General features: G+C 35.2%; 3 protein-coding genes and 2 long non-coding RNA genes across 5 annotated transcripts; 2 read left to right on the plus strand and 3 right to left on the minus strand.

The window, feature by feature from the left end:
• Positions 1–2435: 2435 nt before the first annotated feature.
• On the minus strand, positions 2436–11264 carry LOC121235059. Its single transcript, XR_005934499.1, has 3 exons — positions 10992–11264; positions 10746–10748; positions 2436–2447 (listed from the first exon to the last, which is right to left on the minus strand). It is a non-coding gene; the product is annotated as an uncharacterized LOC121235059 (long non-coding RNA).
• Positions 11265–13002: 1738 nt separating this feature from the next.
• LOC121233929 (beta-amyrin 11-oxidase-like) lies at positions 13003–15646 on the plus strand. Its single transcript, XM_041129701.1, has 8 exons — positions 13003–13277; positions 13423–13903; positions 14032–14322; positions 14452–14541; positions 14796–14874; positions 15044–15150; positions 15241–15362; positions 15481–15646. The coding sequence occupies exons 1-8, from the start codon at positions 13051–13053 to the stop codon at positions 15572–15574; spliced, it is 1491 nt and encodes a 496-aa protein (XP_040985635.1). The 5' UTR covers positions 13003–13050; the 3' UTR covers positions 15575–15646.
• Positions 15647–16856: 1210 nt separating this feature from the next.
• Positions 16857–20073, minus strand: LOC121236024 (glycine cleavage system H protein 3, mitochondrial-like). Its single transcript, XM_041132512.1, has 4 exons — positions 19888–20073; positions 19663–19751; positions 17343–17513; positions 16857–17155 (listed from the first exon to the last, which is right to left on the minus strand). Exons 1-4 carry the CDS (start codon positions 19994–19996, stop codon positions 17027–17029), a joined length of 498 nt encoding a protein of 165 aa, XP_040988446.1. The 5' UTR covers positions 19997–20073; the 3' UTR covers positions 16857–17026.
• Positions 20074–29002: 8929 nt separating this feature from the next.
• On the minus strand, positions 29003–30196 carry LOC121233938. Its single transcript, XR_005934268.1, has 2 exons — positions 30167–30196; positions 29003–29293 (listed from the first exon to the last, which is right to left on the minus strand). It is a non-coding gene; the product is annotated as an uncharacterized LOC121233938 (long non-coding RNA).
• A 5964-nt stretch (positions 30197–36160) lies between these two features.
• On the plus strand, positions 36161–41119 carry LOC121235953. Its single transcript, XM_041132408.1, has 7 exons — positions 36161–36591; positions 36755–36890; positions 37833–37918; positions 38025–38103; positions 38182–38291; positions 40089–40153; positions 40903–41119. The coding sequence occupies exons 1-7, from the start codon at positions 36445–36447 to the stop codon at positions 40994–40996; spliced, it is 717 nt and encodes a 238-aa protein (XP_040988342.1). The 5' UTR covers positions 36161–36444; the 3' UTR covers positions 40997–41119.
• The last annotated feature ends 29562 nt before the right edge of the window (positions 41120–70681 follow it).

Below are 70681 nucleotides of genomic sequence, written 5' to 3' on the forward strand. Positions count from 1 at the left end.
AACCAAAAGTAATTAAGGGTGTATTGTCAGAAAAACATGAGTCAATTGAAGTGTCTAGTGAGGATGCGGACGACTGGTCCACCAAAACTGATGGTGAGTAAAATTAAATTTTGTGTAAGTCTCGTTGTTATAAATATAATAACATTTTTGCGAATAATAATTTATTACAGTTTAAAACAGATATGTCTCCAAAACACAAAGTAACTCGTGTGCCATCTCCATCTATTACCAACTCCCCAATTGGTTTGCTTGCCATGAATGGTAGGTCAACATCACCAGACACAAAACTAGGTATTTTACCAAAGTAAACTTCATTTTATGTAATGATTTAAGTAATAGTGTTTTAAAAATAAAATAATTGTTTTGATATTATGTGCTTTAATTACTTTATAGTTGTTGTAAGCTATTGCCGAGGTCGAGGTACTACTACGGATGTCTGTATAGAGAAAGTAAGGAAAGCGAAAAAAATTAAAATTGATATTCCTGATGATCACACCGGTGGCTCTGGAGATTGGGCAGCTTGACTTGCTTCTTATGTTGGTACCCTTACTCACACATATGCACTGATGGCTACATCCTCCTGAACTAAAGGTCCCCAAGATGTGAAAGACCACAACAAAAATCATTGCCTGGTAATAAGTTACTTAGAAAATAATTAAGTATAAAATATTAATTTATAGTTAGTTTATATTTAGACTAATCGTGTATAATTTTTCCAAGGATGAGTTGACCTTAATTTTGGCTAGTGAGAGGATCAACTAACGGTTGAGGAGCTGATGTCCAATGCATTCTAGATGTACAAAGATAGATGTCATGCACACTATCACAAGTTCAGCAGTGCAACAGAGGCACGTCAAAATCCATTCCAAAAAATGCCACCAAACGAATGCGAGAAGTTTTATGATATGTTTGAAAATCCCACATATCATGAGATTTCACTCCCATCTTTCTTTATGGTATATGATAGATGCTTTAAAAAAATATAGTAATAATGTTGTTTCCTTTTTTTTAGCAAAGGAGTACTATCAACAAAGCAAATAGAGCAAATTTAACGATACACCATCATACGGGTTCTTGATCTTATCATCGACTATCTAAAAAATTAGTAACGTTATACTAGTCCCCGTTAAATATTAACATATCAAAATTTCTTATTGGAGTTATAATATAGATTTTTCTTTTATAGGAAGAAGAAAGTCCTACTAACTATAATCTGACCCAATTGTATGTTGAAAATCACGTACAAATCGTGATGGTGCTTGGACCAGTCATGAAGCAGAAGCAAATTATGTAAGTTTAAATTTTTTATTTGTATTATCTAATAATATTTTTGTTATTTATACTATTTATAATGATTTTTTTTATAGAACAAGATGGTATTACTTAAGAAAACTATTGTAGCTCTATCTGATGAATCATCTGTGAACGACGTTTAGATCTTTTCTCAGGTTCTTGGACCACATTCTGGATATTTGAGAGGTTTAGAACGTTGCGTGAAGGCTTCCTCAACATCATCATCCCCTTCTCAAGTTAGATCGAATAACAACTGGGAATTAGAGGAAGCAATGATCGAGATAGAACATTTGAGGTCCAAGCAAAGAGAGTTGGGCGTGAGAGACCTTAAAGAGGTTCAAAAGTCACTTCATATGAAATTTGCCTTCTGTATTTTGTCTTCCAACAACCTTTGGTCTGATTTTTTTCTTACCAAATACCTTCGTCATGGCCTTTTTCTACTTACTAGGCGAGACCGACTGATTCTAGATTTTGGAGATCGATTTTAAAAATGCTACCAAAAGTTATGGATAATGTGAATGTCCTAGTGCGTGGTGGTAATGCTTTGTTTTGGTTTAATAGATGGTTGGCATCAGGTCTCCTTTCGATACGAGTTGAAGATGTTGTTAATAACAGATTGCGTATTCAAGGTTGTTGGTCCAATAATTTTTGGGATGAGGACATTCTTAGGGAGCTGGTTAGTGAGGAAGTTGTTGAGGAGATTTTACATATGCCTATTAATGGCACCAATGGTCCGAATTTGGTAGTGTGGAAACCTTCCACTGATGGTAGTTTTTCTACTCGTACAGCTTGGGAGGTGGTGAGAAAAAGAGGACAAGAATTACCATGGCATGATTGGTTCTAGCACCAGCTTCTCCCTAAACGAATTTCTATATGCTTGTAGAAAATCTGGATGGATTGTTTGCCTGTGGACGTTCGGGTTCAAAGTAAAGGTTTGTCTCTTGCCGCTGTGTGTAAATGTTGTGATCGGAGGTGTATGGAAGATATCGACCATATTTTTTCTATGGGGGTTGTGGCTCTTGAGGTTTGGTTTTATGCAAGTATTGCTTTGGGTATTCCTTGTAGGCACAGTTTATCGTGGAAAAATAGAGTAGCTGCCTGGTTCTCTTATGCAAAAACGTCCTCTTTTAAAGGTACTCTTGTTGGTTTAATTCCTTGTATCATCACTTGGTGCCTTTGGAAGAAAAGATGTAAGGCTAAAATGGATGGGAAGTATGATTCGGTAGAGATTGTTTGGAGAAGTGTTCGGGTGTGGATCAAATCTTTGGAGAATAATATCAACTCAGTTAGTAATTTATCCATGCACAACTTGAAGATTTTGGAAGAATTTAATTTAGAAAGGCCTCGCACTTCTATGAGACCTGGTAAAATTGTTAAATGGTCTAGGCCTCCTATGGGATGGGTGAAGCTTAATTGCGACAGGAGTTGTAGAGGAAATCCTGGTAATTCGGGAGGGGACGGCATTATTAGAGATTGGAATGGTTTGGTTAAAAGGGCTTTTTCTGCTCATTATAGGGTGGGTACGAACAATGGTGCCAAAGCGAAAGCAATTCTAGATGGCATTAGACTGTGTAAACGACTCCATATGGTTAATGTGATTATTGAAAGTGATTCACAAATTGTTGTTGATTGGCTTTGTAATGGTAAATGCTCTTTGTGGTATCGTTGGGATTTTTGGGGGGGTTTTGCGCAAGGAGCTTGAGGGGATAAATTTTGTAGTGGCTCATCAATTTCAAGAAGGTAACAGTTCAGCGGATTTTCTTGCTAGAGAAGGTGAGATGGGAACGAATGTCACGTATAATGGTAACCAAGACCTCCCCAGGTATTTAAAATGTATTGTGCGTCTGGATTTTTTAAGCATTCCATATTTTTGTCGTTAGTCTGCATTCCAGGTTTGTTTTGTTTTTCTGTTTGTTTTTTTGTTTTTGCTAGGCTTGTTTAGATGTTTTATGTCTTGATATAGGCCTGTTAGTTTTTTTTTTTTCATGTTTATTTATAGGCTTGTTTAGACTGTTTGTCTTTTTTGTTTCTTTTGTTTTGGTTTTTGGTTGGTTTGAATTTGGGAGGTTTTTGTTTTTATTTTCTTATCTGTAAACTCCCCTATACTTGGCTTGTAATTACGGTATTCCTCCGCCAAAAGTGAGGATTAGTTAATAAATTTGGGAAGGGGCCACTACCATATAGCTATTGGCTCTTTGGTAAAAAAAAAAAAAAAAAAAAAAAAAAAAAAAAAAAAAAAAAAAAAAAAAAAAAAAAAAAAAAAAGGTTGCAGACTCAATTAGATCAGGAAGCAGGACAGGTAGGCAGGAAATATAGGGAATCATCGATCTTCTAATAGCAGGCATGAAGAGGCATAACGGAGAACGCCCACAGGATAAAGTAAATCAGGAAGTCATGTCACATTAATGGCACAACTGCCCGGACTCTACGCCACATTAATGATGCCACCTCAGAAGCCATGCCGCAGTAAATGATTCTGACAAATGAATAGTGGAAATGACAAAGGTTCCTCAAAGTCAGGGATGGGCAATCCCTACCCAAAAATCGATCCCCAATTACGAAGAACTCTCTCTGATCCTCTAAGCTTACGCACAAACTACTAATGAGATATAATGACTTTGGCATCAGAGACACCCCAGCCACCACCAAGGCCCCCATTTTTTGTGTTTGCTTAACTGTGTAGATAAAAGCCTGAAGACCCGAGTTATTGGAACTAGACTCAAAGACATGCGAAACACGATGTTAACAATGTGAACAAACTTAAGGCCGCCTTGACAAAGCTTTGATCGATCTGCAATGTCGTCATGTTAGATCAACATATATATGTATGTGTGTCTATATATATATATATATATGTTTAGATCAACAAAAATCATTTCCATAAAAGACGAAAATATGCACAGTGAAGTTAGCTTACTGACTCGTAAAAGAATTTATGACTTTAAGAATATAAAGACAGGCATGAAAAGAGAAAAAGAAAAAGAATAAACGGTGGAAAGAAAAGAGATCGAAGTCTCCATATTTTCATGTACGAGCTGAGCTAGCAAGCTGGGTACTTCCATGCATGCTCGAACGTTCGTATAACGTGGGTTCCTCTAGCATTGAATTAAACGTCCGTTGATAACGTGCCTCTTGTAAAATATATATATATATATATATATATATATATATATTTATTAATTGTGGTACATATAGAATAAAATTTTGTAAAGAATAATATTTCCAGTAAAATAAAAGATCATTTGATAGCCCAGATTATTGGAAGTTCTTTCCTGATAATTGTGGCACATATTGGAAGCTTTGTCCGCCGGAGTGAAACTGAAGCGCTCATGTATTGCTCATCTCATGATGAGTTGTTGGATCTAAACTGTTAATGGGGGGGAGGAAGTTGTAGAATCATAATTATTGATCATTCCTAGCTATCAGGACTTTATTGATTAAAGAAACACATGGCCGGCGTACTATTCAATGTATTCCTGTACGTACGTACGTACGACTTGTAACCAAACTACCAAAAATACTTGGTAAGTGGGTTATAAATATATATGTATTAAACACCAAATTAATGTACCATCACAAAAATTAGAATACTCAATACCATCCGGCCATGATCATTAGAATTAAACGCGTACATGATATACTAATTACAAAACGTGAGTGCTAAAAACAGATGGGCATGACACAAATAAGATACCATGCAACAAACTTGCTACACCAAACACAAAGAGCTAGATCTCTTTGGTCGTTGATCTTCTGTAACAAAAATAATTAATTAATTAATTAATGATATATATATATATATGATCATAAGTAAATTTTATTTAAAACCTTGTACGTGTTAATAAGTAAAGAAACCCTAGCTTAAATCCTCTCAACAATTCAGACTGGGCAATAGAAGGCATAATTCGAGACTTAAGAGTGCTGCTCAACAACTTTGAAGACTGAGAAGCAACAAAAATACATCGGGCTCATAACTGATGTGCGCATCAATGTGCATGATCCTCCAAATCGGTATTTGAAGATTCATCAATGTCTTTTAGAGTTTCATAGTGGGAAGGACCCATCCCTTTTCAATTTTTAGTCTTTTATTTGTTTCCTTTAATTTGGACCTTCTAGTTTACGTGGATCTTTTGTTTTAATGCATGAAGTATCTTTGGAAGAAAAAAAAAGTAAAGAAACCCTAGCCATTCCATGGGCTGGACCTATAACGCACAAGTGTGTGTATGTGTGTGTATTTATATCATAAGGGTATATAACTTTCATCGATTTCAAATTAAACATTAATTCACTACATATCATGCTTTAACTTTTCCAGTAAGACTATAGTATTATATGTTATATAATACACGATCTCATTCTACTCCCATTATATTATTCTATGACGTTGATGCGCATGCAAGGATAAAGCAATGGAAAAACTTGCGGTTTGGTCTTCTATTCTTACCAATAATCGTTGATAGGCACTTGGACAAGATACAATGAGGAATTGAATTATAAAATATTGATCAAGAACAGGTCCTATCAACTATATTATATCTATCAAGGGTAGGTGAGCCGCATATACACCATATATTATATTTATTAGGAACATTAATTAATAAAGCAATATGGAGATCACATATTAAAATCGTAACAGTTCTGACTATACATTATCTACACTTTTCTAGCATAAAAAATTAAAGATATTTTAAATTAGAAAAATAATTTATACGATTTAAAAATTTGCAAGCTGTTAAGTCTCTTATACTCCTTTAAAAAAGAATAAAAAAATTTACGACTAACATAAAAATATATATATTTTTTAATAATAAATTTTAATTTGAAAAAAATACGCAAGACTTGCGAAAGATTTTCATTATTTTAAAATGTAGTGAAGAAAAACCGCCTACCAACTTTCATTTATGAGCCTGGCCTCAAAAATGAATTAATTAAATATGATGATCTATATATACATACTTCATGATACTATACATTGATTAAAGAAATTATATATAATCTGTACAAGTCAGATATACATATATATATATATATATATACATACATACACATGCATTCTCCACCAATATTAAATCCTAGTTAAATATACCAATAAGTCAAAATAACGACTTTTTCAGGCTCCAAACTGCATTAATGGGATTAATAATTTAATAGCCCAGTACTCTAATTTTTGAAAACTGACAAAAGAAAATCGATCGGGACGATCGAATATCTACTTGAATTGCCAGGTCAACACATGATCCGTAAATAGGGCTGTAATCAACCTGAGTCGAGTTGAGCTTTTGGATTATCGAGTCATACTGGACTCAAATAACTCGAATTCAAGCTCGAAATAAGAGTTTGCCGAGCCAAGCCGACTTCTAGTTGATTAAACACGAGTTCGAGCCGAGTCAAGTTATTTATCGATTTTTGTTTGTACTCTTATATATATTTTTTGAATAAATTGAATAATTAAAAAATACCAAATTACAAAACAAAATATTAAATCTAATGAAAATTTTAATTAATATATAAACCTTATATTGAACTATTAAGTTATAACATCTTTATGAATACATTTTTTATATGGTTATACATTGTAATATATAATGAAACTACCAAGTCCTATATACTAACTATTACACATTATAAAATATATACTATAATTAATCACTTAAGTACTTAATTAATTAATATATAATTATGAACTATATTCAATATGTAGGTATAAATGACTAGGCATAAGTAATTGGGTTACATACTACATATTTAATTATCAAGATAACTATGCTTATGTTATTAAATTTAATATGTATAGAAGCATATATGTGTGTGTGTGTGTAAGAATACTAATATATAGAAATAAATTATATATATCCAAAGATTTATGGACGAGCTCTAATTGAGTCAAGCTAACGAGCTGAGTTGAACATGAACGAGCGAGCCTCAGCGAGCCTTAACCGAATCGAGTCGAATTTAATCGAGTATGTGTCATTTACTAATCGAGCGGGTTTCTGCTTTCACAATCGAGCTTTTTTTTTTTCACGAGTCGAGCTCGGTTCTAGTTTAGCCGAGCAAATATCGGGCGAGCAATCGTACAAACTGGTTCATTTACAGCCCTATCTGTCAGTCAAAAGTAACTGCACGTAGTATATTCAGGTTTCATTTGGATAGTGAAAGTATTTCATCTCATCTCATCTCATCATTATATTTTTTTCAAATTTTCACACAAAATATAATAAACAATTCAACTTTTTCAAATCTCAAAACAATAATAATATCAAATATAATATTCTAATAATATTTTATTTAATTTTTATCTAAAATCATCTCATCTCATCTCACTATCCAAACCGCAGCTCAAGCATCAGCTAGCTAGTAGGGTATTTATAAAGTTCCTGATCGATCAAATACACATTTATATAAATAGCTAGCATTTTATGTAGAAAGAAAGAGACATCCACGATTCATTGCCGTGAATAAACATCTTCTTTAGTTAATTGTTTGAGTACTATTAACGCTAATTAATTAGATGCATTCATTTTTGAAAAAAAATAAAAAAAATAAAAAATAAAAATAAAAATAAAATAAAATAAAAACCATCACCGCTATATATAATCATGTAGAGTTTTCGAGTAGTATAAATTTGATCACGTGAACAATACTTAATGTTATCTGTGTTGAATTAATTAAGAGATTAAATATTAATGAATTAATTTCATGTCTTCTTATATATACTTTTTTTTATAAAATATCTATCGACAGATTTGCTGAAGATCAATATTTTTCATCACTAGCTATGATCAAGTATTGGAAGTCTAGCTAATTAAGCTTATAATTTCCTAATTAAAGTATATCATGTATCGGTCGATAAAAACAAATTAAGTAATGAAATTCATCTAATATATATTTTTTGTCCATGATATCGCTACTAGCATTAATTAATATTAATATATGAATCCCACAAAAAGGTTTAATTCTTTCAAGTATCAAGATTATTTATAAGAAAGGTTTTAGATATTATATGTAAAATACGTACGTATGTACGGATTAAAATGAACCATGCATCTTACCAACTAGATCTATATATATGTCGCTAATAATTCAAACATTATCAACATTTGGTCGAACAATTATATGTATAGCAAATTATAATGGTTGGTATATATATTTGTTAATTAACAAACTATATACATATTATATATATATATATATATATATATATATGCGTGTGTGTGTAAGTATTCTAGGTAAGAATTAAATATATTCAGAAATTAATTATAAATAATCGGCCTAGCTACTTCATGCATGATGTCATTTTCTCCAATTCGCGCGATCGGCCATGATCATGATATAAAATTAAAAGTGTCAGCAAATTTAATAGAAAAAAAATATAAATAAATCTTATATATGCGTGTAGAACTGATTTATAACTTAGCAAGCAATTGAGATCATTTGTCAATTAAAATAAGCTAATTTACTTATAAGTACTATATATATGGCGCCAATTAATCATGCATGATATATATATATATGACTTCTTCCACACAAAACTACGAAATTGACCCCATGCATGATAAAGAAACATGATCGATATCAATTATTCACATGTAATATATATATATATATATATAGATGATCAAGTAATTAAAGAATATATATTATTATATGCATTAACCGGTGCCCCTCAACGAACGTAAGTTTGAATAACTAATTTGTATGGACTTTGACTGATCATCAGTACAATTAGTACTGATCTTTTCTTGGACTGATTTAATTAGTGCGTACGTAGTAATTTGAGAACAAGTATGCATGTTTTTTTCCAGTATATTTCGTTATATAATTAGTATATATTTCGGATTAACACTTCATTTGCATATATAAATTAGAAATTAATAAATCAGAAAGACTTACATTAATTGAAATAACCATTACATATGCATGTGTAACCTGAGATTAACACCTGTATATAAATATATATTATCAACTGATGATCATGTATATTGATCGATGGCATATCTTTTGACATTTGAAAGCGTTCATGCTGCATTAATATTCTCGATTAGCAAAGTTACTTAGAATCCCCTCGCATTCTTCAGTTAATTGAAGCTTTAGGGAAGGGGGAACAAGTTCCAAGAGAATTTTCCTTATAGCAGGGGCTTCTACTCAAAAAAAGTAAACTAATGATTGTTCCTGATTCATCCTTTCAGAAGAAAGTATTGCAATACATTCACTACAGTCCAGTAACAGGTCATGTTGGCTACCATAAAACTTTACAAAGGGCTAAAATGGATTTTTTTGGGCCTGGTATGAGGAGAGACATCAGGAAATTGGTTAAGGAGTGTCAAGTCTGTCAAGTTAACAAGTCAGAAAATGTTCTTCCAGCAGGGTTACTTCAACCCTTGCCCATTCCTCAGAACCCTTAGCTCGATATTGCCATGGATTTTATTGAGGGTCTCCCAAGTTCTAATGGTAGCACTGTTATTTTTACAGTGGTGGATAGATTGACCAAGTTTGGTCATTTCTTTCCTTTGTCTCACCCATACACTGCAGCTAAGGTGGCAAAAATTTTTTTCTCTGGGGTTTTCAAGCTTCATGGTTTACCTAGAACAATTGTCTCAGATCGTGATGTTGTGTTCACAAGTTTTTTTTTTGCAAGAACTCTTCAAGATGCAGGGCACGACCTTGACTATGAGCTCAGCTTACCATCCTCAATCTGATGGTCAAGCTGAGGCTTTGAATAAGGTTGTTAAAACCTACTTAAGAGCTTATAGTGGTTCTAAACCAAAGAGTTGGAGTACTTGGCTTCCTATGGCTGAGTGGCATTACAATACGTATGTGCATGCCTCTACAAGTATTTCTCCATTTCAAGCCTTGTATGGCATGCCACCACCAAGGTTGTTGTCTTATGTGGCATGCACCACTGCTAATGAAGCAGTAGATCAGCACTTGAGGAATCGTGAGCAAGTGATGTCCTTGTTGAAAAAAAACTTAAGGAAAGCTCAAAGTAGAATGAAGACGTATGTTGACAAAAGGAGATCAGATCAGAGATCTTTTGTGGAGGGTGATTGGGTTTTTCTTAAACTCCAACCTTATAGACAAAAATCAGTAGCCATGAGACATAACATGAAGCTTGCCCCTAGATATTATGGTCCCTTTCAAGTCATTCAGAAAATTGGGACAGTTGCTTACAAATTGAGGTTGCCTTCTACATCAAAAATTCATCCAGTCTTCCATGTTTCTTGTCTTAAGAAGAAACTAGGGGACCAGATTTTCCCTTTGCCTACACTACCTCCAGTTGATGGTGAAGGTGTTGTTCAACCCGAGCCTGAAAAAATTCTGGAAAGGAGAATGAATAAGGTAGGGGGCCATGCTGCTACTGAGGTATTGATTAAATGGATGGGTGCTGAGATGAAGGATAATTCTTGGGAGTTTTTATACAAGTTGAGGTCTGTCTATCCTCATTTGATAGGCACTGTCTTGTGATGGTCACGGGTGCTTGGGTGCAAGGCCTTGAAGAGGTAAAGATTGTCACGGGTGCTTGGGGGTTGGTCCTTGAAGAGGAGGGAAGGTTATAATGTGAAAAGAAGGGTGAAGGCTATGCTGGTTGAGAGAGGTTGAATGAAAGCAGGAGGGAATGAAGTAACGGTTGTAACTACCTTTAGAATAAAAAGGGAAGTTTGGTGTTTAAGTGATACGGTGCGCATTGTAATAATAAGTACAGTGTCGTTTTGTTTGTAGAGTTGTGTGTTTTGAGGCCTTAAGTGAAACGGTGAGTTTTGCTTTAAGAGTTGTAATGTGTGTTATACGTTTTAGTCATGGTCGTTTTAGGGTCATCTTCATGCTCTGCGTGTATAAAAGCAGTACAGCTTGTGCGTAAAAGGCATTGATTGATCATTGGAGTTTAATACAATTTGGAGGTTGGGAATTCCTCGAATATTCCCTGTCAAGATTCACAAATGGAATCTTGCATTTGAGAATAATTATGTCTACTGGTGTGAATTACTCTTGAGTAAATTTTGTGCATTCAATTGCTGAGGATCCAGTAGTGTTCTTGCTAGCAGGTACATTACATAGGAGATAATTTCACAGTCCTCCAATGGTTTGCCAATGGCGGCAAGAGTATCAGATAGGTTCTTTGCCTTCTGAAAATAATATGTGATTGAGGAGTCACATTTTTTAAGCGTAGAGAGCTGGAATCTGATGCGAGTGATCCGGGCTTGGGAGTGAGCAGAGAACATGCGCTCCAAAGCTAACCAGACTTGCTGAGATGTGGAGAGGCCGACGATTTGAGTAAGAACACCTTCGGACAGAGAGGATACCAACAAACTTAGGATGATTTGATCTTGCTGAAACTATCGTGTGAACGACGGGTTGGGTAACGAAACACCCCCAACAGGGGGCAAAAAAGAAGATGGAGGAGTGACGCTACCATCAACAAAGCCGAACAACTGCTGACCACGAAAATACGGCATGATTTGCACCTTCCATAATAAATAGTTGTCTTTGTTGAGTTTTATAGTAATAAAATTGGAGAGATTTGTAGGGATGGCAGGTGGGAGGATTGATCGGGTGGGGGTTTTACAAAGGAGCTTGCAAAATCTGAGGCCATGGATCAGACGATGGTCTTTAATGGCTCTTGATACCATAAAATTATAATTAATTTAATGAATACTCTGCTCCACACTACACGTATGGAGGTGTCCTACTTTGTATTTATAAATGATATAATTGATTACAAGATAACAACCAAATAATCCTCACTTAGTTTGAATTACATTTATCCATATCTCTCTCAGTATTTACAATTTGAAAATTGTATATCTCTAGGAGTGATCTTCTCGGATTGACGTTTATCTTTGTGTTTGACTTTGGGAACAATATTATCTCTTACAGCTAGCATTACCCTATATATATATTATATATACAGGCAATGCTGGATCCTAACTTGCATGTTTCTTCTCGGCCATGAGTATCTGGCAATTATTACTGTCATCAACAATATTAATTCTCCATTATTCATTAAATATAATATATATTACTTAATTATATATTCTTGTTAAATTAATTATTCTTTTGCACTTCTGGCTTAACAGTACTATGGTCCCGTTAATTCCATTTATATACATTGTCCAGATGCTACCACAATTGTACTTAATTATATATTACTGGCGGCCGCTGTACAAATATTATCAATAAAAGATAAAAGTATATACATATTAAACTTAGAAACCATACCTATATATATATATATATATATATATATATATATTATAATAGTAAACTCACAAACTGATATAACTTCATATGATATGTTAGATCTTAATTAAATTTGTACGCTCTCATTATAAATTTCAGTAGATATATAATACCAAACTCATCACAATCAGATATTAACTTCATATAATATATAATACATGTATATAAATGCAGCCCTCACATATTAAATCTTTATTGACATAGTCGATATGCAGGAGGAGTAGATTAATTGGCAGTGTGAAAGAGAGTAAAAGACAAGCTAGAATAGTCTGAGCACTAATTGCTTGCAGAATAAAGAATTTGTTGACTAAAGTAACCATGAACTTTTCTTTTTTCCCCTCTCAATATATACAACAAAGTAGCCATATATATAATAACTAATTATATGCAACAAGATAGACTCAGTAAGCTGATATTTCAACATAGATTGCTTGGGAGGGAACATTACGGTCAGGAGTACTATAAAAGCTCACCTAACTAGCCATATTATATCCATGTGTAGGTTAAGAAAAATCCATAATAATGGAGTTGTGGTGGTTGATTCTTGGAGTTCTCTTGGGTGGATATGTGTTTCTATTCTGGTTTCTGAGGAAATTTAATGAGTGGTATTATGTAGGCAAGCTGGGGAAAACAAAATACCCTCTTCCTCCTGGTGATATGGGTTGGCCTTACCTTGGTGGTCTCCCAACCTTCCTCAAAGCTTTCAAATCCAATGACCCTGATTCCTACATTCACAACCTTGTAAACAAGTAACTTAACCCTCTCTCTCTCTCTCTCTCTCTCTCTCTCTCTCTCTGCGCTTCCCCTAGATGCTAATTATATATATATATATATATATATATATAAATGCTTTAAAATATTTTTCTGGTTTTGGAATTAATTATCTATGTGCAGGTATGGCAGGACTGGTATCTACAAGACTTTTATGTTTGGGAGCCCAAGTGTGATTGTTTCTATCCCAGAAACATGCAAAAAAGTTTTGATGGATGATGAAAGGTTCAAACTAGGTTATCCTAAGGCCACAACCATCCTTACAGGTAGAAGATCATTCCATGGCATTTCAACCTCCGAGCACAAGCGCCTTCGCCGGTTAACCACATCTCCAATCAACGGCCACGAGGCACTGGCTGGGTATATTGACCTTATCGAGGACATTGTGGTAACCTCATTGGAGGAGTGGGCCAGCATGAAGGAGCCAATCCAGCTCTTGACAGAGTTGAGAGGGTTTGCCTTTAAGGTCATCACCAACATTTTCATCAGCACCCACAGTGAGTCTGTTATTTCGGCAGTGGAAAACTTATACAGTGATTTAAATGCTGGAATAAAGTCTCAGGCCATTAATATTCCTGGATTTACATTCCATAGAGCGCTCAAGGTAAAGATATAATATCCCTGCTTTACTTAATCATGAACAATAAGACCCTAAAATTGCATTCCTTTAAAAAAACAAAAAGAATTTGGTGAAAAAATTAGACTTAATGAAGGAGTATTTTCTTGATTCAGGCACGAAAACGTTTGGTGAAGATCTTCCAAACTGTAGTAGATAAAAAGAGGGCAACGACCAAAAACGATTCCATTAATAATAATAATAATAATAATCCAACGGAGATGAAAAAAGATATGATGGATTTGCTATTGGGAGTTGAAGATGAAGATGGAAGACAATTGGAGGATGAGGATATCATAGATTTACTAATCGTGTTCATGTTAGCCGGCCATGAAAGCTCTGCCCATGGAGTATTGTGGGCAATCATCTACATGTCACAACATCCAGAAATCTTCAGGAAAGCCAAGGTGGGTTTTGTATTACCAGAACAGATCTGCATAAAAAGAAAAAGAAAAAAAAAAGACAGTAATCTCATGCATGACTTAAATGTCTGTTAAAGTTAAGTTGGATATATTCCACTACTTCTTAATTTTCAGGAAGAGCAAGATGAGATCGTGAAGAGAAGACCGTCTACACAGAAAGGACTGACTCTCACGGAGATCAGACAAATGGGATATCTTTCTAAGGTACGTATCTTATATGTCATGTGCATTAATGATGAAGGGTCGACGAACGACGTACTTACGTAAATATATATGTCCAGGGATTTTTTTCAATAAAAGTAAAGTTTTTTATAGGAAGAGATTTAATTTAATTTATCAGAAAACTAATATGCATGATTAGGGGATCATGTAAACTAATATGCATGGCATATGTACTCTCTCTCTTAATTTATCTTAATTAACATGACTGATCTGCTGCTAATTACTTCATAAATTAGGTAATTGAGGAGACGCTCCGCAGAACAAGTATCTCATTTTCGGTTTTCAGAGAGGCCAAAGAGGATGTTGACATAAATGGTTAGCCATTCAATCTCATACATACATATGTCATGTGTGCATGTATACAAACATACACACACACACACACATATATATATATTCAAATTATTTCTAGCATCTGATCCCTTTTTCATGTTTCTAAATCATATATATATATATATTTATTTATTTATTTATTTATTTGCAGGTTATCTCATTCCAAAGGGATGGAAAGTGTTGGTCTGGAACAGAGGAGTCCATATGGATCCCGAAAACTATCCAAACCCTAAAGAATTTGATCCTTCAAGATGGGATGTAAGACGTTAAACATCATGATGACATAAATCAAGATGGGATCTAAGACATTTTATATAATTAATTAATAATTGCTTGAGTTTTGTGCAGAATAAATCCAGATCAGCTGGGAGCTACCTTCCTTTTGGATTAGGAAGTAGGTATTGCCCTGGAAGTGATCTGGCCAAGCTCGAGATCACCATCTTCCTCCATCATTATCTCAGAAACTACAAGTAATAATATTTAAGTTTGCGATCTTAATTAATTTCATAAATTTATTCTTCTAAATAATATTAATGCATTTATATTTTAATTTACTCATTTTTTTTTTCTTCTTTAATATTGGTGCAGTGTGGAGCGACTTAACCCAGATGGCCCAATAAAATATTTACCCCTTCCAAGTCCTGCAGACAAGTGCCCAGCAAGAATCATAAAAGTCGCATAATCGATGGTTTCCATTTGCAATAAATTAATGATCTCTACTTTCAGTGTCTCGAGTTTAATATATATATATATATATATAGTCTCAAATATATTTATTTTGTCATGCTCAAACCAATGTTGTAATATTGGTTAATTAATTACTTCATACATCGAATATTAAATTAAAGCTCTAATGTATTAGGATTTACCATGTACGTGGCTTCGAGTGCTCATGTTGATATTTGTCGACGTTGTTCAATAATTTTCATTTTAAATAAAAAGTAGAAATTTAATTAGATATATTTGTTCATCTAATATAAAGTTTTTTAAGTTTGATTTAATTATAAAGTAATGGGAAATATTTTTTTTTCATTTAATGAAGATATAATAAAATAGTGGATAACATAAAACTACGATGCTAGCTTGAAATTTATTACAACGGATATGATCATGTTGATACAGCTTGATGTTCAATATCATAAGTCAGTGTTGATGATCTTAAGCACTGACTTCAGAAAATTGCAAAGAAAAGAATAGTATTACATCTATACGTTCGCGTGCACGCATGTCGCATCCCATCATCCTGTATTCTTTTTAAAATTTATACACAACAAAGAAATATATCCAAAAGATGCACAGATAATGTATTTCAATTAAAGAGAAGAATGAACTTTTCAAGAAATCGAAACTCGCTTTCAATGAATGTTAATGAACAATATTGCACTAAAGTGCAGCATTTATCGGCAGCTTCACCCCTTTTTTTTTTTCCTTCTTGTTTTGACCCGGCCTGAACCTCACTCCCCCAATCATGCTAGAGAGTAGAGAGCACAGTATTCCCTCTTTTTTTATGGGTATTAGAGCTTACTTTGAATAAACTAATGTAAAAGTCATCTTTATCCCAATCTCGAATAGTCAAGATCAACAAAGGGCCGGGAAGGTTCAGATCAAAATTGAGGTGAAACGGGCAGGTAATTAGGGATGAAGATGCAGAATTACAAAAGTGGGAGAAAAAAAAGATGGAAATTAGGAAAAGCAATATGCATATAATTTGTAAGTCATTTGTTTTCGCAGATTAGATGAGATGAGTTAAAATTAAAATTAAAAATTGAATAAAATATTGTTAAAATATTTTTTTAATATTATTTTTATTTTGAGATTTTAAAAAGTCGAATTGTTTATTTTATTTTATATGAGAATTTGATAAAGTTATAATGATTAGATGAGATGAGATGAATTGAAAAGTTTTCTGAAAACAAACGAGGAGTAACTTAGAGGCTGGGGCAAGCAACTTTTTGATCGTTAAGAATAAAATTTTCTTACCCTTTTTTAATGATAAGTAAAAGGTCTAGTAGAAAGCATGCAAGAATAACTCATGATAAGAACATAACAAATCAGATCAATCTTAAGCAGCTCTAAATGATCAGTGAGTCCAAGATGTACTTTCCGGCATGCAGAAATTTCAAAAGTTCAAACTCTAATGTGAAGCATCCTCCTCCTCACAGAATTTTGTGTATTCCTTTGGACCCATCATGGCTTCTAATTCAGAGGGATTGCTTGGCTTCACCTTGATCATCCATCCATCTTCGTATGGCTTTGAATTGATCTTCATTACAAAATATATCACCCATAAATTATAAATACATACAAAAACTCAGCTCCATCTTTTTAATACAAGTGATTGCAATGTTGTCTGAATTCTCAGCAATTAAATAAAAAATATAGATATAGGAATTGATCAAATCAACTTAAAGGAAAAGTAGATGGAAATTGAGATGGTAAAGATCAATTACCAAGCCAGGTGATTCAGTAAGCTTTGTGTTGACCTCAACAATCTCACCCGAGATAGGGGAATTGACATCACTGGTTGCTTTGACACTTTCCACAGCTCCAAAACTGGCACCTTGAGATATTGAGCCCCCAGCTTCTGGCAGTTCCACAAACACTACTTCTCCAAGATGGTCCTGCAACATATCGATCAAATGATGATGATGATGATGATGATCAGTTCCATATTTCAATTTTTCATTTTAATTGAGCCCTTAAATTAGAAAGAAAAATCAAACCGGTATGCAAATCAAATCATGTCATGTCAACTGTTTAGAGTATTATCTTTCATACTTACAAGTAAAAGTCTCCTGGCCAATGCTAATTACACAAGCTATCTATCGTGCAAGCAATACATATTCAATCACTAGAATTCAAAACTTGATGCCATCAGAAAATACAAATATATTACAACAATATAATAGTCTAGCAGGTGTCCTTTTCTTAGATTTGTCATGTTATAATTAAACAAATGATAATGATACTGAGCCTAATAAATTAAAGATATATTATCCGGACCATGTCTTCTTGACTTAGCTTGTGGCCAGGTGTGATCAAGCTTTTGCCGATTTGTTTACCGCATTCGTCAGCCGGGAAAAAATATAAGAGTCAAGGAAGGAATTAGGTATGAGATCGAAATCTTAGGAGGCCGGGAAAGGTTTTTAATGGAGTCTTCTTATCGTTATACATGATGTATGTGTGAGGTATAATATTAAATTCTATATATGAATAATGGAGAAAAATCATGTGAGGTATAATATTAAATTCTATATATGAATAATGGAGAAAATATTAGGAAAGGAAGAACACAAGAGATCATTAACATAACTCGATATTCATGAATAACATATACGCATTTCACAAAAGTTGAAAAGGATTGCATCTTTTTCATTCACTCGAGTCATGGCACAAAAGTTAATTTTGGTTTCAACTTATACGCAGTAGATAAAACTTAAATATATTGAAAAAGAAAGAACACAAAAGATTAAAGTGTTTAAACCCTAATATCCTACATTGCAGCACCAAAGCTCAAGGATAATATATATGTTGGCTACAATTTTTTGTTTTTTTTTTTTTTTTTTTTTTTGTATGTCGGAGAACCTCTCCAAGACAGAGCCCTTCAGACTCATCCCTGCAAAGTAAACCCCAGTCCTGTGCACCGCACTCACGGAAGTTTTCCTACACGAAACTGGTTAAATCGCTGGTTTTTTACCAAGGGATGTCCGGTCTCAAAGAATTGTTTGTACCCATGAAGTGTTAAACATTGGATCTTGAAGAGAGTGATGGCTCAAGACCAAGATCATCACCACTTGGGCCAACCCCTTGGAGTTTTGGCTACAATTTTACTCCAACCAACCTCTAAGAAACTCAGGGGCTCAAGTTTTCATCTTCTTGTATAGGTTTTTTTATTTTTTTTCTCTTCATTTTAGTTTGCCTCTTTTATTTCATTTTTGTGTGTGTGTGTGTATGTGTAAATTGAAGCACATGAAACCTACGGAAATCTCTATCTCTGTAAAGCCCCTTTGTTTTTTAAGAAACTTTGCTCACATCTTCTTTGTAAAAGACTAAAATCTTAGTTCACGCCTAAACGATATTCTTTATAGCTCTCACACATGATATCCAAGTACTGGACTAAAGCTGGACTTTTTGGAGCTTATCAGAGTCCTCCTTGAAGCCCAATTGTGGCAGGCTCAACACAAGAAGAATTTTCCAAATTGTTTGGTTCAGCTTTAGGTGTAATTGTATTATCAAAACGAACCCACCACATCGGCCTGGAGAATTAAACAAACCAAACGAATCCGTAGGTGATCAATTTGAATTAGTTTGGTTTAAGCCCATTACAGAGTAGCTCATTATCTTTTCTTTTTTTTTTTTTTTTTTCTAAGCACCATTTTTATTTTTATTTTATGAGTATGATTAGCCTATTTCTATAATTTACCGATAATCATGACAACTGGAATCATTTTTGGCTAAAAAAAATAGCATTGGGACCTCAACTCATTCAAAAAAAGGAAAAAGTAGTCTTTTAAGTCTCCTAAATTAGAGATGACAAATGGTATCAGAGCCAGGTTTTAATTCTCAGACCTATTTTATAAAGACTAAGTATCGAAATCTGGCTCTGATACCACTTATTACTATTTAGGTTTATTCTCCAAAAGACAAACCGAAGTTACCATCAACGCTCTTTCTTAATCTTTATAAAGGCCAAAACGTTCCCTCTCGTAAGCAATGTGGGACATAAATTTTAATAATATCATACAGCATATTGGGGAGAAGAAGAGAAACCTGAGCATGGTCAGTGATGCCGATTGTAGCCACAGCGCCTTCATGCTTCACCCACTCATGCGAGGATGCATACTTCAACCCATCCAACACTGAAAAAATTCCCGCATAAGTAAATCAATTCACACCCACCTCATCACCGAAGGTTGAAAATCAGCTTTACAAAAGGAAAGTCATCTTCTTTATGAACACTCTCAAACACAGACACAGAGAGAGAGGAAAGATTACCTGTAGAGAAGCAGCGGGAGAGAGAGAATGCAGAGGAGAGTTGGGATTTGGAGGCATGAGAGAATCTGAATGCATTGGCTGTGGAAGAAGCCCACATTCTGAGAGCCATGTTTATCCTTTGTAGTATAGTGTGTGTTTTGTTTTGCTTGTCTCGGACGAACAAATAAGGGAGAGAGAGTTGATATATTTCCTGGTTTTTATTATCTTGTATGAATGGTGGGCAATGGCAGCCCCATCCTAGGACCAGAAGCCAAGGAGCCATTATTATTATTTTTATTTTTATTTTTTATTTCTTAACACCTCTATTTTCGTGACAAGTGTTGTTTATTTTTTTTTTATTTTTTTGAAATGAAATGAATTAAAATAAAAGTTAAAAATTAAATAAAATATTATTAAAATATATTTTATTAGTATTATTTTTATTTTAAAATTTTAAAAAATTAAATTATTTATTTTATTTTATTCAAAAATTTAAAAAAATTATAATAATTAAATAAGATGAAATGACGATGATTGTGAAAATTTTTTTTTTTTTTTTTTTTAAACGAGGCCATATCTACCATCATCAGGGATAAAATATAGATAGAAATTGTTATAATTGGGGTTTTAATTGTTTTGTTCTTTTTATATTAGTTTGTAAAAAAAATAAAATTTTAAATGGAAAAAAATATATGTCTGTAAATTTCACGCAGGAGTCTTCGAGGTGCACCGAGTCCGTGACAGTAATTTCAACTGTTCATAGTCTACAACTCTTTATATATATATTGGAATAGTGCAATTTTTTATAGAATAATATTATTACATACAATCTTAGAATGTCTAAGTTTCATGCATTTATTTTTTTATGTAGATCTCGTATTTATTTATTTTTTTTAAATAAAATACATAGGATTTTCACACTTTAAGGACTCGTTTGGTTACACAAATTATTTCATCTCATCTCATCTCATATAATCATTACAATTTTTTCAAATTTTTACATAAAATATAATAAATAATTTAACTTTTTTAAATCCTAAAATAAGAATAATATTAAAAAATTATATTCAGATAATATTTTATTTAATTTTTAATTTTTATATCATCTCATCTCATCTATATAACAAAACGAGGCCTAAAAATGTACTAATCATTTTCCTTCTTCATATCAGTCTCATATGGATTACGCCCTTGATATGCATGCGATTCTTGAAAGAAAAAAACAAATATTAATGATTTCATTATATGAATTAATATTATGCAAGAAATGAGAGTTGTTGTTTAGAAGTTTAGAACTATTTAGCATTATTTATTGATAAGATAAATATTATAATTTGTAAATTTTGTTTAAGAATATGTTTTATTGTTCATTTAATTATATTAGCTATTATCATTGAGATAATATTTTCAGTTGTGATAGACATTAATAGATTTGAAAGAAGTGCAATTATCTTTATTGAGGTAATGGGAGATGCAAAAATTCTATGTGCAATCAGTTTGACGTATTTTTTGTATATTTTATTAATGTAATTGGCTATATCACTTTTTTAAATATAAAATAATTATTTTGACTAATTATATGAATGGAATATATAAGGAGTATGCGTAATACAACTCTAGAAGATGTTAGCAACTTCTTCTGACTCAATATCCACAGTATTGGTATGAGCTATTGGAATCATTTAATTGATAACTTCGTCTAATGAAGAGCTAGTAGTTTCGTTGTTACTAAGTTGTGTTAAAAATAATCAAAATATAAACTAAAATATGTATTATTATCAAAGGCGTAAATCTCAAGTAATAAATAGATACTAATAATAGTTTAATGATAATAATATGCGGTATAATCAGTTATATGTATGAAAGCAGGTAAAACAGGCAGTATAACCGACTATATATATGAGGAAGTAAACAATATAGAAAATATATATAAAATCGACTTTATTAAAGACATAATACTTACAAGGAGATTAATTTTCAGAAGAGTTGAAATAAGACATGAAGAAATGAAGATTTACATATGATAGATTTTATAAAGTGTGGAAGACTTGAGTGAGGAAGACCAGAGAGATTTGGATGAGAGAAGAAGAGGCTTCAGATGAGAGTTTCTGAATGTCTTTCTCTCTTTACAGACTCCTTTATATAGACACTAGAACAGTACAAAACAATAATTCTAATAATACATGAATAGTATCAACACCTGAACTAAAACAGTAATTCTAATAATACATGAACAGTATATACAAAGTCATTTGTTGTTTTCTTCAACAATCTGTCATGAATAGTATAGATGAAGTTTTTTGTCTTTATTCTTCTGAGGAGATAATATTTCTTACAACTTCCATCTATCATGCTAACTAATTGAGAAAGTAGTAGTATTTTAGAATCACATAATCTGAAGGTCATAATTGGCTAATTCCAGATCGAATGGGTCTTGAGAATCCATCAGAAGTACTAGATGGTAGGATGAGTAATTTTGAGAAAGAGAGGCGGCTGAATTACCTTGAGAATGAGAAATCTATTGAGAATGAGAGGTTTGTTGGGCCAATAATAATGCAGGTTGCTGTAATGTAGATAATCTTGCTAGATGTTGTGTTTCTTCTTCATCATCGCTATCTGAAACTTATGACGTTGCTTCAACTAATTTTTTCAAATCTTTCTTGTTGGTAATAGATGTTAATTGTGTCTAAAATCTGCTCTATTAGACTAGAACTTCTGGAGTTTTAGTAATTTTTGAAAACATTTTTAAGACATGATCATAATTGTATTTTTCTCACCATTTGACAGAAACTTGACGGACTAAAAACATAATGGTTTTGAGATGGATGAGATTTGATAATGTATTTCCATTTCATAATCCAATTTAGTTTTGTTTTGAGGAAGAAAATGAGAAGTGGTGAACAATAGTTTAATGTTGGTGGGCTGTCATCTTATGAAGTAAAAATTTGAAGACTTTCCTAGAGTGGGAGAGGAAGGAGAAGAGGTACAGATCCATAATAGTCCTACCATAGTGAAAACCATTTTGGGAATGTGTTGATTTCTTATAATTTATCAAAATGAAGGAACCACGAATGATGTAAATTTTTGTTTTATTTTAGGAACAGTCCATGCCTACTGATAATCATAGTAATCATAATACGGCGGATCATAAAGATAAGAAAACTTTCTTGTTAAATAGAAATTTTTTTTTTCCATTGTTCCAAAGTGAGAACCTGTTTAATGGTAATTTTATGAAAATCAATAATTGAAGATGCAGGTGGAAAAAAGGTTGGGTTTAAAGAGAACAAATGATCTCAGAGAATATAATTGAGTCGGTGTCTACTAATATGAATTCAAAAAAATGTTAGATTTTTTTAATATTTTGTGGAACATAATGTCAATCTGGTAAAAGAAAGACGTTAAGTAATTTTTGGGGGGTCCAAGAGGTGTTGAATTTCATATTTGATTGGAAGAATGAGTGCTAGTAAGATTTGATGACAATAAGAGATGTAAAAGGTTGAGATGGTAATGAAGGATTAATAATTTGAGAATGAGAAGAGGAAGAAGAGGAAACAACTTTAGAGTATGTCGGTAATTTTGGAGAAGTTAATAGTGAAAATGAATTGTAAGACAATCTAATATTTGGTGAGTTTTAACCGAGCTGATCGCTCGAGTCTATAGGCTACCTCTCCTATCCGCTTCTCTACAAGGTCTACTTTCTTCTTCCTTCAGACCCGACCGGGCCAAGCCTTTAGGAATTTCACTGCCTATTCCGACCGGGGAGAACAGGCCATTCGACAGGGAGATTCTGAAATTGCAGAGGCTTGGTTCGATCAAGCCGCTGAGTATTGGAAACAAGCTATAGCGCTTACTCCAGGTAATTATATTGAAGCACAGAATTGGTTGAAGATCGGTCGTGAATATCTGAATAGGACAAACCGCGGAGCATGTGGTTTAATTCGATGCAAAGCGAAGAACCTTACCAGGGCTTGACATGCCGCGAATCCTCTTGAAAGAGAGGGGTGCCTTCGGGAACGCGGACACAGGTGGTGCATGGCTGTCGTCAGCTCGTGCCGTAAGGTGTTGGGTTGAGTCCCGCAACGAGCGCAACTAAACAGTGGTAATGACTCTAGTACCGTATATGGTCTCAGAGTTGAAGAAGGACAATATGAATGATAAGGAGGAGATATATGGTCTAATATTTATATATCTGCATATAAATATGATGAAAACATGCAAGTGATTAAAACAGAAAATAGTTTATCATTAGAAGATGTTGTAAATATTTTAATATATGTATTAGCTAAATACTTTGTTGGTGATCCTGTTCAATTCAAAGAAAAAACCAGTGATTTACTGATTAATTTAAAATGTCTTCAATTATCTAATTTCCGTTGGTATAAAGATGTATTTCAAACTAAATTTATAATCAGAAATGACTGCCGGCAACCATACTGGAAGGAAAAGTTCATAGCCGGACTTCCTTCGCCCAAAAGATACGAGAATCATTAATAAAAACAGATAATACTATTGATTTTTATAATCTCACATATGGTGATATAATAACTACTATTAATAGAACTAGTTTAACTATGTATAATGATTTAAAATTAAAAAAGCAAATGGATAAGGAAAAACAAAATTTGCTAAAAAAAATTATGTACATTTTGTGAACAGTTTGATTATAATCCATTATTAGCTTCTTCAAAAAGATACAAAAAGGGAAAAAGAATTATTCTGACAAAAAAAATATAAAATTTTTATAACAGAATAAAAGATAAACAAATATATAATAAACCAATAATAAATCCCAAAAAGACTAACAAAAATAAAAAATAAATTGTTTATTATAAATGTGAAAAAGTTAGATATTATAAATCAAATCGTAAAGTCAAACAACAGATTAAAAAATTAGATATATCTGAAACATTAAAAGAAAAATTATTAAATATTTTTATAAATTCAAGTGAAGAGGAAGAAAGCTCTTCAGAAGAATAAGAAATTTATCAATTAAAAGAATCAACATTTTCAAAACAATCTTCTGATAGTGAATCTGAAGATAATGAGATATAAATATGGAATTGTTTAGATAAAAATAATTGTATTTGTAATAAGACCATTAAAGTACTTTCAAAATAAGAAGATATTATATTATAATTAATAGAAAAAATTAGTAATCCCTAAGAAAGAAAAGATTACTTAGAAAAATTAAAAGATACTTTTAATAATCAAGATACTTCTATAACATCTTCAACACCTTATAATTTTTTAGAAATAGTAGGATGGTTTAAAATAGAAAAATAAAAAATTACAAAACAAGATCTACAATAAGAAATTAATAAAATAAAACAAGAGATTATAAATTTGAAAACATCTAATCTCAAACTAGAAGTTTCAAATGAACAATTATTACAAGAAATTATATTATTAAAAATAGATAAAAATGTAAATAATTCTCATAATAAATAACATAATAAAGAACAAGGAGATTGTTCAACAATAGTTATAAAGGACGAAATAGATAATTTCATTAATATTCTTGATAAGATAAATTTTCAAAAATGATATAGTAAAGTAACAGTTTCAATTAATCAAGAATTTTCTTTTACCACTATTACTCTATTAGACACATGACCATATTTAAATTGTATAGAAGAGAGATTAATGCATTCTAAATATTTTGAAAAAACAAAAGAGACATTATCTCAAGCCAATGGAACAAAATTAAACATAAATTATAAATATCTAATGCGCATATTTGTAATAATGGAATTTGTTTAAAACAATATTTATTTTAGTAAAAAATATTAACAAATATTTGGAAATCATTTCATTACCTTACTTTACTTTTTCTCTGTAATAGAAGAAGAAATCTATACTAAAATGCTTGAATAAGAAATTCAATTTAAATTCTTATTTCTCCCTGTATAAAAAAAAAAAAAAAAATTAATAACTCCTTAAAGGACATTTCATTAACTAGAGAAATTAATTTTTTAACAAAAAATAACATTAAGAGAAAGGAAAAACAGATAAGTTTCTTAAAATAAGAATTAAAATATAAAAGAATTTAAGAACAATTAAAAGACCTGTTATTAACCCAAAAAATTAATAATTTAAAAACTGTAATTGAAAATGAAGTATGCTCTAACCTACCCAAAACTTTCTGGAATAGAAAACAACATATAGTTGAATTATCTTATGAAAAAAAAATTTCTGAGAAAAATATTTCAACTAAGGCTACACCGATTTAAATGAATAATGAATTATTAGAATTCTTCAAAAAAAGAAATTAATGATTTACTAACAAAATTATTAATTAGGAAAAATAAGCTAACATGAAGTTGTGCTGTCTTTTATGTTAAAAAACAAAAAGAATTAGAAATGAGAGTTTCTCGTCTAGTTATCAATTATAAACCTTTAAATAAGGTATTACACTGGATTAGATACCCAATTCCTAATAAAAAATATTTATTATCCCGACTATATAATGTTACGGTATTTTCAACATTTGACATGAAAAGTAGATTTTGACAAATCTAAATCGCTGAAAAAGACCGATATAAAACAACATTCACAGTTCCTTTTGGATATTATGAATCAAACATTATGTCATTCGGGTTAAAAATACTTTTAGTGAATTTCAAAATATTATGAATGAAATATTTACCAATTTCACTCATTTTTCAATAGTTTATATAGATGATGTATTAATATTTTCATCATCTATTGAATAACATTGGAAACATCTAAATACTTTTGTCCAAATTATTAAACAAAACGGATTAGTCGTTTCATCATCAAAAATAAAATTATTTCAAGACAAAATTATATTTCTTGGACATGAAATCTATCAAGGAACTATTATACCAATTAATAGAGCAATAGAATTTGCTGATAAATTTTCATATGAAATAAAATATAAGCAACAACTACAAAGATTTTTAAGAAGTCTCAATTATGTTACAAATTTTTATTAATCTCTCAGGCCATTATGTAAACCATTATTTAAAAGATTAAAAAGGAATCTACCTCCATGGGCAGAAAAATATACAAATATTATAAAACAAATTAAGGCTCACATTAAGAAATTATCATGTTTAGGACTCTCATCTCTTCATACTTTAAAAATTGTTGAAACAGATGCCTCTGATCTTAGTTATGGAAGAATTATGAAACAAAAATTATCAACTGATTCGGAACAGATTGTTCGATTCCATTTAAGATGTTGGAATCAGGCCCAAAAAAATTATAGTACTATTAAAAAAGAAATTTTAGCTATTGTATTATGTATTTCTAAATTTCAAGATGATTTGTTGAACCAAAAGTTTTTACTAAGAATAGATTGGAAATTAGCCAAGGAAGTTTTGATTAAAAATGTAAAAAACCTGGCTGTTAAATAAATATTTGATAAATGGCAAGCTATATTAAGTATTTTTAATTTTGATATTGAACATATTAAAGGAAAATCTAATTCTCTTCTTGATTTTCAATCCCGAGAATTCTTACAGGAAAAATCTTGTCATCCTCAAAGTCAAAAGTAAAGTCTAAATCTTCTTATGCACGACCATCATCTCCTCCATATCCTTCACCTTATCCTTCTGCAACTCCAAGATCATAAACGGTACTGGGGTCATTATCCCAAAATATTAGACTATCTTACAATTCATTCTCACCCTCCTTTGAGACTACATGTCCCAAAAATACAATAGACTTAAGCCAAAATTCACACTTCTTCAACTTAGCAAACAGTTTCATATCCCTCAGTGTCCCCAGTACTTGTCTCAGATGGTCTTCATGTTCGACTCTGCTCTTGGAGTAGATTATATGTCATCGATAAACACTACTACAAATTTATCCAAGAATTCATGAAATACTCGATTCATCAAGTCCATAAATACTGCTGGGGCGTTGGTTAGTCTAAAAGGCATGACCAAGAATTCATAATGGCCATACCTGGTCCTGAAAGCTGTCTTAGGCACATCCTCCGCCTTGATCTTCAATTGATGATAACCCGATCTGAGATCAATCTTGGAGAAAACCTGAGCACCTCGCAACTGATCAAATAAATCATCGATGCGGGACAGCGGATATTTATTCTTTATGGTCACTCGGTTCAGTTCCCTGTAGTCTATACACATTCTCATTGTCTCGTCCTTCTTCTTCACAAACAAAACTGGAGCTCTCCAAGGTGATACACTAGGCCTGATGAAACCTTTATCTAATAAATCTTGCAACTGTTCTTTGAGCTCGGCCAACTCTGATGGTGCCATTCGATAAGGGGCTTTAGAAAGTGGTGCCATGCCTGGGGCTAACTCAATAGCAAACTTTACTTCCCGCTCGGGAGGCAATCCAGACAAATCTTCAGGAAAAACCTCCGGATACTCTCTCACAATGGGAATCTCTTCTAACTCCAATTCCACCATCTCTTCGCTTCTCCAGTTAGTTTAAAAGCTGCGAACCAAACCTTTTGCTGGTCGGTACACTCCAAAACACTAAATATTTCTTCAATGTCTTGTATCCAATCCTCCGCTATGTTCGTATCACCTCTTCCGTCAAAAATGGGAGGATGCGTTCGATTAAATTGTTCAAACGTGCAACCCCCATTGTTGTTGTTTTCGTTCAAATCTTCAAGGCTTCGAACTTGACGATGAGCCGCCATCCTGAAAACTTAAATTTGGTAAAACGTTCTAAAATAATTAAAAACAAAAATACTAAGTAAATAAAATAAATCAATAAAATAAATAAAATATGCGCATTAACACAAATACATATATATATATATATATATATATCTATTAACTATTGAAGCCTGACATCACTTAATACTCACATACGTCATTAGAATCTAAAAACCTCAAAGTTACGAATTCAACTCCTAACATCAAAACCTCAAATCCTATCAAAATCAATATTCACGTGATCATCCTTATAATCCTCAAATTCCTATACTAGATTTTTTTTTTTTTTTTACATCCTATGAACCCACAGATATCTAAACCTCCAAGGTCTATAGTATACAAAATTCAAACTTGTCTCTGATACCAACTGTAACTCCCCGACTCCGAGAATCCGGAGAGTTAACTCATATAACCTGATAATCAACTCCAATAATCCAAATGTATCTCCAATTCCAAGAATATATATATACTTCCAAAACTTCAAATCAAATATAAATACTTTAAATTAATAAACCATACATACTCACATATCAAATCCTCAGTCCAAGAACCCAAATAAAATATCAACTTTTCTCCATGTCTCACATAACAAATTAGAATAGAATAAAATTGACATAAGTCTCCATAAACCGTCTAAATCCATTGAAAACAACTTAATAAGTAAATAACATCTAACAACAGCACTAATATCACGAGATACCCAAAGCTATCCACAGCTAATCTTGTCCACAAACTCTAATACTGATCCTCAGCTGAACCATCAATGTCATCTGAAAATATTATAAAGATTAAGGGGTGAGTTATCAACAACTCAGCAAGCAGAGAGCATATACTAACATGTAAACATGAGCATTTATAACGTTCAACATGCAGAACAAAACATTCTCTTCCAGAATATAGAAACAACATGTTTACTTTCAGAATGTATAAACAAAACTTGTTACAAAACATCAGAGCGAAATTTTTAGAAAAACAAACTTATTCCCAAAAAGAAAATCCTTTGGCATATCCAAATTGAAACATTATATTCATATCATCTCATAGCATCACATTGGGACAAATACCCTGTTTAACCCCCGTGGTAGGGTTATAAACCACTATTATACCCGCGACTGTGCCGTATTCCATGTTTCACCCCCGTGGTAGGGTTAAAAACCACCATTATACCCGTGGCTGGGCCGTATACCATGTTTCACCCCCGTGATAGGGTTATAAACTACTATTATACCCGTAGCTGGGCCTTAACAGAAACAGAACAGAATATCATTGGAATCAAATCACATTCATATACAGAATCAAAACTTCATGCCAAGGTTTTCAGATGACACATCACATAAAAACAAAATACTGAATAGCTTCAGATCATTTTACATGTTCGAGATAAATAGAATCCAAAACATCTTCATTTATTCGTAACAAAAACTTTTAGATTTTCATATTCGTTATTTTTGCATAGTTTAGAAACAGAATGCACAAAATTAGCTCATGACAGAAAATATTTTCTCTTATATAAAATTTATACATATGCAAAACAAATATCTGAGGTCATTTTCAGATTTCTTTTCAAAAACAAATATACATATTTTCAAAGTCAACCTCATTTTATTTCTTTTATGCAAAACTAGTATATGAACCCCACTTACCTGACTTCCGTGTATTATCAACACCTTGAGTTGGAACTCTAGTAGTGATACCACCTAAACAAAACATATACCCAACATTTAATAAACCAATACAGTAAGCTACTATTTATTGAGTAATAAACCAAAACAGTCCCTTTTAACTCAATAACTATCATAACAATTAAACCCGAACAGTACTCTCCTCAAACCATTTGCATTTAAAGCCTAAAACAGCCACCTTTTATTAACACCAAACCAACCATAATCATTTCCAAAACCCTCAACAGCAACTCCAATGATTAAAACATAACCCAAACCATACTTCACCTCCAACCTTCAAATAAAATTTTCAGTACAAGCATCAATATTTTAGTCATTCAACAATTCGAGACTTGCATAAAATATCCAATACAACTAGCTCAAAACACCCATAAATTTACACCAACTAGTTTCAATTAATAGTCCAAAACAGTCTCACAAAGCCATCCAAAAATCATACTCCTCAACTTCAAGAATTCCATCACACTCCACCACAATCCAACATATAAAACGCCAACACAATATAAATTTATAACTGTAACAGATTGCCCAAAAGTCATTGTAGTAGTGCAAACATCTTACCCACGCCACACTCAAATCAGTAACATTACTACATTTCACAACCAACCACAATATCCAAACCCTACCAAAGGTTTCGGGAGTGACTTACCTAATAGAGTCACGAAAGCTTCAAACCACTTCAAACCGACACAACCCACTGTAGTCTATGCCCAAAAAATTCACAACAATCTCTAGTGAAAAAGAAAGTGACCTGCACAAGGAAAGCTTGAGAAGTTTGAGTGTGTGCATACGGCAAGCAAAATAGAGTGGTTTGTGTGTGTAAACAAAACAGGGCAAACCTGCATAGAAGAGAGGCCTGCGCGGATAAACCAGAAGAAAAGGAAGAAGAAGAAAGAAATAAAAATTAAAAAAAATGAAAGAGAGAAGGAATTACCAACGGTTGTTCAAGAAAAAAAAAACAGCGGTGGAGTCAAAAGCTGAAGCTCCAACACCCGGGTTGAACGCACGATGAAGGGATAGAGAAATTGAGAGGAATCGATTGAAAAGGTCTGCAGAAAGGTGCGAGTTCGTTTCTTGAGCGTGATAAGAGGTAAAACAAATGCAAAAGTTATGGGTTTGGTGCGCACGGTTTGAGCGATATGTGGAAATGCAGTGCAGTGGGAAGAAACCGTGCGGAAGAAAAGTAGTGCAATAGAAAAGGGGAATTACACACTCACCAAAACGACGCCGATCGAGTCTCTCATCAAGTGCTCGTGGGCCGGCTTCGTGCAACCGGGCTGACTTCAAAGAACTGGGCTTAGAGCCTGAATGTTACACATCTTCCCATCGAATATGAGATTCAACACCTGTCTGACCCCCAAAAATTACTTGATGTCTTTTTTTTACTAGATTGGCATTATGTTCTACAAAACATTAAAAAAATTCAACATTTTTATGAATTCATATTAGTAGACACCGACTCAATTATGCTCTCTGAGATTCCTTGTTTTCTTCAAACCCAACATTTTTCACCTGCATCTCCAATTATTAATTTTCATAAAGTTACCATTAAACAGGTCTCACTTTGGAACAATGAGGAAAAAATTCCTATTTAACAAAAACGTTTTCTCATCTTTATGATCCGTCGTATTATGATTACTATGATTACCAGTAGGCATGGACAAAACTGTTCCTAAAAGAAAATAAAAATTTATGTCATTCGTGGTTCCTTCATTTTGACAAATTTGCATCATCTATTGTTCTCTTCAATCCATATATTAAAGCATTTACAGTATCTTCTAATGGTAAACCATTTTCCATTTTAATCACTTTCATGTTTTCATCATGTTTATATAACTATTAGTATAGTTATATATCAGTATTAGTTATAAACTTATAGTGATTCAGTATAAGCATAACTATAGTCTAATAAGTATTAGTTATAAACTTATATATTAGTATAGTGTAACATATAAAATCTGTCGTGTTTATATTTTGTAAGAATTTTTTTAGACCAAATATTTTGGACTATGCATGATTTTTTTATTTTGGACTACACACAGAAATATTATACAAAACAGTTTGAACTTTCTCCCTTATGTATCAAGATTCGAAAAAATAATTCGATTCAGATCGATTCAGCCGATTCAAATTGAATCAGTAAGAAATCGAACCGATTTTAATAAGCTTTTCGAATTGTTTACTAAACCGCTTTAATCGATCGATTCAAATCGATTTGAACAAATTCAAAACTGTATTTTATTTTTAAATTGTCCAACAACTTAGTTGCTTTTTTAATTTCTTGTACAAAAATATAATAGAACTAAATATATATTAACTTTTTCATCATTATATTCGTTAAGAATTGTAGAAAAGTTGAAGGATAAAACATGCAGTTTTTTATTTTCTTTAGTTGAACAAAAAAATTAGGAGATGAAATGTGTGGTGGTATATTAAATACTACATTTGCCATGTATTTATAACTTAATGATTTTTACCTTATTCGTATATGAGGTAAAAAATATCGACAATTGAGATTAAATAGATAAGTTACATATTTATTAAAACTATTTAGATTCATATAATAAGAAATGATATTTCCATTTGGAATCATAAGTGGCTTCCCAATACTTCAAATTTTCAAGTGAGATCACCAGTTAGTATCCTAGCTGCTGATTCAAAAGTCAATTCTCTTATTTTTGAGGATATTCTGCTAGAATGAGAGGCTGGTTTGTGAAATTTTTAGTAGAGAAGAAGCTGCTCAGATCTGTAGTCTACCACTTAGCAGGTATGGTGAGGATGATAAAAGTTTTTGGGGCTTCACTAAGGATGGAAGGTTTTCTGTGAGAAGTGCATATCACTTAGGCACTGAAATGGAAAAAAACAGAATTTGGTGAATGCTCGAACAGGCAGAAACAGAAACAAGTATGAGAGGGGATATAGAGACTAATGTTCCTAGAATAACTTCATGCATGTGTCTCCTATAAACCTTCTGCATCGGAGACCAATGTGAGCTTGCCATGTAAGGGGCACATGAAGAAACTGAGGAGCTGCGCATACAGGGGATTGAATTCCTTACCCCCATCTCTGCTCTCTCACTCTCTGTCTCAATTCAAAATTTTGATGCCTCCCTCTCTCTCTCTGCTCTCTCACTCTCTGTCTCTCAATCCGAAATCGAGCCCTCTCTTTCTGCTCTTTTTGTTCTCACTCTCTTTCTGCTCTCTCACTCTCTCTGTCTCTCAGATGGAAAACCCAAACCCTCCCTCACGCTGCCAAAAGCGGTTCTAAGGTTAGAGACTCGGAAAAGAGAGAGATATTTTAAAAAATATAAATAAAAAATAAGGATAAAACTGAAATAACAAAATAGTGAAAATTATTTGTTTTCGCTTTATTCAAGGAGAGTGATTCAATGATAGTGGTTTTGGTTTTGGTTTAATTTTTTTTTTTCTTCTTCTTCTTCTTTCTATGGGGGAATTGGACTTTTATTTGCAGCACCTTGTACTTTGTTTGAAAAAGCAAGTTGAGACGGGAATTGAGAGTCTGTTATTTTCATTTCTTTGATAGTTGATCGATGTTCTTCATTTTCTTTCTTGAATAGCGTCGCTTTTTTTTCTCTAGAGAAAATCTTGGAGATTTCCCAGGAAAGTTTATCAAATCTCCAAGGTAATCCTTTTTATTTTTATGGGATTAAGTCTGGATAGTTCTAAAAAACCATCCGGAAGGTACTGTCCGATATCTAGCTAGGTGATTTCTAAAAATTGAGTTTCTTTTCTGAATAGATTAGAACCACATGAATATCTTATCTAATTTGTGAGTCTTCGCCGAAATCTGATTTTCCGATCTTGAATTCCCGGATTTAAATCATGGCGAAGAAACCAGGGTCATTGGAATACTGGAGGAATTACTTCCGGACTGCAAATTCGGACATTTTCGACATAATTGATCATGCAATCATGGCGGCGGCTTCGGATTGCCCCAAGGAGTTCAAGTTGCAAAGGGATCGAATCGTCGATAGGCTCTTCTCATGCAGATTGACCCTATGTTAGGGTTGCGACAAGGTTGAAGGAGAGAGAGGCAAGGAGAGAGAAAGGTTAGGGATTTCGGGAGGGATTTCGTGAGAGAGAGATTGAAGATGAGAGAGAGTTTCGTCGAGTGGGAACAGAAACTGGGAAGGAAGATTTCTGATCCCCTGCTATGTGTCTGCACTGTGACAGTTATGGAACCCTTACGTGGCAAGCTCTAATTGGTCTCCGATAAAACCTCCTTATAGGAGACACCTGCCAGAAGCGGTTCTGATGTTCCTAACTCTACCAAGCAATTTGTGTGGAAGGCATTGAACAACATCCTGCCTACCAAGAAGAACTTGGTCCAGAAGAATATTATTGAAGTTGCTACATGCCAAACTTATTGTATGGATGAAGAAATAGTATGTCATGTGTTATGGACCTATCCAGCTGCAAGTGATGTGTGGGCAAAAAGTCAAAGTGGCCTGCAGAAGTGGAAATGTGAGGAGAAGGATTTCTTTTATATCTGGGTTGATATGCAGACAAAACTGCAGAAGAAGAAAGTAGAAGAGGTTGCCACGATTTTAAAAGGATTATGGATTAGAAGAAATAGAATGGTGTTTGAAGGCAAGTTTGACAGTCCAAGCAAAGTTATAACTGTTGTTATATCAATCCTTAGGAGTTTTCAAGAATCTAGAATTGAGGTGAACCAGAATAAGGGGCTAAACATCAAAATGAGGAAAGATACAAAGGGGAAGCCACTTGATGAGGGAGTAAGGTGAATTTCGATGTTGCTCTTGATAAAACAAATAACAAACTTGGGATGGGCATAGCAGCAAGAAATTATAAAGGAGAGCTACTATTCTCATTATGTGCCTCAAAGATGTTTAGTGGAATTTTCGATCTGGCTGAAGCTGTTGTTCTATGGAGAGCCATGGATTTAGTAGTGGAACTAGATGTTAGAAATGTGGTGTTTGAAGGAGATACTGAAAGAGTAATAAAAGGGGTAACTAGAAAGGGAGATATATGTGCATCGATGGGGCAGATTCTTGATGACATGAGGTGCAGATTATTTCATAGACAAGATTGGTCTGTGGAGTTCATATATAGAGAAGGCAATAATGTGGCTCATGAACTTGCTAAGATGGCTTTGAGAATGGAAGGTGAATGTTGTTGGATTGAAGAGGGACCCATAGAGATTGCTGGTATAATCAACAGAGAAATGCTATGTAATAGTTTAGAGCAACATGATGCTGGCGACAGATTGTAAACATATGCAATTTTTGCACCTTATGATTATGAATGAATGAGAAGTAACTATTGATGATTAAAAAAAATGATATTGCAATCATAGAGTGCGCAAAGACCACGCAATTTCTTTGAAAAAAGTAAGTAAATATGGACTTTCATGAGGAAAAAAAACTAATTTTTTAATAGTAGATCCCTTTTTTTGCATTTTTCTTATTCATATATTTTTAGGAAAAAACTACTATGCTGCCCAAAACTTACCGCTTCATTTGACCACTAAGGGATTTTGTTTTTTACTTAATGATGAAGAAAGTGATTTTAAGTGTATTAGTGTATTTTTTTATTTTTTAAAAATATTTAAATATATTAAAAAAATGTGAATAGAAAAATGAAAAAAAAAATTGCAATAGCAACTATTAGTATAAATGAACGGTGCTACTCAGGCGGCAGAGTAGTGCCGCTCATTTTTTTAACATTTCTAAACATTTTTAAAAAACATAAAATAAATATTAATACTTTAATAGTTAATTTCTTAATCAGTAAGTAAAATAAAAAAAAATTAAATATGTGAGCGGTCAAAATAATGGGCAAAATAGAGAGGCATAGTAGTATTATTGTAATATAAAATATTTAAATTATATCATATATATATATATATATTTTTATTAATATTAAAATAACCGATCAAAAATTATGACGAAACAGCTGTTGAATGTATCGTTCCTATCTGATTTCAATCTTCGAAAGAAGGGATTCCGATTTTTGAGGCCCTCGTTATATACAACTGTACGAACGATGTGAGCACTATCCGATGTCGTATTAAACACACGCAGAGCGCCGGGAGCGAGAAAGGAGCTGCTAAGGGTGGTGAAAAGAAAAAGTGGGTCGGTTGGTCTCTTTCTCTCGGAGACTGTACGGACGCCGGTGGCGGTGAGTACCGATAAAGTAGCAACCGATTGGTTGATTTCGAGCCCTGCAAATCTATCTAATCGTAGCTTGGATAGATTTATGGGAGAGATCGTAGAGGAGGAGGGGCCTGATGTGGGCGACGCTGATCGCAATGGAGAAGTAGATAACAATAATACAGTGGAAGTCATTCTCCGAACCGTCGGCCCCGCTCGCCCCTCTCGCCTCCGCGTTCCCTCTACCATCAAAGTACGCCCCTTCTCTCTCTCTCTCTCTCTGTGCATGTCTACATACATGTATGATATGTTAGGGTTTGGGTTGATGTTTTTGGGTTTTTTGCATAATTAAGTGAAACTGGTGTTTGTCGTTTCCGATCATCATAATGCGTTTGTGTTGTTTGTTCGTAAATTAGGTGTGTGATTTGAGAAGATTGATTGCGGGAAACGATCGTCTACCCATTGATCATTTAAGGCTTATTTTGCGAGGGAATGTATTGCATGACAACGACGAAAATGGGAACCATGTCTACCTACGACTTAATGATGGCGGTATGGGTCCTTGTCCCCAATGTTATTAGCTTGGAATAATCATCCTAGATCTGTCTCTTTACCTTTATCTAGAGTTGGATAGACTAAACAAGAGATAACAATATTGACATCTATAACATCAGGTGGAGTTGTACTTGGGCATTGCCTAGTTTCATTCTATTCAATAAAGATTCTTACTTATCAAAAAAAAAAAAAACATCAGTTGGAGAAAGTCTTTTAGATGAACATACCTGCAAACATTAAAACGTTAGTGTCATGACTTGGTAATCCAAAGGGAGTACTTGTAATTGCTGCTCCTCGTAAGCACTCATGCAGTCCAGTTCAATTAAGTAAACACCTAGTCTGGACTCAACAAAGTACATACCCATACAACGCCTTCAAAATTCAACCAGGGCACCGCAGCTACAACAAGTCATATTCTAATTGAGAAATCAGTCAGTTTTCATGTTGTAACCTGCAATCTAAAGTTTATGTTTTGACTCTGTTACACGCATGTCTTTTCATGACTTCAAAACCTGTTAAGTTTAACTTGGCATTTAATGTACGAAATATGCGTACGGCTATTCACTATTGACTAAAATTCTCATCAGCTGTAGAAATGTGACGATCACTACAGAAAAAAGACAAAAATTTGCAGACCCATGATCATCTCTTCTAATTTCAACATTACAAGATCTCGTGGATGAAATTTAAGAACACCTGTTTGCTTAGAGGACTGAACCTCTAGGGCTTCTGGATTCTAGGTCCGGTTAATTTATCAATTCCTTTTGAACTGAATTTATTGCCTTGATGTGTCCTTGTAAGTTGTAGCTAGAGGCCAAGGAATATGGTACTAATGACAGTTGAGAATCACATTTTAATTGTGGTCTATGAAGTGTTCGGTTTTGGGTTTGTTGAGGGATTGGCTTTTGATTGTGGGAATTTGTTTTCTTTGTTTTCTAGATTCCCTAATTGTTGCTGTCAAACCGAAGCCACCAATTAAACATCTTCGTGAGGGATTTGATGATGAAGACGACGATGAAGATCTGGTACAACTAAATTATGGTTTTATTTTAAGCTGGAGTTAATCCCTCTTTTATGTAGCATTCCTGGTTTTTCTCTTTGTTTTGGTTAAGTAGTTTTTCCTCATTACAGAAGTTTCAGCTCCCACATTCATCAAGTAGGTGGAAAAGGAGGCTTTACTCTTTTCTGCATGATAAGTTGAAGCTTCCAGGTAATCAACTAGTTGACTAACTGCTATACTTCGAAACAAATTATTTGCTAACGAGTCTTCTTTTATTTGTCATGGTAGATATCCTTTTGATGGCGATTCTTTCTCTCAGTCTAAAGGCATGGGCCCTTATTGTCTTGTGGTTTATCTTGGCACCTGTTGCCCATAGATGGGATCTTGGACCTCTATATGTAAGTTCGCTTCTTTAAGTTTATCCTTTTTGTTTTTTTTACAAGTTCATTCAAGCAATGTATAAATGCATAGTATCTGTACTTTTTATTTTTTAAATACTATTTGTGTGACATTCTTTGAGTCTTAACTTGGGTGGAGAAAGCTTATCTTGAACATGTTTTAAGTAAATAATAACAAAAAAGACCATTGACTAAGTAAAACTTACTGTATGCACCTCAAGGGCACAACACTATCACATAGAAAAGTTTTATGGACTTTTCTTTCGGCTGGGAATTAATATTTTAATAAGAAAGAAATTTATTCAAAGTGCAAAGGGTGCAACCTTAGTACACATGAAGCATAGGATAGGAGACACCCAACTATCAGGATGAAGAGAAAGATCACATTTCTAAAAACTCTCGAAAGCTTGAGGAGTGGAAGCTGTCATGCACCACCACCCAAAGATAATGATTATTGAACTACAAACTCTGACAGGGAGTTCATACTGAGTGCAACTTGTTCCAAATTTATATTTTAATGCGGCCTTCATGGCCACATGCAAAATCATCACATTAAATAGGGCCTCTGACTTCCAGCTATGTGCTGTGCAACTCCTGTGAAGCGAATGAAGGGAAGCTCTTCGAGCATTCTCCGCCAGCGGCTTATGTAGATTTTATGTGAAGTTCATCCTTCCTGGATCTTTCCAACTTGAAGGAACCACAAATTGGATTCATTTAATTTCCTAACACATGCCTTGTAGTTTTGGAGGTGCTAAACAAATGAATTCCTAATTTTTTTTTTTCCATCAGAGAGGATGTTAAAAAAACCTGTAAGTTATGACTTTTGATGGGTATAATTAATTTGGCACACTATATAAAGGATTCTCAATCCCTTTTTTCGTGTTGCACCCCTCCTTTATATTGTCTTCTTTTAAACTTCTTGATTACCTATAAAAAAAATCCAAAAATAAAGAAAGAGTGGGGGGAGGAAAGATTCAGGTTCTCACTTTACTGAGATCAAGGTAATTTTGTAAAGAACATGGGTGGAACCCTTGCTTTAGGATTGGTCTTCTTGTAAAGTTTACCTTCGACAAAACTAAAGATTGTTTTTAGCGATAAAAAAATAATATAATTTAAAGTATGCCATGGTTTACATAAGTTAGCCAGAGATTCTTAGGCTCCTTTTGGATACAGAAACGGTTTCATCTCATCTCATCACATCATTACAACTTTTTCAAATTCCCACACGATATAATAAACAATTTCAACTTTTTCAAATCTCAAAACAATAATAATATTAAAACAATAATAATATTCTAACAATATTTTATTCAACTTTCAACTTTCATCTAAAACTATCTCATCTCATCTCATCTCATTATCCAAACGGGCCTTAATGTGCTTGCACAATAAACTTGTACACTTGTAGCTTTCTGAAAGGAACTGCTCATCAAAAAGATTTTTCACAGGAACTTTTTTTTATTTGATTCTTTTCAGCCTCACAAGTAGGTTTGTGCACATAGCTGTTGCCTTGTAGGTAAATTCACCCTATCCGGTCCTTATAATGTGATGATATCTATGGAAATGGGAATAATAATATCACCATGCTGGCCTTGATATTATAATTGGAGTGGAAGAAATATATATGCTCTTGTCAGCAATCAAGTACTGAGTGCTCAGATGATTTAAACTATAGAATTGGTGTGGATCTATTTTTTTATGCGTAAAAGTTAATATACTGGATTGATGTTACCTGTTAAGTTACTGATGTGACAGATCTTATTTCTTTTGTTATTCTCATGTTTGCTATGCATTCAGATACTTGGATCCGGCTTTGTAATCATTATCCTGAATCTTGGACATCGACAACCTGGTGACTTAAGGTATACACTTGAAAGAAATTTTTTTGTGTTACTACTTGCACGAAATTGTGTGCTCTATTTAATAATTTGTGGTTTAATTTAACCTAAACTATAAAAAATAGCATAAAATGTCATTCCCCATAACTCTCATGAATAATGTAAACAAGGCTTGCTTCTTTCTCTTTCTAAGATATGTATGGCTGTACGCAAAAGGAGAATAATGCTAAAATGGCACCTGATCCACTTCTAAGTCCGTCATTCTAACTTGAGAAGTGTTAGGTCTACACATGGATCTTACAAAAGCAACTATACAAATTGGTGTGGTTCATGTGATACGTCAAATCTACTTTATAACAAAGAAATGCTTTACAACCCGATGTACCATATTAAATTACATCAATTTGTAAGCTTCCTTTTGTAAGATTCTTTTTCAGATCATTTCTCTTCTAACTTTTGGCAAATTAGTTCCTCATGATGAAGACGTCCAATGTTTTCTGGGAGCATGTAATTCCGCATGTTCTAACTTGATGTTTGTGCTACATGCTAGTCCTCTGCCCCCCCTCCCCAACACAACCATGTGTATATCTGGTTGGTGGCTATCATGTTACCTTTTATGAATATTTAAAGTGAGTTTGTTTAAAATCACTATCAGTCATTTGAAATTTCAAGATTATCTTGGTGGTCTAATAGTCATTTACTATTTTTTTATAAGGTCTAACAGTCGTTTACTATTTCAATAATATCTTATTTTTGGGGTTTAACATTTGCAGTGCCTATTCTATTTTTAATGAAGAATTTAGAGAGCTTCCCGGGACACTTAATGCAGATCGTCTTGATAGAGATATACGAACAGGTCAATTTTGAGCCTTTATCAGTTCACACACCACATTCGATCATCCAGTTGTATTAAGATCAAGTTATGTAGTTGTGTATCAAGGAAACTACTTAGAAGTTTTTACTTTAAAGATGGCAAATATGCAAATTCGAATATATTGTAGAATATTGTCCAAGTAAGCGTGTATGAGGTGAATGTTACCTTGCGTGTGAGATTTGAGCAATTGAACTTGAATATTAGACACTATTCCTAAGCTAAAACCGAGTTTAGGGCAAACATGTTGTAGCTCGTTCTAACCTCTAGAAAGTCTCTCTTCTAAAGTAAAGCTTGACTAGGATTTTAAGAGCTTGACTAGAATGTTATATTTTTTGAGTCTGTAATACTGAAACTTGGCAATCTTGTGACCATACCTCGACCATAGTAATTTATAGTATTAAAGAAAATGGTGGAAAAGCTTGCTTGATTGCTTAAGTGGATAAGATAATGTAATCAGGAAAAGCATTTTGCCACTTGGAAGATAATGTAATCAGGGAAGGCCTTCAAATCCTTCATCCATATCTCCCTTAATGCAAAAATCAAGCTCATAATTTTTTGCCCTAATTTTTTTATTTTTTTAAAATAGAATAAAAGTGCATGCCATACGTACCAAGTTCAAGGCTCTTTATATATATATATATGTGTGTGTGTGTGTGTGTGTGTGTGTGTGTGCTTTTGTCTTTTTTAACATAGATTTTTTTTAACACTTTTAAATATTTTTATAAAATTAAAAAAAATTCACAATACCATTAAAAAAATACTTCTTTAATCACAAGTAAAAAAAAAATAGTCTTCCTACTGGCGCTAATAAAAAAATATTAATCCTTAAAAAATACATTAAAAAAACACGTCATCATTAAGGAAGTGTTTTTTAATTATGTAACTTTTTTATTTTTAAAAATATTTAAAAACGTTAAAAAAAATATATGTAAAAAAAGAACAAAAATAAAACACACATAAAAGAGCCAAGCGGAAGCCCGGCTCAAGCATTTTCCTTTATACTTTTCTCCTGCATGGTTTAGGAAAAAAAAAAAATCTCACTTTCCTTAGCAATCCTCGCTCCGAGTCTTGCCAAGATGTTCCATCTACTTTGTCCAGCTGAAGACTTGTTTCCTCTGAATTTCATTATTGTATTGGTCTTAAAGTGAACCATAAAAGTTTGGCCGATTTAGAAGACCAGAATCCCAATAAAATCAGTTGCAAAAGCATAAAAATTTTCCTAGAATACAAAAACATGGAAAGTGCCAACACGCCAACATAAGACTAAGATTCTGGTCCTCCCATTAATTCCAACATATAGCAGAGGGCAAGGGTAATAGGCTAGCTAGTCAGGTATCTTTCCATATGATGTTACAAGCACTTAGAATGGGCCAGAACCCTTGATATTGGGTAGGTCACATGATCCCTAAACAAATTCAACATTGCAGCAAAAGTCCATTTTGGGTTTTTACTGATACAATTCAACCTTATCCCAAATCCCCAAGAATAGGAAAAAGTGGGCCTTTTTTTTTTTTTTTTTTTTTTTTATTCTTATTAGGTTTGGAAGACACAACACCCATGTAAAATGAGTCAACCCACGCCTGCTCAGCTGCCTCACTCTGTCTCTGATCTGGTCCCCCAAACCCCCAACAACCAAGGTCTCCGTGTGAGATTGGAAGATCAAGTAGGTAAAACTTGGTGGTTTTGTCCTATTTTTAGAGGGAGAGGGAGGTAGGAATAGACATATGGCACATGGGACTTTGTGGTTTTGACAATGTTAACAGAGATGGTTTGAATTAGAGCACAAAAAAGGAGAAGCAAGGAAGGAAGGAAACCCAGAATCACTTTCAAAAGAAAACTACATGTAAGGGGTACTGTTTGTAATTCCAACCCCATTCAAATAGATCAATCCCCAGAAAATCTCATTTATACAAGTAGTCTCTCTCCCTTTCTACATCAAATTGGTGACTGTCGGTCCACTGAGGAACAAAATCCCTCTCGACTTCTAACTACTCCACAGGTAGTTTTTCAGTACACAGTTTTGTTGTAAAGTTGGTGGGTGAACTGTGTAGGCATAACATCCATTTTGTTCACATTTGGAGCTCAAATTTATGTAAGCTTTTACCACTACAAGTTCCTTTAATTAATGGGAGATGCTTTTTTTTTTTTTTGTTTTTTTGTGGAGAACTTTAAAGAGGATATTCAAAAAGAATATTCTATTTATCATCTTCACATACTATATATTATATTTATTTTAATTTTTTTTATTATAATAAATATATAGTGTATAGATAATAAGTAAAACAAGTTAATTAATTTAATAAGAATAAAATTAAATTTAAAAAAATAAAAAATAATTTAAAAATATATAGAATGTGTCGTGTGAGTAATCTGTTCAAAAAACTCTTAGCGGTCAGTAGGAGGACATCTTTCTCTCTCTAACAATCGCATGTTTACGAGGTCCATGACTTGAGGAGACATCATTTTCCAAACAGAAACACGATCCTGACGTGGTACAACACTTTTAAAGAGCAGGCCATCAACCTAACAACATGGTTTTCAACTCCTATAACCCTAACCCTACCTTAATTTGTGTTTCCCCGCCGGTTTTGATATGACTTGGAACAAATTGTCATGCACCCACTAAACAAGCAGCATCAAAATAAGGGTTTAGTTTTTTCTAAAAGGAAAAAGTTAATTTGCCTCTTCATTTTGCTTACAATTTTTTTTTTTTATCTAGTGATTAAAAAAATGATTTTAATGTATTGATATTTTTTTTTAAAAAAAATATTCAAATATATTAAAAAAATATGAAAAAAAAAAGAAAAAAAAAACTTTATACTAAGCGATACACCAGCAGTCAATATGGGACGACATAATAACCGCACCCTTTCTAAAAAATAGGAACAAATTTGAGTTTTTTGAGGAAATGTTTTTTTTTTTTTTTAAATAGTAGTTTATGACTTCAAATTTTGTATCATTCCTGAAAATATATTTGTAGTCATAAAATGCGACGCGCATTTCTTTTAGAAAAATAAATAAATATGAGATTCATTTGATAAAAACTATTTTTTAATGACGGATTTTGCTCTTTTTCACATAAAGTATGTGGTATTTATACAATTCATAATTGTATCTGATATTACTCACCAACATGTTCTGATTTAACAAAAAAGTTATTCAAAAAATTCAACTCAAAAGAAAATTGATTGAGATATCAATATGTAAAATCACTTTTATGAAATATCAATATGTAAAATAATTTTCCTCGAATTTACACAATACTTGATTCTCTTATAAATCAGATCATCAGAATATTTCTTTTGAAGTGAATATTGAAGCATGTGCATATAAGTTTCATCCATTCATCTTGTTCTCGTTTTATAACAATTAAAAAACACAGAAGAAGATTATGAGCATTATTTATTGGTGGAGGTTAGTTGTACTGCCAATCCTTGACGGCACGTAGTGGAAAAAGTCAACTATGTGCCAGCATATTTTTTTTTTCCTTTTTCTCCCTCTCCAAAATGCTCCATGTTCACTTAATTCTAATTTTTTTTTTTAAGAAATAAGATGGATTGAGATGAAATGAGTTGAAATTAAAGTTAAAAAATTGTTAGAATATATTTTTTAATATTATTTTTATTTTAAAATTTAAAAATATTGAATTGTTATTTTATTTTGAGTGAGAATTTGAGAAACTTGTAATAATGAGATGAGAGGTTGTAATGATGAGATGAGAAGTTTTCAAAATTTTCAAAAGTTTTAGATTTTAGTCTTGAAAACAAACCGGCAATGCCTCATTGACTCCTGCAGTTAAGCACTTAGATGAGATGAAATATTTTATTAAAAGTTGAATAAAATATTATTATAATATTATTTTTATTTTAAGATTTAAAAAAGTTAAATTATTTATTATATTTTATATAAAAATTTAAAAAAATTGCAATGAAGATGGAATGAGATAGTTTGGTTTTGTAACCAAACCAACCCTCTAAAGTCTAAAAGCTTTCAGGTTACACATTCTTTATTATTTTATAGATAATGATATGGTTACTATCCTCCTACTACTTTTTTATATTTTTATTTTATTTTATTTTATAGTTAAAGAATTGACTATTAGTAAAATTATATATATTTTTTATTTTTTTTAATGATTAAGGATGTTAAATAAATACAATTATAAAAGAAAACTTCAAATACATTATATACATTATACATTAAAAAATACTTAAAATAAAATGGGGCGAGGGGGGCCTTTAACAACACTTTTGTCCAGAAACTTTTTTCCCATTCAAATAGCCTTTGAACGAGTTGAGTGGATTTAAGATATTTTTTGAGACAGAAACTTGAAAAAAAGGTTTTCTTCCATGAATTAAGAAAAAACTAGCGATCAATGAAAGATATTATAACAACGCATGCATGCAATCCAATATATACTCTTGGAATTATTACACAAGCAGCTTCAGTACTCTACATGAAGATCGAAATGACAATTAGGGGTGAAAATGGTCCGGTTCAATCCGGTCCAGCGATGGGTCCATCATTTTTTCAGACCGGACCGGACCAAACATCAAAAGGGACCGGACCGGACCGATAGGTCCAGTCGGTCCGGCCTAATTTTTTTTTATTTTTTATTTTTTTAAATAATTAATAAAAAAAATTATTTAAAATACTAAATTAAATTAAGTGACTTATTAATGTGGATTATGTAACAAACTCAATAAAAAAATATTTCATATGGTTAATGATAATAAATTAGATGAAAATTATATTACTAATTTATATAATTACTATATAATTAACTAATTGATATTATATATTAGTTAACAAGTGTTAATAACATATTTAAAATTTTATATTATTAATAATGATCGGTTAGATGAAGATATATATAAAATATTGTTAATTTATAGAATATTAACAAGTATTAATAATATATTTAAAATTTTATATTGTTAATTGTACAATTATTATATATAAAATATATATTTTTTTTTTCATTCGGTCCGGTTCGGTCCGGAAAAATCCTAGACCGTGGACCGAACTGAACCGGTTTAAGTCTCAATCCGGTTAGGTTCGGACCGAAATGGTCAATCCGTTCGGTCCTACTGGACCGTTTATCACTCCTAATGACAGTACATACAATTTGTATGATAGTGAGAATCAACAAGATAATAGCACCAAAATCTTATTTTTGTATTTTATAAGGTTCAATTTATGATAAAAGAAAACTTCAAATACATTATATATATATATATATATATATATATAGGCTGCATGCCTAGTTACAATTAAGGAGGGATAAAAAAAAAACAAAAAAACACTTGCAAAACATGCCAAAGTTTGTATCACTCACTCGGCCACGCATATATATATATATATATATATATATATATATATATATATAAGAGCATGCAGCACTAGTTGATGATGCGTGCATGCAGATAGATGCATGTAAAAACAAATGTGTATGAGTCGAGCCAAATAAGGGGTTGTGCCTCCCCACGTAGACCTCAGTACTGTATCTGACCCACAGTTTATTAAAAGAAATTAATTAGAGCCTCAGCCACTAATTATTAATTATATTAAAAACTAAAAAGTAGCTGGGGATGCTTTAATTAACTTATCTGCCAAATCTTCATGAATCAGACTGAGTACATGCATGCATACATGCCAAGCCATTTTAATTGATATTCTTTGGCTCTCCTCCAAACCTTTAATTAAAAGTTTTATTAAGTTGTGGTGGCTGAGATATGGGAAGAATATCTGGGTTTTGAACTTCATAACCTTAGAAATATTTTTTTTATGTGGTGAGAGTATACAGATAGCATCATCTCTAACCTGATCCTAGCTAATCCTTGTGAATACACCAGTACTAGTGGGGCAATAGGGTTTGAATAATGAATATTGGGTTCTAGATGAACAATGGAGGAGTTGATTAATTATATTATATTATATATATATATATATAGAGAGAGAGAGAGAGAGAGAGAGAGAGAGAGAGAGCGAGCATAGGAGCTAATCACGCATGTTGCGTATATATAATTAAAGGAAAATACTAATATTCTTACCAAACATCCCACAGAGAGTGGGTCCGACTATTCTTTTTTTTTACTTAATTATTAAGAAAATGTTTTTTTAATAATTTTGTGATTTTTTTAAAAAAGAAGATTTTAAGAAGATTAACAAATATATGGAAAAAGAAAAAAAAAACTTTTGGCCGTATAGGGAGAATTCCTCGATAAGGAATCTCGGTGGCTGTATTGTTGCCCATAATTAAATTAATTAATTCACTATAAGAAAAATGCTTATTTATCACCAATTATTTGTTACAAAAATGACTATTTCTTTTTAAAATATATGAGTTTATTTCATCACAAAAGTTATTCTCATTACAAATAACTCGTTATATGTACTCATTTTTCTCATAGCATGGTAACTAGCAATTCGCAAAGTTTGTCACTTTTGCAATGTTGTAGTCTTCATGAACAGATTCTAAAAAAACTGATATTGGTAGCCCATCTATGTAATTATTACAAACTATCTCATCTTATCTCATATAATCATTACAATTTTTTTAAATCTCAAAATAAATTAAAATAATATTAATAAATTATATTGTAATAATATTTTATTTAATTTTTAACAAAACATCTCATCTCATCTTATCTGAACTGTGTAACTAAACGAGGGCTGAGAGTTTTAAGTGTCAAATGTTTCATATGACGTAATTGATCATAAAACCTAGAGCACCTTTACGATGAAAGGTAAAAACTCAAGGTTGTTAATTGTTTAAAGTCACAAAGTCAAGACTTTGATTCTCATCTATATATGAAGATATTAATTAAGGTGGGAAAAAAATCTCACCAATTTAACTTAAAATAATAGTTAAGACTTGAGGAAATGAGTTTTGTTACTCATTATTTCTATACATTATATTTTTTTTATTATTTTATTCTTCTTAAACTTATTGAATTCTTCTACTCATCATTCATATACCACACATTTGGTAAGAAAAAATAAATAAATAAAAATAAAAAAAAGTTGTGTGTGGTGTGTGGAGATGATGGATATAATTTTTCTAAGGATAGAGCTTTGTGAAATAGTCAAAGTAAAGTTTAGGTCTCGTTTGTTTTCACAGATGAGATGAGTTGAGATAAAAGTTAAAAGTTGAATAAAATATTGTTAGAATATATTTTTTTAATAGTCTTTTTGTTTTAAAATTTGAAAAAATTGAATTGTTTATTTTATTTTGTATGAAAATTTGAAAAAATTATAATAATTAAATGAGAATCATGAAATAAGATGAAAATGATTGTGAAACTAAACGAGATCTAGTAAAAATTCTAAAGCATCTTGTTTCAATTCAAGCTTTTCACAGTTTTTGCCGATAAGTATATTTTCCAATCATTGGTTACATCAAATTAAAATGAAGATAATAGATGGACGGTACTATGGGAGCCCAACAAAAACATCATTAAATAAGTGATGTGGATCGGTGCATGTGGTGCGTTAGTTAGATTATAAAGTAGATTTAACGTATTATATGAAACTATATCAATTTATGAGTATATTTTTGTGGTATCTTTGTATAATTGTAGCACTACTTCTCTTATATAAAACCATAAAACCAAAAAAAAAAAAAAAAAAAAAAATCTTAATACATCATATACATCATTGATCAAAGAAAAAGACCACCAAATCATGTAGGTTGCTTGTAGTACTTAAAAAAGTGGTCAATGGAACTCAATAAGAAACTACCTACGTTTAAAATGTAGGAATTAAGACTTTAGTCTCCAAAATTTAGAAAAAAAAAAAACAAAAAACAACACAAATTAGAATATTAAAAAAAGCTTGGAGAAGAGAGGGAACTTTCACACCGCTTTGTTTGTACCCTAATCTCGTCTAATGATTGTCCTATTCATATTCACGTGTATGTCATATTTATTTGTTTATTCTTTGACTACCCAAATATTTAAAAACAAAACAAATAAAGAAAAAGTGTCAAAGATGAAAAAAGATAGCTCCTTTTTTTTTTTATCCTAGCTAGGAGCGGGATATCAATTGAATTTTTACTTTGAGTTCTTTAATTTACATTCAAATTGACGTGATCAGTAACATATTTCCAATACTATTTATATGAAAATATTTAAATTTGTAAGATATTTAAGTTTTAAACTTCTCTTATTAATTAAATTATATCATGTCAGCAGTGTAGAATGTACTGTACTCTCTGTATACTTATTTGCAAATATAATTTTTCTTTTACTTAGCTAATATTGATAGAGATAAAAGAAATGTCATTTTCACAAACATTACACTATGTAATGATTCAAGAAAAGTCGAAGTTACATATTAGCTTATATTTCTAAGGAATTAGTCAATATTATAGTTAGAGCTCATCAAAATCAAATTATTATATAAATGATAAAATTTCCTCCCTCCCAAATAATTTGGATACCCATTGACCAACTGGAAAATGATCTACTTATGATTTTGTTTTACAATTCTATATTAAATTGAGGGTATTTGATCATGAATCTATAAAATTTATGAACTATTTGATGTCGAAAAGTATACTAGTGATGATAAATATAATCAAACTTGCATTTATATATTTATATATCTTTCCCTCTAATTTTCACCACTCATTCACTTAATTGTAACTATTTGGTCACAATAAGTCAATAATTACTTTTCTCCTTGCTAAAAAAAAAAATATAAAAATACAAATATAAAAGGATAGAGAAAATCAGTCAAGATTTAAGACTTCATCATTTTGTGCTTTCAAGCTCTATTTTGTTTTAAATATATATATTTTTAATTTTTTTAATAAATCACATGATATCACGTAATTGTTATATTTATAAAGAGATAAAATAAATAATATAAATTAGAGGAGATATAATAACATTATCCTTGATCTCTTTAAATCCAAAAATTAAGACAAATAGACAATTGTCCACGAGACATAATTTTTCGTTAGCTTTTTCATTTTTTATTTCCTATTATTTTGAATTTAATACTTTATCAAACAACAAATGGTCAAAGTCTCTTTATCAAAATTGGAGTGAAGTGTGTTTTTCATTGGTTTTTGGTCAGAAATGAGATTGATTGATTGATTTTCTATTCTTCAATCCAAAAAATATCATATTTTATCCATTTAAGTTTTTTTTAAACAATTTCCCTTAAATTTATTTTTTCATTATATTGAAAAATATTTATTTACTTCTATACGAAAAATAGTTGTTGATATTTTTTTCAATATTCGCCATAAATAATGAAATTTGAAATAAATAAGGCCGAATAAAGTATTATTTCTTAAATCTCTTATCAATAATCAATAAACTAATTTTGTCCATACGGCACATAATAAAACTAGAATTTTGTTGGGGGAAAGTAAAAGTGAAGGAAAAGTAAAATATATATATATATATATATATGTAGTAATAAAAGGTTTTGCTAATTAATTTATGTATAGAGATAAAAGAAAAAAAAAAATTGAAGTCCGACAAGATGACATCGTTTTTAAAGTTCCACCCACAAAGAGTGGACCCCACGTATCAGGACTTCGTCACGGTGTTGACCAACTGATTCATCGGAACCTGTATTTTTTTTTTTCTAAATTATTCATCATCTTAATTATTATCAATAAATTATTTTATGATAATTAAAAATTATTTATTATATTTCACTTATTAATCTATCATCTAATACTATATTATAGAATGATAAGAGAATGATGAATAGATTTTTCTATCTGAGAAATGGTTTCTATTTTTAAAGTTTGATACTTTAATTTAGTTGATTAAAAAACATTTTTTCAGTTTAATTTGGTTTATTAAAATAGCATCTTAACCTTCTAAACAAAAGGATGGGTTTTCTTTTTCAATCAAACTTGCACTGAAAAAAAAAAAAGAAAAAATACAAGGAGTGAACGTGGGATCATGATAAAAAAAAAAAATCTCATGATAGAAATTGGAATGCATAAAACAAATCCAAATAAATGGATAATAAGACTGATAAATTAAACCCAAACTCTTATTCCTTGGTCAAACTATGTAAAGGGTATAGAGAATTTACACTGCTATGGATTTGTATTTTGAACTCACAAATATTTTTATTCATGCTCTATATCTTTATATAACCCGAGAGACTTAAATTTTAAGCATTAAAAAATATGTAACTGAAAAGGAAGTTTACAATCACAATAAAAACAATATTTAGATAAATAAAAAACTGATCCTAGAATCATGGGAGGCACAAAATCTGGTGATGTTTATGGTGGCAGCTAAGCTTGAGTTGGCTCTCGGTTGGTTTCTTCAATTTCCTTGATACACCCCGGCAAGAACGGGCTACCATCAGATAGGCCGATCTTGTCTCGCAAATATTCTGTCCTTTGTCTTGAGAATGGCTTGGTGAGTAAATTTGTGAGTTGGTCATTAGTGTGAACATGTCGAACATTAAGAAATTTTTTCTCAACCAAATCACGCACAAAGTGAATGTCTATCTGGATGTGCTTCATTCTTGAATGTTGGACATGATTAAAACTTAGCTGTGTTGCACCCAAATCATCACACAAGAGTATAGGTGACTATGGTAATGTAAACTTCAGTTCTTGGAGTAGAGATAACAGTCACATGGACTTTGCTACAGCCGTTGCTAAAGCCCTATACTTAGCTTCTGTTGATGACCGTGCAATGGCACGTTGCTTTTTGGAGTTCTATGAAATGAGGGTGTGACCAAGAAAGAGAATATAAGCTGAAGTTGATTTTCTATCATCCAAACTACTAGCCCAATTAGCATCCGAGAAATATGTGAGTGCTGGGTTTGATGTTTTTTTGATGTTGATATCGTGAAAAATGGTGTTCTTCAAGTAACACAACAATCTTTTAGTGGCTGTCCAGTGGGTCTGTGTGGGGGCAATGCATAAACTATGATAGTTTATTCACTTCAAAGCTAATATCAGGTCGAGTTAAGGATAAATATTGCAATGCTCCAATCACCCTTCAGTATTCGGTTGAATCAACTAATGACGAACCATCTGCCAGCTTTAGAGAAATCGAGGTAGAGAGAGGAGTGGTGACATCCTTAGCTCCATCCATACTTGTTTTAGCTAGTATATCTCGGATATACTTATGCTGAGTTAGAAACAAGCCTTCTTTGGTAGGAATGACCTCAACACCAAAGAAAAAATGTAAAGACCCAAGTCCTTGATGGAGAATTTCTGCCCAAGTTGGTTAATAATGCTTGCAACAAATGTCGAGTTATTTCCAGTGAGAATCAAATCATCGACATATACTAGGCAAAAAGCAAGTATGAAACCATCATGAAACACAAATAGAGAGGAGTCAGATTTTGCATTGATGAAACCAACTGCTAATAGTGCTTGGTTGAAAGCTGAATACCAAGCACAAGGTGCTTGTTTTAGCCCGTATATTGCCTTTGTAAGGCAACAAACATGATTTGGTTTTTCTGGACTCCTGAAACCAGGTGGTTGCTTCATATATACCTTTTCAGTGAGATGCCCATGAATGAAGGCATTATTGACATCCAATTGCCTTAGAAACCAACCTTGCATAATAGCAAAGGTTAAGACAGTGCGCATGGTGATTGGTTTTACAACAGGACTAAATGTCTCTTTGTAATCCAGTCCTAGTCTCTGATTGAACCCTTTGGCCACGAGCCTGGCCTTGAATCGATCTACAGATCCATCAGCATGCCTCTTAATTCGAAACACGCACTTACAGCCAACAATATTACAGTCATTCGGAGGGTGCACAAGTTGCCATGTATTGTGACACATTAACCCAGTCAACTCAGAGGACATGGCATCACGCCATCTTGAATCAGTGAGTGCTTTAGTAACACTCGTGGGTTCCAATGCGGGTGGAAGAGGATGCTTAGTAACTACAAAAGACTTTTTTGGCTTATAAATATTGTTCATGGATCGGGTAGTCATTCGGTGAGTGCGCACTACATTATTTTCAGAAATAGTGGGTGCGTGCACTTCTAATGGAGAAATTTGGCTCGAAATCAAGGTAGGAGTAGAGAGGGTACTTACCTGGAGAGGAGATAGTTCAGGGAATGACCCATCTGCAAGCGATGGCGAGACTTCAGCACCCACTTCCGGAGATTCAGGAGTTCGGAGTGAAGGCAAGATGACTTGCGGCAACAATATCGATACAGAGGAGCCTTCGGCGTCTGATGAAGGTAAGATGGGCACATAATTGTTAGGGTTTGATTTCTGAAAAGGGAAAGTCCCTTCGTGGAAGATGACATGCCGAGAGGCAAAAAGCTTTCGGTTATTAGGCTCAAGACAAAGATACGCGTTTTGGGATAGTGAGTAACCCACGAATGTGCATGGTTGGGCCCTGGGCTCAAGTTTATGCTTGTTATAGGGCCTAGTTAATGGATAACATAGGTAGCCAAATTGCTTGAGCTTGAGGTAATTTGGGATTTGTTTGAACAATTTTGCAAACGGTGATTGATTGTTCAAAGTCGAGGTGGGCATTCTATTTATGAGATAGGTAGCAGTTTGAAATGCATATGGCCACTATGAGATAGGCATGCGAGCATCCATGAGTAAGGTGAGACCAGTCTCAACAACATGGCGATGTCGTCTTTTAGACATACCATTTTGTTGTGGAGTGTGGGGAGCGGTTGTGTAATGACTAATCCCATGAATGGAAAGATAAGATTTGAGTCCAACATATTCCCCACCATTATCAGAATAAAGACTCTTTATTTTGGTGTTAAACTTATTTTCCACAAGATTTCGGAATTGCGGAAAAATTATTTGAACATTGGACTTATGAGTCATGGGATAGAGCCAAATGTATTTGGTATAATGGTCAACAAAAATAATATAATATTTTGAGCCATCAATACCAATTTCATGAGATGGTCCCCAAACATCCGTGTAAATCAATTCCATGGGAGTAGTGCTAGTGAGACCATGAGAATTAAACGGTTGACGATGAGCTTTATTTTGAGAACATATTTTGAGAACATGAAGTACAAAGAGATAAATGTTCATTCTTATTGGTTGGTAAAGAAAAAACATGAATTAAACGATGGACTATTTTTTACGATGGATGACCAAGCCTTTTGTGCCATCCATTGGCAGTAATACGTTCATGAAAATAGGCAACGGCATATTTGGAGTTTGGCGGTAGATGCTTCGAAAATGGGTACACTCCATCTTCACATTCGCCTTTGAGTAGTGTCACCCCCGTGATCCAATCCTTCAACAAAAAATAAGTAAGATGAAATTCAAGGTAAGCATTGTTATCCTTGGTAAAGTGGTGAATGGAAATGAGATTTTTTTGAATTGTGGAAACACAAAGGGTATCACGTAAATGAAAGACACAATTAGACGATGCAAGAGATAATGAACCAATATGAGATATAGACAAACCTGATCCATCACCAATTACCACCTCATCAGTACCATCATATTCAGAATTAATCAACAGATTAGAGAGATCGGTGGTCATATTGTGAGATGTCGCTGAGTCAACTAGCCACTTTTGATTTTTTCCTTGAGAGGATGCTGCACAATTTGCAATGAATTGCTGAAGGCATTTTTGGCCGTGTGGCCCACTTGATCACACCATTGACACTTGGGCTTATATTTCCTGTAGCCCAAATTGGAGGGCCCGTTTTTATTATGCCCGTTGTTGCTGCGAGGCTTGTTGAAGGAAGACTTAGGGCTCGGTTTATGCTGTCCAGGAGCACCTCCTTGCCAATGAGAATAGTTTGCAGTGGGAACAAATGTTGTTGTTGATTGATTCTCCAACCGGCGAAGGTAACTCTCATGACCTACAAGAAGATAATGTATTTCTTCAAAGTTCAGAGACATCTCACGAGCATGAATGGGTGCCGCAATTTCTCTAAATTCGGGACCCAATCCATTGAGGACGTAAAGAATTAAATCATCATCCGAAACGGGATGATCGATGATTGGGAGTTCGTCAGCAATCACTTTGATTGCTTGAAGGAACTCAGTAACGGTGCGATTTCCACGAGTGCTCAAGGTAAAATCCTCCTTGAGTTGCATCGCACGCGTCTGTGATTTTCCCGCGTATAAACAGGTAAGTGTTGTCCAAGCCTCGTGGAATGTTTTGTATGCAGCAAGAAGGGGAGTAATAGTGGTTGGGTGGAATCAAGAATGGAGTGGAGGATGAGTATGTCTTGGCGAACCCAGTGGGAGTTTGCGGCTTTAGAGGCAGCAGAGTTCGATGCATCAATGGCAGGGCATTTTTTTACACCAGTGACAATTCAATGAGATCATAACTAGTGAGCAGTGCTTCAAATTGAGCCCTCCACTGAGGAAAGGTAGAAGAGGTGAGTTTTTCGTTGATAGTGGTTGTGGCGTTGATGGTGATGATGGGCAAATCGGTGGTAGATGCAGGGATGGTAGCCATGTCGCAGGAAGCAAGAAAGGAAAGATACTCGTTAGAGGTTTGGCTCTCCTGATACCATATGGAGAATTTACACTGTTATGGATTTGTATTTTGAACTCACAAAGATTTCTCTTCATGCTCTGTATCTTTATACAACCCAAGAGACTTAATTTTAGGCATTAAAAAATATGTAACTGAAAAGGAAGTTTACAATCACAATAAAACCAATATTTACATAAATAAAAAAGGCGCATGACATTGGCGTCGCATGACAGTCACTTGACAATCGTTTGTTGATTGCTCTTCTATCTAGTTTTGAAGATTAGCAACTGGCAAACATATCGGTGGGGTGGGTGGGGGTCAGACACGTGTGGCAAACTTATGGGTAGTGCTACTTGGTAGTGCATGAGGAGGAGGAAGGAAGAGTCGAGCTCTTCCCTCCTTATTAATGCCAAAAATTGTTTAACAGACTAGAAAGGAGAAAAGAATTATCCCCGATGGAGAGGACATTCCTCTCGCCTATACAGTACGGGCCTAGGCCTTCACTTAATCATGATTTGAGTATCAATACCGAAAGGGTCCACTAAAGTCGAGAAGGGTCCAACCCACTTCCCATTGTCGACTAAATAACTACCCAGCAGTGATAAAGGAAGGACAATTATTATAACAATCCATTAGAGCAAAAACCCTCATCCCCAAGTTTGAATTTGAATAATAGATATATCTATTATCACTTAAGCAACAGAATGATTCAGAGACTATATATAAGAGGAGAATCCAGGTACATAAAAGGGATGAATTTCATTGGTATTATTATTATTATCTTCAGTCACTGACTTAGGCATCGGAGGCGTTCCCTCAAACCCCAAGCCTCTACTCTTTGGTTGCAGGTGATCGTGAGGTGGTGGTTGTGAAACACGTCCATAACAGTTGGCACTGTCTGTGGGATTTCCTAAGTCTCACACTTAACGTGCTTTTCACATGCCCATCACCACTCGGTCTCAGGGAACTAGAGATCAAGGAGAAACTTCACAAAATATGGAGGAGAAACTTGCAGAAATTGAGGAGATAACAAAGAAAGTTTTCACAGAGGTGAACTCACTGCGTAAGGAGAATGAGACTCTCAAGTCACGAAACAGACCGTCAGGAGAAGACGTGACACCTAGTCAAGCTGACAGGGTAGAGATGGAGGCGAATAACGTGGGCATTGGCAAAGGCCATCAGGAGAACAAGGAGGCGAAGAAGCTACACCATGACGTATGCAGCCTGATGGATAAATATGAAGAGATAGCCAAAAAGATAAGAACGCCCTCCACGGTCGATCAGTTGCTATCCAGCATAAATCTACCGCTCTCTGTAGAAATTATGACAATGTCTCAGCCTCTAAAATTTAAAGTCTAGTCGATAGACCTATATGACGGCTCAAAAGATCCTGTGAAGCATCTGGAGACTTTCAAAACCCATATAGCGCTGCACGGTTTCCCAGGGAAAATTGCGTGTAGGGCTTCCCCTTTGACTCTAAAGGGATCGACGAGAGAATGGTTTGGTGCACAACAACCAAATTCCATATAAAGTTTTGAAAAACTAGGCTAGCAGTTCTTGACCCAGTTCATGGCAAGTAGAAGGCGTAGGAGACCAATCGTGTACTTGCTAATAGTTAAATAGAGAGATGATGAAAGTTTGAAATCGTATTTAACACGTTTCAATAAAGAAAAGATGACAACCAATGATTAAGACGAAAAAATCATGCTAGCAGCATTGCTGGTAGGTATTTGGCCAAGGAGCCCCTTTATGGCCGAACTAGCCAAGAAAACCTCTTCCACTTTACGAGAGTTCATGGACGAGGCCAACGACTTTGTCAACATTGAAGACACCCTTATCATCTTGACCGCCCAACCGGGAAAAAGGAATGAACGGGAACTCAAAGGAGAACAGAGGAAAGACCAAGATGGGGGCCAAAAGGCGAAGAAAGACCAATAGGAGGTAAGGAGGGATAGTAATTTAAGAAGACACAATGGAGGTTATGTGCACTACTCCAGTACACAAAGTAGGGACAAAACAAAGGAAGAAGAACCAACCAATGAGCAACAAACTGAGAAGTACTACGCTTAGCACAAAACAAGAGGGCACAAAACTGAGGATTGTTACAACTTGAAACAAAAAGTAGAAGAAATGAGGGGTAGTGGCGAGTTGGAACGCTTGATCACCCAGAAAATTACCCCCCCCCACGACACAAGAATGATCAGAAGCTCGAGTATAAGAAAATGAGGAGTGAAAGCCTAGGGCGGCGGGAATCACTGAGAAAAGGGAAGAGGTCACATGAACCTCGTGATCGGAAACTAAGAGCAAATGATGCTCGTAGAAACCCACCCTAAGGCGAAATACATATGATTGCTGGTGGGTATGCAGGAGGTGGCCCAACTTCTTCAAGAAGAAAGGCGTATGCTAGGTGGGTGAGATATGAAGAAGTTTTTAATGTGGAGAGACCCATCAAGCAACCCTGAGTGCATATATCCCCTACAATATCCTTTGGCAACGAGGATTGCCGAAGGGTCGTGTATCCATATGATGATGCCTTGGTAGTAACAATACTGGTGGCAAATTTTACCACAAAAATGATATTAATTGACAATGGAAGTTAGGCGGACATCCTATTCTGGGATGCTTTTAACAGGATGGGGATCAACAAAAATCAGTTGAAACCAACACTAACTAAGTTGAAAGGGTTCACTGCGATGACTGAGTGAGTACAGACCCTTATGTCGCCACGACAATAACTGAGTTTTTAGTAATGAAAACTCTGTCAGCATATAATGCGATCATTAGGTGACTCACGTTGAATGCTTTAAAGACTATCACCTCGACCTATCATCTAAAGATGAAGTTCCCAACAGGGGAAATGAGCTGCCCACGTGGAATGGGCAAGGTGCACGGCTAGCAGATCTTAGCTAAAGAATGTTATGTGTAAGAACTCAAACAGGGGCAAGGAGAGGTCAGTATTGTGGATACTGAAGAACACGTGGTCCTCCCACTAGGACCCCAGGTAATGATGACGGAGCTAAAGACTAGAGATGAAGATGCTCTGAAGCATAGGGAGGCAGATGAGCCCCTGGAGTTGGTCACTTTTGAGCAAAATCATCTCGAGAGCCATGTAAAGATCGAGACTAAATTGGCACAAGAAGAGAGACAACAACTAATAGATTTCCTTTTAGACCATAAAGACGTATTCACATGGAGTCATAAAAATATGCCCAGGATAGGCGAGGAGGTCATCGAACACAAGCTAAAAGTAGACCCAAAGGTGTGCCCAATAAAGCAAAAGAAGAAAAACTTCAGCACCGAGAAGTATGAAGCAATTGCGGAGGAGGTGGATCGGTTATTAGCAGCTGGATTCATCAAAGAAGCACAATATCCAAAGTGGTTGTCCAACGTGATATTGGTAAAAAAGTCCAACGAGAAGTGGCGAATGTGCGTAGATTCACCGATCTCAACAAGTCTTGCCCAAAAGACAGTTTTCCATTACCGTGGATAGATATGATAGTTGACGCAACAACAGGGCATAAAATGTTAGGCTTAATAGATGCATATTCAGGATACAACCAAATCAGGATGAAGGAGGTTGATTAAGAGAAAATTGCTTTTATAACTGACCGAGGATTATATTGCTATAAGGTAATGCTCTTCGGCTTGAAGAATGCTAGGACAACTTACCAGAGGTTGGTGAATAAAATGTTTAAAGACCAAATGTGAAGAAACATGGAAGTGTATGTCGACGATCTACTAGTGAAAAACATGAAGTTTGACCAACATGTGGAAGACCTTAGGGAGGCTTTCCAGGTTTTGTATGGTACCAAATGAAGCTCAACCCAACGAAGTTTTCATTCGGAGTGCAATTGGGAAAATTCCTCGATTTTATGGTGTTAGAAAGAGGAATCGAAACAAATCCTGAGAAACTTAGAACAATAATAGAGATGAAATCGCCCACAAATTTGAACAAGGTACAGAAGCTGGCAGGCAAGATCACAACTCATAATAGGTTTGTATCCCGATCAATAGATAAATGTCTTCCATTCTTTTAGGTGCTTAAGAAAGCACACAATTGGGATGTCAAGTTCGAGGAAGCATACCTAGTTAAAGGAATATTTGGTTAAGCCGTCATTGCTCAGTCACACCAAGCTAGGGGAGCCATTATCGCTATACCTAGCAGTGACTTCGGACGCAGTGTCTGCTGCATTGGTGGGAGATGAGAGGAAGGAACAAAAGCTGGTGTATTACATAAGTAGGGCCCTAAGAGGAGCTGAGGCCAGATATCCAAAGGTTGAGTTAGTCGCCTTTGCCATGGTGGTAGCAGCAAGGCAATTACTACCTTATTTCCAAGCCCATCCGATAAAGGTGATCGCCTCTATAGAAAGTGTTGCAGAAACTAGACACCTCAGGACGGCTGGTCAAATGCTCAATTGAGCTGAGTGAGTATGACATCAGTAACATACCAAAAAGTATCGTGAAGGGACAAATCTTGGCTGATTTTGTAGCATAATTTTTAAATTTCAAAGAAGAAGTACATAAACCACCTGAGAAGAATTCATGGCAAGTATATGTGGATGGATCATCCTGCTAAGTAGGGGGAGGAATTGGTGTGTACGTAGTAACGAGTGAGGGAAAGAGTCGTACCATGCACTACGATTGGAGTTCAAAGTAACAAACAACGAAGCTGAATATGAAACAGTACTCGCCGGTGTAGAATCAATGAGGGTATTAGGAGGTAAGAAAGTCGAGATGAAAGCTAATTCACAGGTAGTAGTCGGGCAAATCACCAGGGAGTATTTGGCAAGGGGAACCAAGCTAATAAAATACCTTCACCAAGTCCAGGAGTAGTACAAGGGCCTCAAATACGTTCGAATCGAGAAGATACATTGAGGAGACAATTTCAAAGCTAACCGATTGGCACGTGCGGCCTCAACAAAGCAAGAAGAAGCGCTGCCATTGAAGGTTAGTTTACGAACAATGGCTAGTCCAGCAGTAAGAGTGGAAAGTTTGCATAACGGGAAAAATACGCCAGGATGGGTTATAATATAAAAAAGTATTTGGAGATGGGTGATCTTCCCCTATCTCAGGGATAGGCGAGAAAGTTAAAAAGCAGGGCGGCCAGGTTTACTATAGTTGACAAAGTGCTTTCCAAGCGGGGTTTTTCAAACCCTTATTACGATGTATAACAAAGGAGGAAGCAAAGTACGTGATGAAGGAAGTACACGAGGGGATTTGCGGGACTCATTCAGGAGGAGGATTACTCACCGCAAAGATTGCAAGGGCAGGGTACTATTGGCCAAATGCACTCAAAGATGTGAAAGAGTTCGCGAAAAAGTGTGTCCAATGCCAGATTCATGCACGAGTTCCAAGTGCACCTCCTGAAGAGCTGCGGTCCATAACATCCCCATGACAGTTCGCCCAATGGGGAATAGACTTGGTAGGCCCTATGCCCCCTAGCATAGGAGGAACCAAGTTCATCATCGTAGCTGTCGACTACTTTACAAAGTGGGCAAAGGCTAAGGTGATGGCTACAATAACCGCCCAAAGTGTGACAAAGTTCCTGTAGAAGGCACTAGTGTGCAGGTTCGGGATACCTTAATGTATTATTTCTAATAATGGAAGACAGTTTGATTCCAAACATTATCGCCAATGGTGTGCGAAGCTAGGAATCAAGGTCAAATACTCTTCCCCATGCCATCCCTAGGCAAACGGAAAAGTTGAAGCAACTAATAAAACTATCAAGGGGATACTAAAAAAGAAGATAGGCGACAAAAAAGGGCTATGGGCCGACGAGCTTCCAAAAATTTTGTGGGCTTACAGAACAACACCAATAACCTCAATAGGCCAAACACCTTTCACCCTAGCATATGGAAGTGAGGCAATGACACCAATAGAGGTTGGGTTACCAAGTTACAAGAGGAAAAGTTTTGATCCAAAAGCAAACGTAACAGGGTTAGAAGAAAACCTAGACCTATTGGAAGAGATAAGGGCAGATGCAGAAGTCAGAGTTGTAGCTTTTAAGAAGAAGGCAGAGCAATACTTCAACAAGCAAGTGAGGCCCAGATCTTTCAAAGCGGGCGACTTAGTGCTGAAGGAAACCGGTGTCCCCACAGAAGAAAAAGAGAAATTAGGCCCTTGATGGGAAGGCCCTTACGTTGTAGTGGCAAGCTACGGACCGAGAGCTTACCACCTCAAGGATGCCACAGGGCGTCAGCTACCTTACCCATGGAATGCAGAACATCTATGAAAGTACTATGTTTAAGGGAAATATATGTAGTTTTTTCTTTCATTTGTCGATTTGCTTATTGATATCATTTTTCAGTAATAAATGGTTGCACATTTTTTTCCACCTTTTCTTTGGCTCTTTTTGTTCACAAATGCAAAAATATGACCAAGACCTGAAGAAAAAATGTGACATGGTCGAGGGATTTCCCACTAGCCTTCGAGGGATCTCCTGTTAACACCTTCTCACTAAAAGGTGACTTGGTCGAGGGATCTCCCACTAGACTAAAAACTTAAAGGTTAAAATGGTCGAGAGATCTCCTGTTAAAATCCTATCGCCAAAAGGTGACGTGGTCGAGGGATATCCCACTAGCCTAAAATCTTAAAGGTTAAAACGGTCGAGATATCTCACATTAACACCCTCTTGCTAAAAGGTGATGTGGTCGAGGGATCTCCCACTAGCCTAAAAACTTAAAGGTTAAAACGGTCGAGGGATCTCCCGTTAACACATTCTCACCAAAAGATGACATAGTCGAGGGATCTCTTGCTAACCTAAAAACTTAAAGTTTTTATAAAATAGTCGAGAGATCTCCCGTTAACACCTTCTCGCCAAAAGATGACGTGGTCGTGGGATCTTTCACTAGCCTAAAAACTTAAAAGCTAAAACGGTTGAGGGATCTCCCGTTAATACCTTCTCGCCAAAGGGTGACGTGGTCGAGAGATCTCCCATTAGCCTAATAAATCAAGGTTAAAATGGTTCCCCGTTAACACCTTATCACCAAACAGGCAACGTGGTTAAGGCACTTACTCGCTAGCCTAACACTTAAGGTATGAACAGCTTCGCCTGGTACTTAAAATATGAACAGCTTCACCTGGTACTTAAATATGAACAACATCATGTTTATATCTATGTGCAGATTACCAACAAACAACAAACAATGCTTATTATCTGATAAAAAAAGTTCAAAAGAGAACAAGACATCAATAAAGAAGGTCACAAAGTATCATTAATAAAAGTAGGAAGTCTCATCGCACACAAAGCATTCACAAAAGTTAAACAAATCCCTCACGAGGTACAAAAATTTCAAATTGGACAAGTCTTATAAGGGGCGAGGAAAAGCATTTGGCATTTCAGCTTGGCCTAATGAGTCACAAAGATGCAAAGCAACCTCGCTGGCAAGAACAAACTTCCAGTCTAAAGTTTGCAAGTTCGTCTCTGGGTTGGCAAGAAGTTGTTTCACACCAAGTTTGAAACCAAGACCCCAAGCTCGTGCCCGAACTTTGGGAGCGGCAGTCAGTTGGGGAAGAACCTGATTGAGGTCTTGTTGCGATTCCTCTAAGACGAGAGTCAACTCGGATACTTTTTTCTCAAAGATAGAGATTTTCTTTTTGGAAGAATTGACAACTGAGCTAAGTTAAAGATACTCGTTATTTCTATTTTTGAGATTTCACCTCACTCAAAGCCTTTTTAGCCTCTACTTTCATGCCCTCCGCCACACCTAAGTTTATAAGAAGCTCTCACCGCTCGTCCTCTAGGGAAGCCAGGCGAGAGGTGTAATCAGATTTGGCCACATCACCTTTTTAAGCTCTGCCTTTAGTCGATCATGGCTCACAACTAGATCATCTCGCTCCTTCAAAGCAAGCTTTGCCCGAGTGGCCAACTCATCCCTCTCTTTGATGAAGGCTTCCACTTGAGCGGCCAAATCATCCATCTCTTACAGGGCCACTTCTGCTTGACGAAGGCGAGTGGCCAACTCATCCCTGTCCTGTGTAGCCATCTGTGCCCGGTGGAGACGAGCAGCAAGATCATCTCGCTCCTGCTCAATGTTCTTCATTTGGTTTAGGTGGGTAGCAAGATCATTTTGCTCTTTCCCGAGTACAACCACCTCTTGGCGGTAGTAGTCGATGTCCACAGCAGAACTCGCCAACTTCCCTGAAGTGACTCAACCTGGACACGGAGGGCAACCAATTCATCCTCAGCCATGTGGGAACAAGCTTCCAGCAAGGCTAACTCATGAGCCCATTCGATCTTTTTCCTCTTCCAGACGTAATCTTTCTTCCACCAAGTCGGTAGCAAGGCAGTCGACCCCCTAAAATAAATAAATAAATAAAAAGACAAGATGTGTTGAATGTTATTATCTTTTCAAAGAACAACGAGGAAAACACACAGAAAATGGGAAGTGGATACGAAAAGATTACCGGTGCAAAAATACTACGAAGATGTTGAACGGTGGCGTTGAAAGCCTCTTCATGACGAGCATGTGAGGAAGGTGAGGAACCTGACAAATGAGGACTAAGAGGTCCCCTCAGGTTAGAGGCTTGAATAGGAGTAGTAGCGAAAAGCCCCCAAGGAGAAGCTCCTTCGACCTGACCAGGCGAGAGACTAGTAGGTGCCTCAACGTATGGGCTTGAATACACTTCAGCCTCATCCTGATGAGATGGTCCTTGAGTAACTCGAAAGTCTTCCTTAGGAACAATCAGGGGCGGCTTGCCCTCCCCCTTAGGAGAAACACTAAATGGGGGAGAAGGGATCGAAACCTTGCTCCCACTGGCGAGAGAAAAGGCTGGCAAAAAAAAAAAGATAAATCAGGAGTAGCCCCACCAGATGCCTTCGAAGTAAGTGGCGAGCCAGAACAGCTGCTGTTTCCTCAACATATTCTTCAACATTTTTCCCCTTAACATTTTCCACCCGAGGAGGTTCCACGGTAATATCAAGAGACCGAGCAGCGAAAGGCGGGGACAAAGGCAATGCAGGCAGAGGAGCCTCGAAATATTGGAAGTCCATTTGAGTAGATGGAGGCACTAGCAAGTCAAGGTTCAGAAGGATCATATCATCCTCTCCCGGAGGATTATCAATGCCCTTCTTTGTAGAAACATCGCCCTATGTGTTTAAGGGCTGAACAACGGTCGCAGCGGCAACTTCCGCCGTAATAATGGCCTCAAGATTCTCATCGGTCAGAGACATCACATTATCCAAGGAAAGAGTTAATGGCGCCACAAAAGTAGATAGTTTGCTCAATTTCTCCCGAGGTGCCTCCTCCGTACTTCCACTCGCCCGGGAAGTCTTTCCACTCGGTTTAGACTGAGGGGGGCCAATTTAACGTCACCTTCACTCGTCTTTGGCGTCAATTCGCTCGGTTACTCCTGAAGAGGAGCCAACTTACTGCATCCACTCGGCGCAAGGAATCACACTTCGAAGAGATGAACTCATCAAAACGGGGCGAGACACGAGCCCTTTTGAGTTTTCTTTTCTTTGATCCATCGGCACTAGGGTGTTTCTTTCCCCTAATGGTTTCTTTTTCCTCAAGTCACCTAGAAACCATTAGGAAATTCTCAATATTGTCGGGGGTCAAAAGCACATTCGAAAAGCATAAGTTGAGGTGAGCCTGAGCCCAGGAATCAACCAACCTCACACGGGCCTCCTCATGAGGGGAAAGAATAACTTCAAAGTCATCCCCAATCAGGAACAGGAGACCAGCATGCCCTAACAGGAAACCCCCAAATAAGAGCTTCATCGGCGGGAAATTCCCAACCCTCGCCAGCAAGCAGAAAAAATTTATTGGTCCAATTTTTACATGCGAATACTTACCCTCCAACTCAACCAATGCCTTCATGGCCTTAAAACTGCAAAGATTCTCATCCAAACGCCTTAAACCAGTGAAGAGAGAAAAACTCACGGGTTGTTAAATCTGGGTATTGATCGTCCATGGGTTCCAGTACCCTTCGCCACAAAATGCAGCAAGCCATCAAAATTCTCCAATCGTTGGGCACCAGTTGAGCTGGGGTGAGCCCTAAGACGTTTAGCACGTCGTGAAATGGTCACACGAAGGGCAATCGAAGCCCCATGGTAAACATAGCAAAGTAAAGGGCAACTTAAACGGTCATACCTTTGGCGTTGATAGCTTTCTGGTTTGGAGTAGGGGCCCTCAAATTGACAGAGTCTAGAATATTGAAGTTGTTCCAAGCATTCTCCAGCTTGTGGGAAGTAATGGTTGAAGACCAGTGAGAGCTCCCAAATATGGACGTCGGAGGAGCAACGACAACCCGGGGAGAGGAGTCGTGGGGGTGGTGAAGGTTCAGAGGCAGAAACCACACCCTTACCTTTAGAAGACGAAGAAGCCATGGAGAATGAAAAGAGAATAAGAACTCAGAAAGAGAGCAAGAACTAGAAAGGAGAGCAAGAACTCAGAAAGAAAGCAAGAAATACGAAAGGGGCATTAAATAGGAATGTACGTGAGGTGAAAGTTAACATTCCTAAGGAATGAAGGTGAAATGGCGCCCTGACACGCCTCGAAAATTGAAATGGCGCTTAGATTCAAGTCTCATCACACCAGATGTAATGAGACTTTGCGGGATAATTGGAGAAGACGTTCCTCTCGCCTATACAGTATGGGTATGTGCCTTCACCTATTCATGATTTGAGTTCCAATACCGAAGCGGCCTACTAAAGCTGAGAATGGCCCAATCCACCTCTCATTGCCGACTAAATAACCACCTAGAGATGATAAAGGAATGTCAGTTATTATAACAATCCATTAGAGTAAGAACCATCATCCCCAAGTTTAAATTTGAATAATAGATTATATCTATTATCACTTAAACAACAAAATGGTTCAGATGAGTCTATGTGTCTTTTCTCTTAAGAGTCTGTGTCCACTTCCTTTTAGGAGTCTGAGTCCACTTATCATATCTCTTCATGACATTATCTCTTAGCTTGATTTTCAATCTTATCCCGAAGCTAAATTATAAGCTGCTGATTTGACCCCTACAGATGCCCGTGATTCTTAAGGACGTCTTGTTGGACAAGAAGGCCTTCAGAATCTTCAAGTCAATAATCTGCATAATAAACTTAAAAAATTGGTCACTAGTTTCCTATTGGGTCCCTGGTTTTCTATTTGTTTCTTGGTTTTTTGTTTGTTCAGTGTTAAGCAATAAGAAGCTCAGCTTGGAGAGATGGGCGGGATGTGTACCCGACCGCATTAGGTGTGAGTGTGGAGCTCTACTTTAGTGAGAGATGTACTCAACCACATTAGGTGTGATCGTGGAGCTCGATTTTGAGTTTGTTGATTTGTGTAGATGTTTGTCGTGAGAGATCATTTATTGTTGATGAAAAGTACATATTTCCATGATTGGTTTTTTATGTGTATTTTTGTGATCGTTTTTTCTTTTGTTGGTAGTAGTGGATTTTCTGCTTCCTTGGTGTAAATTTATGTAGGTGTTCTTGTTTTGATGTTGGTGTTGTTGGTAGTAACTCATGCTTAAGTGATCAGGGAGTCCGTCGAAACCCTGGATCCATTCTAGGCAGTTGTTGAGTCCGTCAACTCATTCCCGAAGGACACCCGCACGAGGTGGTTGTAGAGATTGGTGGCTCATTACCGAAGGTAACCCACTCGAGGCGGTTGTGGTGAGAGCATAAACACTGGGCATTTGCTGGAGAAGATGTTGTGCTTGTACTGTTGTCCGTGTGAGAGAGGTTGGGCAGTTCAGAGAGTTGCCCGCCTGTTCGGGGTCTGGGAGGTTAGGCAGTACTTGACCTTTCCTGCTTGTTGGCTGCACCGCGAGTATTGACTCGATATTGGTGGCTAACTATAAAGGTCGAGCAGTCTATGACCTTTTTCGCCTATTGATTTGCACCGCGAGTGTGTACTCGACCTTTGGTGGCTAACTTATTAGGTGCACCGAGAGTGTGGACTCGTCCTTTGGTGGCTAACCATTGAGTGGGTTGTGGGGTCTTTTGACTTCCACGCCCTTGTTGGTTGCACTCTGAGTGAATACTCGACCTTTGGTGGCTAATCGTTGAATGGGTCGTGGGGTCTTCTGACCTCCACGCCTTTGTTGGTTGCCCGCGAGTGTATACTCGACCTTTGGTGGCTAATTGCTGGGTGCACTGCAAGTGTGTACTTGACCTATAGTGGCTAATTTTTGGGTGCATCGTGAGTGTGTATTCGACCTTTAGTGGCTAACCGTTGAGTGGGTCGTGGGGTCTTCTGACCTCCAAGCCCTTGTTAGTTGCGCTGCGAGTGTATACTATACCTTTGGTGACTAACTGTTGGTGGGTCGTGGGAGACTAAGTTCGACCGCCCTAAGTGGTTTTCACCAAAAACCAAATAGGTTAGTGTAATAGAAATTACAAGTTTGAGATTTGTAAACCTGAATCATTCTGCTAAAGTGTGATGAAAGCTGGTGACACGTAGGCGATTTTAGCATTGATGAAGGTTTGGGATGCCCGCGATACCAAAGGATCTATTATGAGGAAGATAGAATAATTTTCGAGAGGGGCTTTGTAGGCGGTGTTCCGTGACGTGCTGGTGATTTCCAGCAAAGTATATTCCCGTAGTGTGTAGCCACCCAGATTCTTGTGGAGCCTCGAGGAGCTTCGGTGGAGAAAAATCTCTAAAAGTCAAAATTATTTGTAAAAATTAAAATAGCGAGTTTGAAAGAGACAAACCATGATGATTTAGCCAATGCTATGCTTGTATGAATTAAGACTCATGGTTGAGCCTAGACGCTAGAGCAATTAAAGTGCATTATTTTTGTCTCTATGTTCTTGCTTGAAGTGCGACTCTCTGGCTGGCACTAGGAATTTTAATGGTTTCCAAGTTGGTGAAGGTCACTGTGATGGCGATGAAAGCACCAGAGCTACACAACATGGTCGTGGGTGGCACCAAAAGCACACGTTATGGTGTCGGCGTCGAGTAGCTCTCATGACAAGTTTTCATGATGGTTGCCCGGAGCTTTACGACAAACTTGTCTGGTGGGTGAGGATCAACCATGCTGGCGATAGAAATTGTCGGCGATTCTGGTGGCGGTCCGTAGTGTCTCCGCAACTTCGTGGACGCATGTGTGTGGGCCTCTGAATACTTGTTGCTCTCTGCCTTGTACTGTGCATGGTGTGCACTGCTCACCATTGCAGTACTGGGTGACCAACAGAAGGCTCCACCATCGAGTCTCCACCACGAAGGGCGAACGTCTTCAAGCCTCGCCATGCTACAGGGATTAGTGGTTGCATGTATGAACTCTAGCGCTTTATGTGCATTGTGCATGTGCCTATGCATGGGTGCATGCTCTAGGTGACCAGCAGAAGGCTTTACTGTCGAGTCTCCGCCACGAAGGGCGGATGTCTTTAAGCCTCACCATCCTACGAGGGTTGGTGGCTGCAGGTACGAACTCTGGCGCTTCATGTGTGCTGTGCATGTGCCCATGCACGATGCATGCTCTAGGTGACCTTCAAAAGGCTCTATTGTCGAGTCTCCGCCACGAAGGGTGGACATCTTCAAGCCTTGCTATGGTTGGTGGTCGAGCTGCTTCCCTCAGGGTGCTTGTCAATGTGCTCCTAGTGCTCTCATGGTGTAGAACGTGCACGGTATGTTACTGCGGCAAAGATCAATGGCGAGAACGCCGTTTCGGTTGGGGACCACTTTGTCGGCTGCAGAAGGTACTGATGGGCTAAGTGGTGGCTGTGGGTGGCACCACAAGCTCACAATTGGGCTGGGATGGCGAACATGTTGTAGCATCTGCGCCAAGCAGCTCCTACAACATGCTTTTGTGGTGGTGGTCAGGCTGACGACGAGCAAAGTCATAGTGGTCAAAGACCACACCATCGATGACAGAAACCTCCAGTGAGCTAGGTGGTGTCTGGCCCTTCGAGGTGCACATCAACGTGCATGCTCTGCCCATGTTGTGCCCGACGTGACCAACACCCGTGGTCAAGGAACCATCCCATTGGCGGTGCGGGTGGTGGCTGGAGGTGGCTCTGCCAGCTCACAGACACTAGTGTGTGGGCTTTTGACCACTTGTTGCTCTCTACTCATACTGTGCATGGCGTGTGCTACGCTCCACTACGGTGAGTGATTGGCAAAAGGCTCCACGGTCGTTGTGTCTCCGCCGTCGTTGCATCACCAGTGAGTTACTATCGAGTTATCGGTGGCTGTAGGTTCTGCTTGGAGAAGGAACAGGGTGCATGTCGTGCATCCCTTACGTGGGCAGTGCATGGTGCATGTGCGTAGTGTGTCCATTTCTAGTGTTCTTCCTCTCTCTCTCTCTCTCTCTCTATATATATATATATATATTTAAATCATTTGCTATAGCGTTAGTTCGTAAACAAAAAGAAAAATAACAAAGTTGAGGAGATCTTATCTAGCATTTTGAAGACGGTCTCGTGAGTCGGAGAATATCATTCTCCCAATTTCGATGCAGAAGATTAGTCGATCCTACAGATGATGCCAATTGTTAATACAAAAAATTACACAATAGACTAAAAAGAAAGAAAGAATTATCCTCGATCCATGTGATGATTCCTCCCTTCCTATCAACGAAGAGTTTGGATTGAGATTTTTGTGAGGGGTTGTAGTAGTACTCGAGAGAAAACAAGAACGATAAAAACTAAATAAAAAAGAATGATAACAAAAGATTAGATTACCAATAAAATATATATGTTGTTGGCAAAAAGGTAAACCCAGGACCGCGAAGTGTCCATGAATTCAAATTATGTATGGATGGGTACCATAGTTAAATAAGTACTCCCCGACTAACTTATGGTTAATTAACTTCTAAAAAAAGGCTACGTTTTAATGATATGTAAACAATAGTAAAAAATGGTGAAAAAATAATAATAAAATATTAAACGATAGTGAATTGTAGTGAAAAGTAAGAAAAAATAATAATAATAAGATATAAAATAGCAGTGGAGACTCCACTATCCAAACACAATCTTAAAAACATCCACCCATTAGAAGATTTGTAAAAGGGAATCTTACCTTACCTACGTTAGTTTGAAAGGGAATGTGAAAACAAAAAGGCCACTCCTCTCTCCACAATTTTTCAAGGTCATCATTTTAAATTCTTAATCTTAAAGAGTATAATTATTTGAGAGACTTTAGTAACCTCTTATGGGATATAGAAATGCAATCTCAATTACTAGATGTGATCTGTACGACGATCAAAGATCTTACTTGTAAAAACTCCGCATTGCTTAAAGTAAAAAACTAATGTGACATCGTATATTAGATTGTAAAGTGTTTTTTATTTGTGTAAAATAAA

The sequence above is a fragment of the Juglans microcarpa x Juglans regia genome, chromosome 6D (genome assembly GCF_004785595.1).
Source record: "Juglans microcarpa x Juglans regia isolate MS1-56 chromosome 6D, Jm3101_v1.0, whole genome shotgun sequence".
NCBI classification, from domain to species: Eukaryota; Viridiplantae; Streptophyta; class Magnoliopsida; order Fagales; family Juglandaceae; genus Juglans; species Juglans microcarpa x Juglans regia.

Bases quoted from the DNA above. Each gene is read 5' to 3' on its own strand.
- LOC121233929 (XM_041129701.1), top strand. From the start codon at position 13,051: ATGGAGTTGTGGTGGTTGATTCTTGGAGTTCTCTTGGGTGGATATGTG. The intron at 14,542-14,795 runs GTACGTATCTTA...TTCATAAATTAG, and splicing joins AAATGGGATATCTTTCTAAG to GTAATTGAGGAGACGCTCCG. The intron at 15,151-15,240 runs GTAAGACGTTAA...AGTTTTGTGCAG, and splicing joins TTGATCCTTCAAGATGGGAT to AATAAATCCAGATCAGCTGG.
- LOC121236024 (XM_041132512.1), bottom strand. From the start codon at position 19,996: ATGGCTCTCAGAATGTGGGCTTCTTCCACAGCCAATGCATTCAGATTC. The intron at 19,752-19,887 runs GTAATCTTTCCT...GAATTTTTTCAG, and splicing joins CTCCCGCTGCTTCTCTACAG to TGTTGGATGGGTTGAAGTAT. The intron at 17,156-17,342 runs GTAATTGATCTT...TTTGTAATGAAG, and splicing joins TTACTGAATCACCTGGCTTG to ATCAATTCAAAGCCATACGA.
- LOC121235953 (XM_041132408.1), top strand. From the start codon at position 36,445: ATGGGAGAGATCGTAGAGGAGGAGGGGCCTGATGTGGGCGACGCTGAT. The intron at 38,292-40,088 runs GTAAGTTCGCTT...CTATGCATTCAG, and splicing joins GGGATCTTGGACCTCTATAT to ATACTTGGATCCGGCTTTGT. The intron at 40,154-40,902 runs GTATACACTTGA...TAACATTTGCAG, and splicing joins CGACAACCTGGTGACTTAAG to TGCCTATTCTATTTTTAATG.